Here is a 60,948-nt window from a genome sequence, read left to right as displayed (position 1 = left end):
ATGGGCCCCTTTCTGATATATATGTCCCCCATCCTGGTATATGTCCTTCTTCCTGGGCACCATCCTGGTATATATGTTCCCCATCCTGGTATATATGTCCATATATATATACACCCCCATCCTGGTATATATGTCCTCCATCCTGGTGTATGTCCTCCATCCTGGGCCCCATCCAGGTATATATATCCCCTGTTCTGCCACTATTCTTTAACGCATACCACATGGTGTCCTCTTCTGTAGCTGGCGTAGAGGCCGGCAGCTGATTTCAGTGTGCAAGTGACTTGCACGCTAACGTCAGCTGCTGGCATCTGAGAGGCTAGCAGCCAAAAATGAGGTGAAGGGAACCGGCGGGTGTCTGTGCTGCAATGCATTCCAGCTGAATGTGCCCCCGAGGACTCACATCAAGCTGAAATATGTGCTAGCATTGGCAGGCCCCCCGCCCGCACAGGCCCTGACGCTTTTGCGCCCCCTGTGACCGCAATCGTTACACCCCTATTGAGTAATGGTGGTGCTGTGGGATAGATCACCTCGGATCTGATACTGATGGTATGCTGTATGTTAAGGTGAGGTAATATCTGCCATAGTCCTGGACATCCCCTTAAGTCTAGATTAGATAGAAAGCCCCTAAATTGCGCGCCGTGTGCCAAGTCCTAACTAACTAATGATCGTCAGCAAACACCATTATCCGGAAACCTGTAATTATCCAGCAGTTGTAAAATCACTTATTACCAAATCAATAAAACAAGCTGCAATTAAGTCTACAATTAAAAAAAGTAAATAACAAAAACCTTCCCTACGAGATTTTGAACTTTTGGACTTTATATCAAGATGTTTTACTACATTAGCGATAAAGACGTGAGTTTACACCACAGGTGCTGGATCCTCCTGGATTACAGAGTCCTGAAGGTTCAGTGCAGATTTTACAGGATACATTTGTAGCACATCATCGATCCTGAGAATCTGGAATATTGGATTTTAATCCACTGTTTGATGTTGTCTTATGTGTGAGCTGAACTCATGGCCCCAGACCTGTCAACCACGACTAGGTAACCCACAGCCAAAATGGTCACTAAAGTGATGGATTGAAACTTTCTTGTTTACTCAACCTGAAGAAATGTGACAAGAAGTCAGGAGTGAGCAGGTGATACCGGCTGTCGCTTGTAACAATCAATCATTTCCTGGTCTGCCCACTAGGCGGAGCGCTGGGTTTCATGCTGCAGAGACAGTTGATAAGTAACAATCACCTGAAGAAGATCTGCTCCGATCATCTTGGAACTTAGGAGATATTGGTCTGGTACATCGTTCACCATGTCTGACAACCCCGTCTACAATCCCGTGAGTACAGCCTGCACCCACCCGGGCATGGCGCTGGTGGGAGCTGCTGTTGGGTACATGCCACCATAGTGATGTCATATTACATATAGAGATGAGCAAATCAAGAAGTAACAAATCAAATTCATTCTCAATTTCTCCAAAATTTTTGACTGCGGCAAACTGGAAATTTTCAGGATTCGATTCTCGCGAATCCAGAAAATTTGGCAGCCAGATGGTTGTCCCAGGTCCTACCCTGAGTCCTTCTGCAACTTCTCAGTTCTCCGCACAATTCTTTTGTTCTTCCGGTGCTGAAGCCCACACGGTCAATGGAGGGCAATGCACATCATTGATGGCCACCCACCAAGGGTCCCTGCACTGGAAGAACGAAGATGAACGTATAGGATCGGGGAGCTGTAGGGCTGCGGAGGAGGCATATTGGATGGGTAAGAACAATTTTTTAGGTTTTCGTTAACCCCTTACCTCCATGTATTATGCTTTGGGGTGTGGAGAGAAAAAAGAAACTGTGGTCGATCAGCTCACCAAATAGTTGAATAGTAAACGCGGAGTTGTCAGAAGCCACGCACGGATCCGGTCAGTTTTCTTTTTCACGTCAAGCAGTGCCCCCATTCGATTCAATAGCAGCTCTCAGACGTTTACTTAAGACCACCGTGTAGTTGAAAGCCTACTGAAGAATAATAGGCGCACGTTTCTCGATACATTTTGCACATTTTAGGCAGCCTGTGCCCAACAAAATTAAATCTATGCCCGTCTCTGGTCAAGATCTGTCTGTGGTGTAATTTATATTTTCCTTTTTTAATGCCGTGTGAAAAAAGGAAAAAAAAAAAAGCTTCGTAGGCAGAAATGCTATTGCAAGGAAAATACAATATCAAAATTCATATTTCACAAGTTCACAAAGTTGCTTTAACCCTTTAATGATGTCATGCGTACATCCACGGCGGATGTGTGCACCGCATGTATGGAGCGAGCTCAGGAGCTGTATTACATAGCCAGCACCAGGGATGGACGTATCATTGGTGCAAGAGGTTGGTGCGGCATCACACCTTACCACCTTTATTGATTTTAATGAGCATGCCCACACATGTAATACTGCACCCCGTGGCATAGCCTGGGATGTCAGCGCCCGGGGCAATGCAAGTATTGTGCATGCCCCAACCGGTGGATCATTGGTGCTCCTTCACCCAGAATCCTTTCAACCAGTCCAGGATTAAACTCCTTATCCCCCCAAGCACATGGATTATTTTAAAAAAAAAATTAATGTAATTTTAGTTTGCTTTTTGACCCTCTAGTTTTTTTTTTTGTTGCTTTTTGCAGAAATTTAACTTAAAATTTTTAAAATAAAAAGTTATACAAATTTATATATATTTTTAGCTTTAGTTAACTTTTTTTTACATTTTTTATAAAACTTTTTTTTATTAAACTAGCTCAGTTTATAACACTAAACCTAGCGCTAACCTTAAGTCTAGCCCTAAACCTAACCATAGAGAGGGGTTAGGGTCGTATAACCCTAAAAACAGAATTCCATACAGTCATTATTCATTACCTGCTCAGCTTGTCATTTCATTTCAGTCTCTGCTTATGTAGTGGATGGTGGGGGTGATGGTGCAGGGAGTCCCAGTACCGTTAGTGCTGGCGAAGCAAAAAGCCAAAGACAACGTATTGCAGTCCAGGGTCTTTTACTCACAGTTCATATATTCCCAGTCACTTCTGTCAGCAATGACCGCCCGAGCCGTGCTGCGTCCACCAGGTGAGGGGCTCGGTCAACCCCCAGGCAGTTCAGGAATATGGCACAGGACCCCCTTCTATCCTTTCTCTGGCCTGCCCCACCAGTGACCAACTTTTGTCCAGCTGCCGCGGATCTGCGCGGGTAAACGTGGGCCCCGTTCCCCGCTGTCCTATATGGTGCCTTCATAGCAGGTTTGATGAGGTGTCGCACCAATAAATGATCACGACGACCGGTCTTTGGCTGAGGGTAGTTTCTCCTCCACCAACTTGGGATCCGGTACCCTTAATCTGCCTGACCCTTCACCCTGGATTCTCGTGGGTTCTTAGGGTCCCTTCTGCCTTCTTGTTTCTGAGCCCTTCTACACTTTGGGTACTTCTCTTTTCTTTGCTGTTCCTTTCTGTTCCTTTCTGTTTCTGTTCCTTCTCCTCTCTCTTTCTGCTGTTTCTGGCCTCCACTCCAGGCCTGCCTCGTGGAGCTGGGCCCAGACTGAGCAACAGCTCCCTGTCAGCTCTCTCTGGATGAAATCCTTCTCTCACTCCTCTGACTGAACTTCTCCCAGAAATAAGATGGTGCCCACCTTATATACCTTCCCCTAGTGTGTGAGCTCAGGTGACCAGCACCCAATGGGCTCCTACCTATGCTCAGAAACCGTCCCCTTCTGCTCCTACATCACTGGGTGTTCCTCCCCCCTCCCCACTCCAGCCAGGGACATGATCTGTCGTGCCTGCATTACTGTATTAATGGGAGCACCGTTGAGCTGTCCCCCGGAAATGGGGTGTGTGTGATGCATGCAGCTAAAAGAGCCCTGGTCCACACTCCATCCTTACCCGGGAGTGGAATATCACACCTCTGGCAGAGGTGCAATACCCCTGTAGCAGCCGAGCCCTTGGGGCGCTACACTTACACAGAGAGCAGCAGTCGAGATGAGTTTGTTGTTTTCAGTCCCTGTGCTCTGCATAGGCAGTGAACAAGATGACAAAGCTCACATCATGTTACTGAGAGCTTTGTCATCTTGGTCGCAGTGTATTCAGAGGGCAGCAGCTGATGACAAACTCATCTCAACTGCTGCTCTCTGCATTAGCAGCACTTGTGCCGGTAAGGTTCTGTTCACAATTAATGTGTAGTATAGACCTCATATAAGCACTTTGCACCATGGTCTACACACAGTCCAGTTAGTAATATTTTGATTGAGGTGTTACATAGTTGACAAGATATCTGATAGTGTTTAAATTCTGCTTCCAACCCTCGAGGATTGCACCAATTCTCCTGGAAACTCCCCCAAAACGCCCACTTTTGGGCGGGCTTCTTAGACCCAGGATTCCAGAGAAAACCAAAGTTGGCAACTATTGTATTAATATTAATGTTAATTTTATATGATTGATGAAAACTGAAATAGAAAAGAGTTTTAGTTTAGATTATTATCCCCAAAAAATCAAGTTATCCACAGGATAAAAGCTAAATAGTTGATTGCTGGTGGACCCCTATTGACCCTGAGAACCTTGAGAACAGCATGAACAGAATGGAGGGGCCCAAGCTCGACCTGTGCTCCACTCATTATCTGTGGGACTACTGGGAACAGCGCTTGGCTACTTTTGACAGTCCCGCGTACATTAAATGGAGCTGCCACGACACATGCGCACCCCTACAAAACCCAGTTCTTGAGGATCCAGAGCCCAATCTCAGGATTGCCGGGGGTTTGATCGTTGGGATAGGAAATAATTAAATTTTTTGGGAACAACCTTTTAAATAACTAATCAGTGTTCAGCAAGTATATTTCTGCCTTGTACTGGAATATGAAAGTGGGACTCGGAGTCATTGGTGATATAGGTAAGATTTGATTCTTTAATTTCCAAAATGTTTTTTAGAAATGTAACCAAAACTAGCTTTACAACGTGATACCGTAACATTTCTCTCCTTCCTTACTTCTGAGCCATATTTAATTTACGATTGTGATCTTCGCTCTCCAGCCGATTCCATACACCGGCCATTTTCACAGCGGCATTAAAGATGGCACCGTGGTTATTATCAGTGGCGACGTCCTTCCCGCAGCCGAAAGGTTCGTAATTATTTTATTTTATTATATTGCATTGATTTTTTTCTTTGCTAAGAAAATCTAGACCATAGCTACGCAAAGGTAAAGGCAAAAAAGAAATCTCTCCCCCATTAGCAGACCACACTCCTATTGAAGACTACACTTTTTTTTGCAGATCACACCCCCTTTGCAGAACCCAACCCTTTTGAAGACCGCACTTTATTTTTGCAGATCACACCCCCTTTGCATAACCCAACCCTTTTGAAGACCACACTTTATTTTTGCAGATCACACCCCCTTTGCAGAACCCAACCCTTTTGAAGACCACACTTTATTTTTGCAGATCACACCCCCTTTGCAGAACCCAACCCTTTTGAAGACCACACTTTTTTTTTGCAGATCACACCCCCTTTTGCGGAACCCAACCCTTTTGAAGACCACACTTTTTTTGGCAGATTACACCCCCTTTGAAGAACCCAACCCTTTTGAAGACCACTCTTTTTACAGACTACACCACTTTTCTGACCATGCCCCCTTTCAGACCACAGTTTTTTTCAGAATGCACCCCTTTTGAAGACCATGCCTTATATGAGGATCATACCCATTTTACAGACCATACCCATTTTGGATACCACACCTCATTGCGGCCCACACCTCTTTTGTATACCAGAACACACTTCTTTTGTATACCAGAACACTTTTGAAGATCACACCCCTCTCCCAGACCACACCCCATTGGTAGACTGACCCTTGTTTACACCCCCTTAATGAAGAGTTGATGCTTTATTTAGAAGAACTGCTGGTTAGAATTTGGAAACCAAAACCAAGACCGTGTCCAAAATAATGAAGAAGCACAAATCTTTCCAAGACTGTCTTAGACATGTCCTCATCTGATGGTGGCTGCATCCATATAATCTTACATATAGATCATTTTTCTTTTAGGTTTTCCATCAATTTCCAGTGTGGCAGTACGGAGAGAGACGATATCGCCTTCCATTTCAATCCAAGATTCGATGAAGGACTTGTTGTTTGCAACACAAGGGAAAGTAATAATTGGGGGAAAAGAGAAGTCAAGCCCGAGGTGCCATTTCAGAGGGCACAGCCGTTTGAAATCCAGTTCCTAATTAAAAGTAATGAATACAGAGTAGGTTTATATGAAGCAAAACTTTTATAAACTTTTTTTTTTAAGTGTTGACCTTTGTGCACACAATGTCTTTTTTAGGCCCAGTCCGCCCACAATCCATCTAAATAGGCGTCTATGATTTAAAAATAAAAAATTAATTTGGTGTATTCTCTAAAAAACAAACATTTGGTATCACCATGTGTGTGACTGTGCGAACTGACAAATTATCAGAATATTTACCCCCCTGGTGAACATGCAAAGGGAAAAAAATCAAAATGGCAGAATCACTGATTTTTTATCATTCCACTTCTCCAATAAATAGAATAAAAATAAAGGCATGTGACCCCCAAGATGGTAATAATCAAAACGACAGCTTGAATCACAAAAAAAAACAAGCTCTGAATGTTATTGGCCAAAAAAATGAAAAAAAAAAAAATATATCGAAAGCGAAAAGAGCTCAAAGGATCACATAAACCTGGAGTCACGACTGTATGCAGAGAATATGATTTTTAATGAGACAAAGTTTTTCTTTGTTAAGTTTTTCCCACAGTTAACAAGTTTGGTCTAGTCTGCAATTGTCCTGAAAAGTCATGTGTAATACTCTGAAGTACCTTAGGACTGCAGTGAACCTTTTTCAAGCTGTTTAACGCAAGCACAGCTTTAGTAATGTCAAAGTGACCACAACATATATTATGTACCCTTCACTGCAGTGCTGTCACACACCATCTGTAATGTTTATTCACTGTTTTATTGCTTACTCTCCCTATCGCTACGGCTAAGTTGTGAGCTTTGACATCCGTTCTCTATCTATCTATCTATCCACAAATAGTTGCTGCATTCCCTGCCTTGTCTTTTACACTGGCTACGATAGTTCCTCCTGATTGCCTGTGCTTTACAATGTGAGATAATAGCTAAAAGGATTTATCGGGAAACCAGCGACTTCTCTGGCTGATGCAATTATTTGCAATGTGTAGAATTACAACATGCATATTTTTGGTGATTCAACAATAATCGAATTGCAAATTGTTTGAATTTGCCAAGTTCAGCAAATTTTCAGCATGAATTTGATTCAGAATCAAATCGCTCATCTCCGGTACTAAGTGCTCTGCAGTGCAGTGTGCTGAACATTAAGCCAGGCCTTAGATTAAAGTTTGCAGTCACTCCATGGGACTATAAATTTTTGAATCTTCGGATTCTCTGGTGTTGGCGGCAGGAACGGGCGGTCATGTGACCACATGTATGGGATATGTACACTTCTGGCCACATTCCGACTAGACGTGCCTGGCCTCGCTCAATTAACTTGCATTGAGCGAGGCTGCAAACGTCTAGTCTGCACATGACTGTAAGAATGTAAATTGCATATTTGCGGTCACATAGTTGCCTACTCCTGGAGTTGGCACAGGAGAATCTTCACAGCATGCGCATCGCAGCACCGCTGTGAGCACTGAGAGAATTCAAAAGACTGCCGTCACATAGATTGACTGCAGATTTTAACTTCAGGTTTGGACAAACCCCTTTAAGTGTCTCCATCTATATATAAATGGGGAAGATAAGGGGATATTAATGGGCTAGTCTCCAATTAGAGATAAAAAAGGCCAATAAGGAGGAAGTAAGCAGAGTGTGTGAAAGACCATCTGATTGGCTATGCTGCAACTTAGGAAGTTATATCAAGATAGTTTAGATACTTTAGATTTGGAAAACCCCCTTTAACACTTTTTTCTCGAAAATGTATGGTCAACTATAGTGTCACTTAGTTTTTCTAGGTACCATTACAGAACCAGCCCTGACCATTTTATTCTATCTCTTCTTCATTGTCTCTTTCTCTATCTTATACGGGTCTCTCTTCCAGGTTTCTGTAAGTGGACGTCACTTTTTGGGGTATAATCACAGGATTGCTCTTTCACGGGTCAACACTGTGGTAATAATGGGCGGCATTAAGCTAACCAAAATTGATATACAGTCACAAGGGGTAAGTGAAATCGGACAGCTCCGCTTATATTACCTTTATTTTATATCTCATTCATCAGAATGTTTCTTATGGGCCTGTTTTAGATGAGTGTATTATAGGTGCATGTTAGGCATCTTTGAAGGGGTCAGTATAGTTCCTTAGACCTGCAGTCAAGAGCCCAAATGAGCGAATGATAGGCTTGTTTGAAAGCGGACATGCCACAAACCCAATGTAAGGTAGGCCCAAACCCATGCCACACCTCTACACCCGCTCAATCCAATAACAAAGCCACCAACATTTGCTGTGTTATACTGATGTACCAACAGATAAATTACACATCAACAATCTTTAGAGAACAATTCACATCCTCTGGAGTCTTCCCTCACTGTCACACTTACTGTCCCAGTGAATTTCAACTAATGGTGTTGTTATCAGTCCTGCTAAGACCAGTAGTTCCACAAGTGATCTCTGCCAACAAAACTGATATGAGATTCCCTTAAAGAACAACCGGCCATAGAGCAGCCCTTCTGGGCAATTAGTGTCCAATAAAAACTTATGTCAAACACGTGGCACGCCAACTTCTAACTGACTGAGTTTCGCCTGATGGCTTCTCCATGGGGCAAGCTTGCGCACCACGTACCTTTCTGGAGCGAAAATTGTATGAAGTATAGATAGACTTAAATATATCAATAGTAAATTATTTTCTTTTGCAAATTTTTCAGGTTGGATTCCATCATCATTACTTTCCAAGTGGACAAATGCAAAATGTAAGAGCTGCTTAAAATATTTCACTATAAATTCCCATCTGTATCCTGGGTGGTTACATTCTGATTTAGGCCACGGATCATACCGGTTATGCAAAAAATACCTAGAATGGCCTGCAAAAACAAAAATGTCTAGGGTCTTCAAAAGACGTGAAGAAAAAATGAAGATGTGCAAAAGGTGTCCAAATATTTTCATTGAAAATTAATTTGTATCTCAGTGATGAAGACGAATTGCAAACCTCTCATAGAGAATAGTTTATCCTCTGTATTCAGCGAGTATATTTCTAAACTGCACCGAACAATAAAAGCTGAACTCACAGCCATTGCTGGGCTATACTGTACATCATTTCATGGCGTAGCTTTAAATCCTTTGTTTCCAAAACTTTTTTTTTTTTTTTTCAGAAATGTAACCAAAAAATGTTTTACAAACTTATATCACGGCTTTACTTACTTTTTTCAGAACTTTTGCCGCTTACTTATATATTTTTAATTCTAGTCTTAATTTTCCAGTCCGTTCCATTCAGCACTAGTTTTCACAATGGCGTCAGCGATGGCTCCGTGGTTATTGTCCGTGGCGATGTCCAACCTTTAGCTGACAGGTGTGTGATTCTTTTATTACTTTACGTTGATGCCATTGAAATGTTTCTTCTTTGAAAGCGATTGCATATATTTTTTTTAGGTTTTCCATGAATTTCCAGTGCGGCAGTACTGATAATGACGATGTCGCCTTCCATTTCAATCCCCGTTTTGATGAAGGACTTGTTCTTTGCAACACAAGGGAAAGTAATAATTGGGGTGATAAAGAAGTCAATCACGAAGTGCCATTTAAAAGGGAACATGCATTTGAAATCCGAGTCCTTGTTACAAACCGTGGATACAATGTAGGTTTGCTTAAGTTACTTTGTTATTTTTTGCAATTGTGTTAGATGCCATCTGTCTCATTTCCCCTAGAACACTCTTAGGCTATGTTCACACATTGTGTTTTTGCTGCATTTTTTTCCGCAGGCAAAACCTGATCTTTTGGCAGCAAGAAAGCCACTTCAAAATAATCTGTTTTTCCTGAGTTTTTAACAGCGTTTTTTTGCAGCGTTTTTATTGTCTCTTTTACATGTTGATAAAGTTTAGTATACCCTCCAAAAAAGGATGATGAGACTTCCTTAATATTTTGGAACCAAAAAAGCAGCAAAACCTGATACCTGCGTTTTTTTGCTGCGTTTTTGCACTTCCTCATTGATTTCTATGGGTGATAAAAAGCTGCAAAAACACTGAAAGAAGTGACATGCTGTAGTTTGCAAAAATGCAGCAGTTTTTCAAATCAGAAAAAAAAACAAAAAACAATGTGTGTGCATGAGATTTCTGAAATCTCATAGCTTTTGCTGGTATTGTAAAACGCAGCTTAAAATTAGCATAAAAAAAAAAGCAGCAAAAATGCAATGTGTGAACGTAGCTTTACTGTGAATATAATGCTAAAAAAGTCAAATCATCCCCAATTCATTGGATAGGAGATAACTTACAGATCTCTGGGGGTCTGACTACTGGGATCTACATCAATCCCAAAATCAGGAACCAATAGAATGAGACTGTGCAGCGCTGTCATGAACGGAGCAGAAGTGCGCTTACTTGACCTCTGCCCCATTCATTGTCTATAGGACTGTTGAATACAGAGCCTGACTATGTCTGGAAATATCATAGAGCTCCACTCTACGATTATCTAAGATTCTGGAGACCTGAACTCGGGATCACTAGGGATCCATCCGCTGGGATAGGAGATAACTTTATTTTTGGGGAATAACCCTTTAGTTAGTTATTAGTGATGAGCGAGTATGTTTTGTTAACCCTTTCGCCGAGTATGCTCGGGCCGAGTTCCGAGTAGTTACAGCTGCTCGGTGATATGGTTGAATCGCTCCTGTGTGCATGATTTGCAACTGTTTGACAGCTTTATTACATGTGAGGAATGTCTGTTTCTTACCCATTCCTTACATGTATTAAAGCTGTCAAACAGTCACAAATCATGCACACGGGAGCGATTCAAACATATCACCGAGCAGCTGTAACTACTCGGAGCTCGGCCCGAGCATACTCGGCGAAAGGGTTAACAAAACATACTCGCTCATCACTAATAGCCAGGGATGAGATTGGACACGGTTACTCATGTGCATCAATTATAAACCCATAGATATATATAGTTATAACCAGAGAAATCTCTCTACGGCTCACGGACTGTACTTACCATCCATGTGCGATCTGTCTTTGTGCTTTAAAGGGGATCAGATAATAATAAGGACAAGCAGGACACACTTTCCAAAAGGAAATGGTTCAGGTCTTTAACTATATTTCCTGGGAAGACAAAGAACTAGTCATTGGAGTTAAGAATAAAGATTCACAGGACATCAGATTGTATTATTTCTGTTTTTTTTTTTTTAATTTGTTATTTTTTGGTGATTTTTTTTTTTTGCCATGCCATAATCTTTATTAAAAATAAAAGATAGAAATCTTGCAATTTTCACACTGGCCACCGGGGCTTTTTATTGTCTAACTTCCTGTTGTTTCAGGAAATGCACACTTACATTAGCAGCAATGAACGGACCCTGACCCTATCTTTTCTATTGAAGCATCTAATGAGCGGGTGCAAAGTGAACAAAAGTCATTGTGTAGGGAGGCTTCCTCCATCTGAAATCATTTTCTGTTCCAGGTTTCTGTGAACGGACATCACTACTTGGGATATAATCACAGAATTCTTCTGCAGCGAGTCAACACTTTAGCAGTGATGGACTGTGTGGCCCTAAGCAATGTCGAGATACAAGGACAAGGGGTAAGAAAGATTAAAGAAGATCTCTTCCCTTATTCCCGATGCTCCAGAGTATTTTTTTTATATCTGCCATATGGTATATGGTACTAGAGATATGTTTTTGTTTTTGTTTTTTTATTTAGTGCTGATTTTTATTGTCTTTACCAAAGGGGTGTGGCTCATAGATTCTCTGGGGCGTGTCTTTAGTCTGCTCTGCATAAATACCCTGTAAGCTCTGCCCCCTTGTAAAGACCATATAAAGAAACGTATGGCGGATTTAAAATAAAAAAAAAACACAAAAAAAAAATTGGAATTCTCAGGAAAGCAGCGGGATTAAAATAAGAATAAAAATGATATATTTTTCACCCAGGTCCTCTTTACATTATGATCATTTATATTTCATTATTTCTGAATAATCAGAATTCTTCTAAATAAGCAAATAAATAAAATACAACGTATCCTGCCCTAAAATATGCAGTTTTCAGTCACATTATATGATGGTTCATTAAAAAAAAAAATAATTAAAAAGGTACATTTTAACATTTGAAAAAAAAAAATAAGAAATAATATAAATATACATTTACATTTTTCATTTCTTTTCTAGGGTGGATGCCATCATCATTATTTTCAAGATGGAAAACTGCAAAATGTAAGAAATATCATTACCAAAGTAGTTATTTCCAATGCAGCATAAAATATTTTATTATTAGTTTTCTTCCAAACTGTCTATATTTTGGGTAATTACTAAAGATAAGCAATTTTTATTTTTTCATTTTTTGACTCTCCTGCCTCAAAGACAAATTGACCCCCTATATCTCTCCTTATCATTACAATCTGTGTCATTCTACTTTCCTCACACACTAATTTTATACCCTGCTGTGCTGTCACAAACTATTTGTACAGTTTCTTCAGTGTTTTATGGCTTTCTTTCCCTAACTGTCTTGAAAGCTGAGACGTCCTCTCATTATCCAGGTTCACCCCAAGAAGACTGCTGCATTCCCTGCTTTTGCTTTTATATAGACTATGATAGTCCCTTCTGATAGGCAGCGCAGTCTTCTGTAATGTGTAAAATGCCGATGACCATTTCATGCGTAAAGCAAAAATTTGATAAGAATACGATTCAGATCAAATCAATTTGGTCATCTCTAGTGATTGCATTTTGGCTTAGGCTACATGTATCTTCTTGGCTACCCAACCTCATATTCAATAGGCATCCAGGTTTCTGTTAGATAGTTCTGGATTCGATCTACGGGTTCATTCAGATGTCCGATTTTCACATACGAGTGCTATCTGTGTTTTTCATGGTATGATATTCTATGGGACCATTCACATGTCCATTTTTTTTCAGACCGAGTACTATCGGGCAAATATTGGAGACATGTCTGATGTCACTCCGAGGGTCGCATCAATGCAAGTCAATGGTTCCATGTTAAAATCGTATTGCACTCGGATGGCATTTGAGTGCAGTCCGATTTTCACCGACTGTCAGAAGGGAGCAGGTAGAATATTTTTTTTTTTTTTTTTTTACAATTCTCCTCGAATGATAAAACTGGACTCTTGTACCACACTCCGGTGAAACTCGGATCAAACTCAGATCAGAATAATTGGTCCAATTTTCTCATCTGTGAAAAAAAAAATCGGACGTCTGAATGAGCCCTAAGGATGTGTTTACACTGAGAAAGTCGTATGGACCCCAAAATAGTATTGATAAAAATACAGCTCGTACCGCAACTGAATTTCATAAGAAATAAAACTAAAAATAAAAACAAAACATGTTAACAATTTGGTATCACCATAACTATAACTCACCTGTAGAATAAAAGCTAGTATGTATAGTACAGGGAAACATGAACCGTATCCTTCAAAACTGTGCAATATTTTTCTTCTTGACTTCTAAAACGTTTTCACAAAGATAGATAAAAAAATATATATCGACCTTCACTTACTTTTTAGAACTTTTGCTCACCCGCTTACTTTTTGCTTTACATGGTTCCATTGGATACTTAGATTTTTTCACATTTATGATCTTTATTTTCCAGTCCGTTCCATTCAGCACCGATTTTCTCCGTGGCGTCAGTGATGGCTCCGTGGTTACTGTCCGTGGCTCTGTCCTACCTTCGGCTGACATGTGTGTAATTGTTATATTATAAAATTGCATTGATGATGATGATGATGATGATGATGAGCTGATATTCTAGAATTCAAGATTTTTGCGATTTGTTTTGGGACGAATCCAACGCAACTGTTCCCGGCTGATCGCGTTTTTGATGGATCATACAGGGCTGGGAAGGGATTAATTAAAAAAAAAAAAAAAAATGATACTGCCTCCAGCTCTCACGTATCCTGCCTCGTAGATCTGCTCTAGTCCATTTGTCTTCTTCGGTCCGGTCTTCGGTTACATCTTCAGCTCAGTCCATTATTATGATGCCACATAGAGACTCACTATCATGATATTGTTTGAGGCCTAAAAACTAGTCCTCATGTAATGTCATAACATGTGTCATCGTAGCATCATGGGGGGGCGGGCACCAAAAATGCTAAGTATATATTTTTTTATTTTATGTATTTTTATGCTCTTAGGTCTGAAGAGATCTCAGAAAATAATAATGCTCATTCGATTGATACAAATTGAATATCGAGGCAAAATTCTAGTGAATCTGTTGAATTTTAACTCTGGCAGATGTGCTCATCCTTATATATTTTCGGCTATCATAAACTTCAGCAGATACCGAAAAAGGATGATTTCACACACAACGTTTGTTCTTATTTTTTGTTTGGCGCCAAAACCAGAAGTGGATCCAGAAAGAAGAAGTAGAGATCATTTCTCTATTAATTTCCTTTCCTGTTCTTTCCTAGCGCTCTTCTATTCTAGTATCTTTGACTACAAAGCTTAGATAGCACTCTTCTTTTCCCTTATCCTTGACTATTACGCTTAGATAGCGCTCTTCTTTTCCCTTATCCTTGACTATTATGCTTAGATAGCGCTCTTCTTTTCCCTTATCCTTGACTATTACGCTTAGATAGCGCTCTTCTTTTCCCTTATCCTTGACTATTATGCTTAGATAGCGCTCTTCTTTTCCCTTATCCTTGACTATTACCCTTAGATAGCGCTCTTCTTTTCCCCTATCCTTGACAATTGCGCTTAGATAGCGCTCTTCTTTTCCCCTATCCTTGACTATTACGCTTAGATAGCGCTCTTCTTTTCCCTTATCCTTGACTATTACGCTTAGATAGCGCTCTTCTTTTCCCTTATCCTTGACTATTACTCTTAGATAGCGCTCTTCTTTTCCCCTATCCTTGACTATTATGCTTAGATAGCGCTCTTCTTTTCCCTTATCCTTGACTATTACCCTTAGATAGCGCTCTTCTTTTCCCCTATCCTTGACTATTGCGCTTAGATAGCGCTCTTCTTTTCCCCTATTCTTGACTATTACGCTTAGATAGCGCTCTTCTTTTCCCTTATCCTTGACTATTACTCTTAGATAGCGCTATTCTTTTCCCCTATCCTTGACTATTACGCTTAGATAGCACTCTTCTTTTCCCCTATCCTTGACTATTACACTTAGATAGCACTCTTCTTTTCCCCTATCATTGAATATTACGCTTAGATAGCACTCTTCTTTTCCCTTATCCTTGACTATTACGCTTAGATAGCGCTCTTCTTTTCCCCTATCCTTGACTATTACGCTAAGATAGCGCTCTTCTTTTCCGCTGTCCTACACTATTACACTTAGATAGCACTCTTCTTTTCCCTTATCCTTGACTATTACGCTTAGATAGCGCTCTTCTTTTCCCCTACCCTAGACTACTAAGCTTAGATAGCGCTCTTCTTTTCCGCTGTCCTAGACTATTACACTTAGATAGCGCTCTTCTTTTCCCTTATCCTTGACTATTACGCTTAGATAGCGCTCTTCTTTTCCCCTACCCTAGACTACTAAGCTTAGATAGCGCTCTTCTACTCCCCTATCTTTGACTACAAAGCTTAGATAGCGCTCTTCTTTTCCCCTATCCTTGACTATTATGCTTAGATAGTGCTCTTCTTTTCCCCTATCCTTGACTATTACGCTTAGATAGCGCTCTTCTTTTCCCCTATCCTTGACTATTACACTTAGATAGCGCTCTTCTTTTCCGCTCTCCTTGACTATTACACTTAGATAGCGCTCTTCTTTTCCACTATCCTTGACTATTACACTTACATAGCGCTCTTCTTTTCACCTATCCTAGACTACTAAGCTTAGATAGCGCTCTTCTACTCCCCTATCTTTGACTACAAAGCTTAGATAGCGCTCTTCTTTTCCCCTATTATTGACTATTACACTTACATAGCGCTCTTCTTTTCCCCTATCCTTGACTATTACACTTAGATAGCGCTCTTCTACTCCCCTATCTTTGACTACAAAGCTTAGATAGCGCTCTTCTTTTCCCCTATCCTTTACTATTACACTTAGATAGCGCGCTTCTTTTCCATTATCCTTGACTATTACGCTTAGATAGCGCTGTCCTTTTCCCTTATCCTTGACTATTACTCTTAGATAGCGCTCTTCTTTTCCCCTATCCTTGACTATTACGCTTAGATAGCACTCTTCTTTTCCCCTAACCTTGACTATTACACTTAGATAGCACTATTCTTTTCCCTTATCCTTGACTATTACGCTTAGATAGCGCTCTTCTTTTCCCCTATCCTTGACTATTACGCTTAGATAGCGCTCTTCTTTTCCCTTATCCTTGAATATTACGCTTAGATAGCACTCTTCTTTTCCCTTATCATTGACTATTACGCTTAGATAGCGCTCTTCTTTTCCCCTATCCTTGACTATTACGCTTAGATAACGCTCTTCTTTTCCGCTGTCCTAGACTATTACACTTAGATAGTGCTCTTCTTTTCCCTTATCCTTGACTATTACGCTTAGATAGCGCTCTTCTTTTCCCCTACCCTAGACTACTAAGCTTAGATAGCGCTCTTCTACTCCCCTATCTTTGACTACAAAGCTTAGATAGCGCTCTTCTTTTCCCCTATCCTTGACTATTATGCTTAGATAGTGCTCTTCTTTTCCCCTATCCTTGACTATTACGCTTAGATAGCGCTCTTCTTTTCCCCTATCCTTGACTATTACACTTAGATAGCGCTCTTCTTTTCCGCTCTCCTTGACTATTACACTTAGATAGCGCTCATCTTTTCCCCTATCCTTGACTATTACACTTACATAGCGCTCTTCTTTTCACCTATCCTAGACTACTTATCTTAGATAGCGCTCTTCTACTCACCTATCTTTGACTACAAAGCTTAGATAGCGCTCTTCTTTTCCCCTATTATTGACTATTACACTTACATAGCGCTCTTCTTTTCCCCAATCCTTGACTATTACACTTAGATAGCGCTCTTCTACTCCCCTATCTTTGACTACAAAGCTTAAATAGCGCTCTTCTTTTCCCCTATCCTTTACTATTACACTTAGATAGTGCGCTTCTTTTCCCTTATCCTTGACTATTACGCTTAGATAGCGCTCTTCTTTTCCCTTATCCTTGACTATTACTCTTAGATAGCGCTCTTCTTTTCCCCTATCCTTGACTATTACGCTTAGATAGCACTCTTCTTTTCCCCTAACCTTGACTATTACACTTAGATAGCACTATTCTTTTCCCTTATCCTTGACTATTACGCTTAGATAGCGCTCTTCTTTTCCCCTATCCTTGACTATTACGCTTAGATAGCGCTCTTCTTTTCCCTTATCTTTGACTATTACCCTTAGATAGCGCTCTTCTTTTCCCCTATCCTTGAATATTACGCTTAGATAGCACTCTTCTTTTCCCTTATCCTTGACTATTATGCTTAGATAGCGCTCTTCTTTTCCCCTATCCTTGACTATTACGCTTAGATAGCGCTCTTCTTTTCCACTGTCTTAGACTATTACACTTAGATAGCACTCTTCTTTTCCCTTATCCTTGACTATTACGCTTAGATAGCGCTCTTCTTTTCCCCTACCCTAGACTACTAAGCTTAGATAGCGCTCTTCTACTCCCCTATCTTTGACTGCAAACCTTAGATAGCGCTCTTCTTTTCCCCTATCCTTGACTATTATGCTTAGATAGTACTCTTCTTTTCCCCTATCCTTGACTATTACGCTTAGATAGCGCTCTTCTTTTCCCCTATCCTTGACTATTACACTTACATAGCGCTCTTCTTTTCACCTATCCTAGACTACTAAGCTTAGATAGCGCTCTTCTTTTCCCCTATCCTAGACTACTAAGATTAGATAGCGCTCTTCTACTCCCCTATCTTTGACTACAAAGCTTAGATAGCGCTCTTCTTTTCCCCTATCCTTGACTATTACGCTTAGATAGCGCTCTTCTTTTCCCTTATCCTTGAATATGACGCTTAGATAGCACTCTTCTTTTCCCCTATCCTTGACTATTACGCTTAGATAGCGCTCTTCTTTTCCACTGTCCTAGACTATTACACTTAGATAGCACTCTTCTTTTCCCTTATCCTTGACTATTACGCTTAGATAGCGCTCTTCTTTTCCCCTACCCTAGACTACTAAGCTTAGATAGCGCTCTTCTACTCCCCTTTCTTTGACTACAAACCTTAGATAGCGCTCTTCTTTTCCGCTATCCTTGACTATTACACTTAGATAGCGCTCTTCTTTTCCCCTATCCTTGACTATTACACTTACATAGCGCTCTTCTTTTCACCTATCCTAGACTACGAAGCTTAGATAGCGCTCTTCTACTCCCCTATCTTTGACTACAAAGCTTAGATAGCGCTCTTCTTTTCCCCTATTCTTGACTATTACGCTGAGATAGTGCTCTTCTTTTCCCTAATCCTTGACTATTACACTTACATAGCGCTCTTCTTTTCCCCTATCTTTGACTATTACACTTAGATAGCGCTCTTCTTTTTCCCTATCCTAGACTACTAAGCTTAGATAGCGCTCTTCTACTCCCCTAATTTTGACTACAAAGCTTAGATAGCGCTCTTCTTTTCCCCTATCCTTGACTATTACGCTTAGATAGCGCTCTTCTTTTCCCCTATCCTTGACTATTACACTTAGATAGCGCTCTTCTTTTCCCCTATCATTGAATATTACGCTTAGATAGCACTCTTCTTTTCCCTTATCCTTGACTATTACGCTTAGATAGCGCTCTTCTTTTCCCCTATCCTTGACTATTACACTTAGATAGCGCTCTTCTTTTCCCTTATCCTTGAATATTACGCTTAGATAGCACTCTTCTTTTCCCTTATCCTTGACTATTACGCTTAGATAGCGCTCTTCTTTTCCCCTATCCTTGACTATTACGCTTAGATAACGCTCTTCTTTTCCGCTGTCCTAGACTATTACACTTAGATAGTGCTCTTCTTTTCCCTTATCCTTGACTATTACGCTTAGATTGCGCTCTTCTTTTCCCCTACCCTAGACTACTAAGCTTAGATAGCGCTCTTCTACTCCCCTATCTTTGACTACAAAGCTTAGATAGCGCTCTTCTTTTCCCCTATCCTTGACTATTATGCTTAGATAGTGCTCTTCTTTTCCCCTATCCTTGAATATTACGCTTAGATAGCGCTCTTCTTTTCCCCTATCCTTGACTATTACACTTAGATAGCGCTCTTCTTTTCCCCTATCCTAGACTACTAAGCTTAGATAGCGCACTTCTACTCCCCTATCTTTGACTACAAAGCTTAGATAGCGCTCTTCTTTTCCCCTATCCTTGATTATTACGCTTAGATAGCGCTCTTCTTTTCCCCTATCATTGAATATTACGCTTAGATAGCACTCTTCTTTTCCCTTATCCTTGACTATTACGCTTAGATAGCGCTCTTCTTTTCCCCTATCCTTGACTATTACGCTTAGATAGCGCTCTTCTTTTCCCTTATCCTTGAATATTACGCTTAGATAGCACTCTTCTTTTCCCTTATCCTTGACTATTACGCTTAGATAACGCTCTTCTTTTCCGCTGTCCTAGATTATTACACTTAGATAGTGCTCTTCTTTTCCCTTATCCTTGACTATTACGCTTAGATAGCGCTCTTCTTTTCCCCTACCCTAGACTACTAGGCTTAGATAGCGCTCTTCTACTCCCCTATCTTTGACTACAAAGCTTAGATAGCTCTCTTCTTTTCCCCTATCCTTGACTATTATGCTTAGATAGTGCTCTTCTTTTCCCCTATCCTTGACTATTACGCTTAGATAGCGCTCTTCTTTTCCCCTATCCTTGACTATTATACTTAGATAGCGCTCTTCTTTTCCGCTCTCCTTGACTATTACACTTAGATAGCGCTCTTCTTTTCCCCTATCCTTGACTATTACACTTATATAGCTCTCTTCTTTTCACCTATCCTAGACTACTAAGCTTAGATAGCGCTCTTCTACTCCCCTATCTTTGACTACAAAGCTTAGATAGCGCTCTTCTTTTCCCCTATTATTGACTATTACACTTATAAAGCGCTCTTCTTTTCCCCTATCCTTGACTATTACACTTAGATAGCGCTCTTCTACCCCCCTATCTTTGACTACAAAGCTTAGATAGCGCTCTTCTTTTCCCCTATCCTTTACTATTACACTTAGATAGCGCGCTTCTTTTCCCTTATCCTTGACTATTACGCTTAGATAGCGGTCTTCTTTTCCCTTATCCTTGACTATTACTCTTAGATAGCGCTCTTCTTTTCCCCTATCCTTGACTATTATGCTTAGATAGCACTCTTCTTTTCCCCTATCCTTGACTATTACACTTAGATAGCACTCTTCTTTTCCCTTATCCTTGACTATTACGCTTAGATAGCGCTCTTCTTTTCCCCTATCCTTGACTATTACGCTTAGATAGCGCTCTTCTTTTCCCTTATCCTTGACTATTACCCTTAGATAGCGCTCTTCTTTTCCCCTATCCTTGACTATTGCGCTTAGATAGCGCTCTTCTTTTCCCCTATCCTTGACTAATACGCTTAGATAGCGCTCTTCTTTTCCCTTATCCTTGACTATTACGCTTAGATAGCGCTGTTCTTTTTCTTATCCTTGACTATTACTCTTAGATAGCGCTCTTCTTTTTCCCTATCCTTGACTATTACGCTTAGATAGCACTCTTCTTTTCCCTTATCCTTGACTATTACACTTAGATAGCACTCTTCTTTTCCCCTATCATTGAATATTACGCTTAGATAGCACTCTTCTTTTCCCTTATCCTTGACTATTACGTTTAGATAGCGCTCTTCTTTTCCCCTATCCTTGACTATTACGCTTAGATAGGGCTCTTCTTTTCCGCTGTCCTAGACTATTACACTTAGATAGCGCTCTTCTTTTCCCTTATCCTTGACTATTACCCTTAGATAGCGCTCTTCTTTTCCCTTACCCTAGACTACTAATCTTAGATAGGGCTCTTCTACTCCCCTATCTTTGACTACAAACCTTATATAGCGCTCTTCTTTTCCCCTATCCTTGACTATTATGCTTAGATAGTGCTCTTCTTTTCCCCTATCCTTGATTATTACACTTAGATAGCGCTCTTCTTTTCCGCTATCCTTGACTATTACACTTAGATAGCGCTCTTCTTTTCCCCTATCCTTGACTATTACACTTACATAGCGCTCTTCTTTTCACCTATCCTAGACTACTAAGCTTAGATAGCGCTCTTCTACTCCACTATCTTTGACTACAAAGCTTAGAGAGCGCTCTTCTTTTCCCCTATTCTTGACTATTACGCTGAGATAGTGCTCTTCTTTTCCCTAATCCTTGACTATTACACTTACATAGCGCTCTTCTTGTCCCCTATCCTTGACTATTACACTTAGATAGCGCTCTTCTACTCCCCTATCTTTGACTACAAAGCTTAGATAGCGCTCTTCTTTTCCCTTATCCTTGACTATTACACTTACATAGCGCTTTTCTTTTCCCCTATCCTTGACTATTACACTTAGATAGCGCTCTTCTTTTCCCCTATCCTCGACTACTAAGCTTAGATAGCGCTCTTCTACTCCCCTATCTTTGACTACAAAGCTTAGATAGCGCTCTTCTTTTCCCCTATCCTTGACTATTACGCTTAGATAACGCTCTTCTTTTCCGCTGTCCTAGACTATTACACTTAGATAGTGCTCTTCTTTTCCCTTATCCTTGACTATTACGCTTAGATAGCGCTCTTCTTTTCCCCTACCCTAGACTACTAAGCTTAGATAGCGCTCTTCTACTCCCCTATCTTTGACTACAAAGCTTAGATAGCGCTCTTCTTTTCCCCTATCCTTGACTATTATGCTTAGATAGTGCTCTTCTTTTCCCCTATCCTTGACTATTACGCTTAGATAGCGCTCTTCTTTTCCCCTATCCTTGACTATTACACTTAGATAGCGCTCTTCTTTTCCGCTCTCCTTGACTATTACACTTAGATAGCGCTCATCTTTTCCCCTATCCTTGACTATTACACTTACATAGCGCTCTTCTTTTCACCTATCCTAGACTACTTATCTTAGATAGCGCTCTTCTACTCACCTATCTTTGACTACAAAGCTTAGATAGCGCTCTTCTTTTCCCCTATTATTGACTATTACACTTACATAGCGCTCTTCTTTTCCCCAATCCTTGACTATTACACTTAGATAGCGCTCTTCTACTCCCCTATCTTTGACTACAAAGCTTAAATAGCGCTCTTCTTTTCCCCTATCCTTTACTATTACACTTAGATAGTGCGCTTCTTTTCCCTTATCCTTGACTATTACGCTTAGATAGCGCTCTTCTTTTCCCTTATCCTTGACTATTACTCTTAGATAGCGCTCTTCTTTTCCCCTATCCTTGACTATTACGCTTAGATAGCACTCTTCTTTTCCCCTAACCTTGACTATTACACTTAGATAGCACTATTCTTTTCCCTTATCCTTGACTATTACGCTTAGATAGCGCTCTTCTTTTCCCCTATCCTTGACTATTACGCTTAGATAGCGCTCTTCTTTTCCCTTATCTTTGACTATTACCCTTAGATAGCGCTCTTCTTTTCCCCTATCCTTGAATATTACGCTTAGATAGCACTCTTCTTTTCCCTTATCCTTGACTATTATGCTTAGATAGCGCTCTTCTTTTCCCCTATCCTTGACTATTACGCTTAGATAGCGCTCTTCTTTTCCACTGTCTTAGACTATTACACTTAGATAGCACTCTTCTTTTCCCTTATCCTTGACTATTACGCTTAGATAGCGCTCTTCTTTTCCCCTACCCTAGACTACTAAGCTTAGATAGCGCTCTTCTACTCCCCTATCTTTGACTGCAAACCTTAGATAGCGCTCTTCTTTTCCCCTATCCTTGACTATTATGCTTAGATAGTACTCTTCTTTTCCCCTATCCTTGACTATTACGCTTAGATAGCGCTCTTCTTTTCCCCTATCCTTGACTATTACACTTACATAGCGCTCTTCTTTTCACCTATCCTAGACTACTAAGCTTAGATAGCGCTCTTCTTTTCCCCTATCCTAGACTACTAAGATTAGATAGCGCTCTTCTACTCCCCTATCTTTGACTACAAAGCTTAGATAGCGCTCTTCTTTTCCCCTATCCTTGACTATTACGCTTAGATAGCGCTCTTCTTTTCCCTTATCCTTGAATATGACGCTTAGATAGCACTCTTCTTTTCCCCTATCCTTGACTATTACGCTTAGATAGCGCTCTTCTTTTCCACTGTCCTAGACTATTACACTTAGATAGCACTCTTCTTTTCCCTTATCCTTGACTATTACGCTTAGATAGCGCTCTTCTTTTCCCCTACCCTAGACTACTAAGCTTAGATAGCGCTCTTCTACTCCCCTTTCTTTGACTACAAACCTTAGATAGCGCTCTTCTTTTCCGCTATCCTTGACTATTACACTTAGATAGCGCTCTTCTTTTCCCCTATCCTTGACTATTACACTTACATAGCGCTCTTCTTTTCACCTATCCTAGACTACGAAGCTTAGATAGCGCTCTTCTACTCCCCTATCTTTGACTACAAAGCTTAGATAGCGCTCTTCTTTTCCCCTATTCTTGACTATTACGCTGAGATAGTGCTCTTCTTTTCCCTAATCCTTGACTATTACACTTACATAGCGCTCTTCTTTTCCCCTATCTTTGACTATTACACTTAGATAGCGCTCTTCTTTTTCCCTATCCTAGACTACTAAGCTTAGATAGCGCTCTTCTACTCCCCTAATTTTGACTACAAAGCTTAGATAGCGCTCTTCTTTTCCCCTATCCTTGACTATTACGCTTAGATAGCGCTCTTCTTTTCCCCTATCCTTGACTATTACACTTAGATAGCGCTCTTCTTTTCCCCTATCATTGAATATTACGCTTAGATAGCACTCTTCTTTTCCCTTATCCTTGACTATTACGCTTAGATAGCGCTCTTCTTTTCCCCTATCCTTGACTATTACACTTAGATAGCGCTCTTCTTTTCCCTTATCCTTGAATATTACGCTTAGATAGCACTCTTCTTTTCCCTTATCCTTGACTATTACGCTTAGATAGCGCTCTTCTTTTCCCCTATCCTTGACTATTACGCTTAGATAACGCTCTTCTTTTCCGCTGTCCTAGACTATTACACTTAGATAGTGCTCTTCTTTTCCCTTATCCTTGACTATTACGCTTAGATTGCGCTCTTCTTTTCCCCTACCCTAGACTACTAAGCTTAGATAGCGCTCTTCTACTCCCCTATCTTTGACTACAAAGCTTAGATAGCGCTCTTCTTTTCCCCTATCCTTGACTATTATGCTTAGATAGTGCTCTTCTTTTCCCCTATCCTTGAATATTACGCTTAGATAGCGCTCTTCTTTTCCCCTATCCTTGACTATTACACTTAGATAGCGCTCTTCTTTTCCCCTATCCTAGACTACTAAGCTTAGATAGCGCACTTCTACTCCCCTATCTTTGACTACAAAGCTTAGATAGCGCTCTTCTTTTCCCCTATCCTTGATTATTACGCTTAGATAGCGCTCTTCTTTTCCCCTATCATTGAATATTACGCTTAGATAGCACTCTTCTTTTCCCTTATCCTTGACTATTACGCTTAGATAGCGCTCTTCTTTTCCCCTATCCTTGACTATTACGCTTAGATAGCGCTCTTCTTTTCCCTTATCCTTGAATATTACGCTTAGATAGCACTCTTCTTTTCCCTTATCCTTGACTATTACGCTTAGATAACGCTCTTCTTTTCCGCTGTCCTAGATTATTACACTTAGATAGTGCTCTTCTTTTCCCTTATCCTTGACTATTACGCTTAGATAGCGCTCTTCTTTTCCCCTACCCTAGACTACTAGGCTTAGATAGCGCTCTTCTACTCCCCTATCTTTGACTACAAAGCTTAGATAGCTCTCTTCTTTTCCCCTATCCTTGACTATTATGCTTAGATAGTGCTCTTCTTTTCCCCTATCCTTGACTATTACGCTTAGATAGCGCTCTTCTTTTCCCCTATCCTTGACTATTATACTTAGATAGCGCTCTTCTTTTCCGCTCTCCTTGACTATTACACTTAGATAGCGCTCTTCTTTTCCCCTATCCTTGACTATTACACTTATATAGCTCTCTTCTTTTCACCTATCCTAGACTACTAAGCTTAGATAGCGCTCTTCTACTCCCCTATCTTTGACTACAAAGCTTAGATAGCGCTCTTCTTTTCCCCTATTATTGACTATTACACTTATAAAGCGCTCTTCTTTTCCCCTATCCTTGACTATTACACTTAGATAGCGCTCTTCTACCCCCCTATCTTTGACTACAAAGCTTAGATAGCGCTCTTCTTTTCCCCTATCCTTTACTATTACACTTAGATAGCGCGCTTCTTTTCCCTTATCCTTGACTATTACGCTTAGATAGCGGTCTTCTTTTCCCTTATCCTTGACTATTACTCTTAGATAGCGCTCTTCTTTTCCCCTATCCTTGACTATTATGCTTAGATAGCACTCTTCTTTTCCCCTATCCTTGACTATTACACTTAGATAGCACTCTTCTTTTCCCTTATCCTTGACTATTACGCTTAGATAGCGCTCTTCTTTTCCCCTATCCTTGACTATTACGCTTAGATAGCGCTCTTCTTTTCCCTTATCCTTGACTATTACCCTTAGATAGCGCTCTTCTTTTCCCCTATCCTTGACTATTGCGCTTAGATAGCGCTCTTCTTTTCCCCTATCCTTGACTAATACGCTTAGATAGCGCTCTTCTTTTCCCTTATCCTTGACTATTACGCTTAGATAGCGCTGTTCTTTTTCTTATCCTTGACTATTACTCTTAGATAGCGCTCTTCTTTTTCCCTATCCTTGACTATTACGCTTAGATAGCACTCTTCTTTTCCCTTATCCTTGACTATTACACTTAGATAGCACTCTTCTTTTCCCCTATCATTGAATATTACGCTTAGATAGCACTCTTCTTTTCCCTTATCCTTGACTATTACGTTTAGATAGCGCTCTTCTTTTCCCCTATCCTTGACTATTACGCTTAGATAGGGCTCTTCTTTTCCGCTGTCCTAGACTATTACACTTAGATAGCGCTCTTCTTTTCCCTTATCCTTGACTATTACCCTTAGATAGCGCTCTTCTTTTCCCTTACCCTAGACTACTAATCTTAGATAGGGCTCTTCTACTCCCCTATCTTTGACTACAAACCTTATATAGCGCTCTTCTTTTCCCCTATCCTTGACTATTATGCTTAGATAGTGCTCTTCTTTTCCCCTATCCTTGATTATTACACTTAGATAGCGCTCTTCTTTTCCGCTATCCTTGACTATTACACTTAGATAGCGCTCTTCTTTTCCCCTATCCTTGACTATTACACTTACATAGCGCTCTTCTTTTCACCTATCCTAGACTACTAAGCTTAGATAGCGCTCTTCTACTCCACTATCTTTGACTACAAAGCTTAGAGAGCGCTCTTCTTTTCCCCTATTCTTGACTATTACGCTGAGATAGTGCTCTTCTTTTCCCTAATCCTTGACTATTACACTTACATAGCGCTCTTCTTGTCCCCTATCCTTGACTATTACACTTAGATAGCGCTCTTCTACTCCCCTATCTTTGACTACAAAGCTTAGATAGCGCTCTTCTTTTCCCTTATCCTTGACTATTACACTTACATAGCGCTTTTCTTTTCCCCTATCCTTGACTATTACACTTAGATAGCGCTCTTCTTTTCCCCTATCCTCGACTACTAAGCTTAGATAGCGCTCTTCTACTCCCCTATCTTTGACTACAAAGCTTAGATAGCGCTCTTCTTTTCCCCTATCCTTGACTATTACGCTTAGATAGCGCTCTTCTTTTCCCCTATCCTTGACTATTACGCTTAGATAGCGCTCTTCTTTTCCCCTATCCTTGACTATTACGCTTAGATAGCGCTCTTCTTTTCCCCTATGCTTGACTATTACGCTTAGATAGCGCTCTTCTTTTCCCCTATCCTTGACTATTACGCTTAGTTAGCGCTCTTCTTTTCCCTTATCCTTGACTATTACGCTTAGATAGCGCTCTTCTTTTCCCCTATCCTTGACTATTACGCTTAGATAGCGCTATTCTTTTCCCCTATCCTTGACTATTACGCTTAGATAGCGCTCTTCTTTTCCCCTATCCTTGACTATTACGCTTAGATAGCGCTCTTCTTTTCCCTTATCCTTGACTATTACGCTTAGATAGCGCTCTTCTTTTCCCCTATCCTTGAGTATTACGCTTAGATAGCGCTCTTCTTTTCCCCTATCTTTGACTATTATGCTTAGATAGTGCTCTTCTCTTCCCCTATCCTTGACTATTACGCTTAGATAGTGCTCTTCTTTTCCCCTATCCTTGACTATTACTCTTAGATAGCGCTCTTCTTTTCCCCTATACTTGATTACAGCACTTAGATAGCGCTCCTCTTTTCCCCTATCCTTGACTATTACGCTTAGATTGCGCTCTTCTTTTCCCTTATCCTTGACTATTACGCTTAGATAGTGCTCTTCTTTCCCCCTATCCTTGACTATTACGCTTAGATAGTGCTCTTCTTTTCCCCTATCCTTGACTATTACGCTTAGATAGTGCTCTTCTTTTCCTCTATCCTTGACTATTACACTTAGATAGCGATCTTCTTTTCCCCTATCCTTGACTATTACACTTAGATATCGCACTTATTTTCCCCTATCCTTGACTACTACACTTAGATATTGTACTTCTTTTCCCCTATCCTTGACTAGTACACTTAGATAGCGCTCTTCTTTTCCCCTATCCTTGACTATTACGCTTAGATGGTGCTCTTCTTTTCCCCTATCCTTGACTATTACGCTTAGATGGCGCTCTTCTTTTCCCCTATCCTTGACTATTACGCTTAGATGTCGCTCTTCTTTTCCCCTATCCTTGACTATTACACATAGATAGCGCTCTTCTTTTCCCCTATCCTTGACTATTACGCTTAGATGGTGCTCTTCTTTTCCCCTATCCTTGACTATTACGCTTAGATGGCGCTCTTCTTTTCCCCTATCCTTGACTATTACGCTTAGATGGCGCTCTTCTTTTCCCCTATCCTTGACTATTACACATAGATAGCGCTCTTCTTTTCCCCTATCCTTGACTATTACACTTAGATAGCTCTCTTCTTTTCCCTTATCCTTGACTATTACGCTTAGATAGCACTCTTCTTTTCCCCTATCCTTGACTATTACACTTAGATAGCGCTCTTCTTTTCCCTTATCCTTGACTATTACGCTTAGATAGCGCTCTTCTTTTCCCCTATCCTTGACTATTACGCTTAGATATCGCTCTTCTTTTTCCCTATCCTTGACTATTACGCTTAGATAGCGCTCTTCTTTTCCCCTATCCTTGACTATTACACTTAGATAGCACTCTTCTTTTCCCCTATCCTTGACTATTACGCTTAGATATCGCTCTTCTTTTCCCCTATCCTTGACTATTACGCTTAGATAGCGCTCTTCTTTTCCCCTATCCTTGACTATTACGCTTAGATAGGGCTCTTCTTTTCCGCTGTCCTAGACTATTACACTTAGATAGCGCTCTTCTTTTCCCTTATCCTTGACTATTACCCTTAGATAGCGCTCTTCTTTTCCCTTACCCTAGACTACTAATCTTAGATAGGGCTCTTCTACTCCCCTATCTTTGACTACAAACCTTATATAGCGCTCTTCTTTTCCCCTATCCTTGACTATTATGCTTAGATAGTGCTCTTCTTTTCCCCTATCCTTGATTATTACACTTAGATAGCGCTCTTCTTTTCCGCTATCCTTGACTATTACACTTAGATAGCGCTCTTCTTTTCCCCTATCCTTGACTATTACACTTACATAGCGCTCTTCTTTTCACCTATCCTAGACTACTAAGCTTAGATAGCGCTCTTCTACTCCACTATCTTTGACTACAAAGCTTAGAGAGCGCTCTTCTTTTCCCCTATTCTTGACTATTACGCTGAGATAGTGCTCTTCTTTTCCCTAATCCTTGACTATTACACTTACATAGCGCTCTTCTTGTCCCCTATCCTTGACTATTACACTTAGATAGCGCTCTTCTACTCCCCTATCTTTGACTACAAAGCTTAGATAGCGCTCTTCTTTTCCCTTATCCTTGACTATTACACTTACATAGCGCTTTTCTTTTCCCCTATCCTTGACTATTACACTTAGATAGCGCTCTTCTTTTCCCCTATCCTCGACTACTAAGCTTAGATAGCGCTCTTCTACTCCCCTATCTTTGACTACAAAGCTTAGATAGCGCTCTTCTTTTCCCCTATCCTTGACTATTACGCTTAGATAGCGCTCTTCTTTTCCCCTATCCTTGACTATTACGCTTAGATAGCGCTCTTCTTTTCCCCTATCCTTGACTATTACGCTTAGATAGCGCTCTTCTTTTCCCCTATGCTTGACTATTACGCTTAGATAGCGCTCTTCTTTTCCCCTATCCTTGACTATTACGCTTAGTTAGCGCTCTTCTTTTCCCTTATCCTTGACTATTACGCTTAGATAGCGCTCTTCTTTTCCCCTATCCTTGACTATTACGCTTAGATAGCGCTATTCTTTTCCCCTATCCTTGACTATTACGCTTAGATAGCGCTCTTCTTTTCCCCTATCCTTGACTATTACGCTTAGATAGCGCTCTTCTTTTCCCTTATCCTTGACTATTACGCTTAGATAGCGCTCTTCTTTTCCCCTATCCTTGAGTATTACGCTTAGATAGCGCTCTTCTTTTCCCCTATCTTTGACTATTATGCTTAGATAGTGCTCTTCTCTTCCCCTATCCTTGACTATTACGCTTAGATAGTGCTCTTCTTTTCCCCTATCCTTGACTATTACTCTTAGATAGCGCTCTTCTTTTCCCCTATACTTGATTACAGCACTTAGATAGCGCTCCTCTTTTCCCCTATCCTTGACTATTACGCTTAGATTGCGCTCTTCTTTTCCCTTATCCTTGACTATTACGCTTAGATAGTGCTCTTCTTTCCCCCTATCCTTGACTATTACGCTTAGATAGTGCTCTTCTTTTCCCCTATCCTTGACTATTACGCTTAGATAGTGCTCTTCTTTTCCTCTATCCTTGACTATTACACTTAGATAGCGATCTTCTTTTCCCCTATCCTTGACTATTACACTTAGATATCGCACTTATTTTCCCCTATCCTTGACTACTACACTTAGATATTGCACTTCTTTTCCCCTATCCTTGACTAGTACACTTAGATAGCGCTCTTCTTTTCCCCTATCCTTGACTATTACGCTTAGATGGTGCTCTTCTTTTCCCCTATCCTTGACTATTACGCTTAGATGGCGCTCTTCTTTTCCCCTATCCTTGACTATTACGCTTAGATGTCGCTCTTCTTTTCCCCTATCCTTGACTATTACACATAGATAGCGCTCTTCTTTTCCCCTATCCTTGACTATTACGCTTAGATGGTGCTCTTCTTTTCCCCTATCCTTGACTATTACGCTTAGATGGCGCTCTTCTTTTCCCCTATCCTTGACTATTACGCTTAGATGGCGCTCTTCTTTTCCCCTATCCTTGACTATTACACATAGATAGCGCTCTTCTTTTCCCCTATCCTTGACTATTACACTTAGATAGCTCTCTTCTTTTCCCTTATCCTTGACTATTACGCTTAGATAGCACTCTTCTTTTCCCCTATCCTTGACTATTACACTTAGATAGCGCTCTTCTTTTCCCTTATCCTTGACTATTACGCTTAGATAGCGCTCTTCTTTTCCCCTATCCTTGACTATTACGCTTAGATATCGCTCTTCTTTTTCCCTATCCTTGACTATTACGCTTAGATAGCGCTCTTCTTTTCCCCTATCCTTGACTATTACACTTAGATAGCACTCTTCTTTTCCCCTATCCTTGACTATTACGCTTAGATATCGCTCTTCTTTTCCCCTATCCTTGACTATTACGCTTAGATAGCGCTCTTCTTTTCCCCTATCCTTGACTATTACGCTTAGATAGCGCTTTTCTTTTCCCCTATCCTAGACTATTATGATAGCGCCGCTCACTGGCATTATCAGCAATAGAAGGTATTTACAAGATGTCTTAGGGGCCCCGGGGGGAATACATGGGGGGAAATATAAAGTAGTGGACAACCCCTTTAAGGAAAATACTCATTCCTTTCCTTTTGAGTGTAATCTTGGTTTGGGCTGAAAAAATTTTTCATGGCGTCTAAAATCCACTCCTTAATAAGAAGTAAGAATGTCCTGTCTTTGGAAATTCTTCATCATCCTAATCCTTGTACTCAGTATATATTATTTTTTCTTTTAGGTTTGTCGTGAATTTCCAATGTGGTCGTGCTGAAATTGATGATGTCGCCTTCCATTTCAATCCTCGTTTTAATGAAGGACTTGTTGTTTGCAACACAATGGAACAAGAGAATTGGGGAGAGGAAGACTACAAGTCTGAGATGCCTTTTCAAAAGGGACAACTTTTTGAACTCCATATCCTAGTTACAAAGTGTGAATATAAAGTAGGTTTACATAATCATTAGAATTACATGCAGGATATAATCTATGGCATAAAGGGAATCAGATCATATTAATGAAAAGCACATTTATTTTTATTCCAAAGGAAATAATTGAAGTTTTATCTTTTCATGATAAACGTCTTCAGACATGTGTATGGGGGTGGTACACGAGATTTTGCCGTAGTTATCTGAAGTGTATGGCCAATTTCAGTCTCAGTTTTCCTGGCAGGAATTAGAGATCCAGCGCTGATCATTTTATATCCTCTAATCTTAAAATAAAATGCCTTTCTTCCAGGTTTACGTGAATGGACGCCACTTTATGGAATATTATCACAGAATTCCTCTGCACCGAATCAGCACTTTAGCAATAAAGGGCGATGTCAAGCTGACCAGTGTGGAGATACATACATCGGGGGTGAGTGAGATGATAGGAGTATATGAATGTTGCATGCCGCGGATTTAAAAAAAAACAAACACTGCCACCGCTCCCGCCTGGCCCTCCTCAGAGCTCCCACCGTCCTCTTCATTTCTTGACATCTTTTTTCGGGCATCTTCCACATTGCGACCTCAAGTGGAGAATAGGCCTCTGATGTCACAAGAGATGTCTTAATGCCATAACATAACAACATGCATTGCCTGAGGACTAGTCAGCCCTCGAATCAATAGTACAGCATGAAGGTGTAGCAGGAGGACATTGTGCGCCAAAGTAAAGAGGCTGAAGGGAGTAATTGAAGGACTGGAGAGAGGGAGTGTGGTGGTAGGTCAAGTGAGTTCGGAGTGTGGTTGTGGGTCCAGTGAGTTCGGTGTGTGGTGGTGGGTCCAGTGAGTTCGGAGTGTGGTGGTGGGTCCATTGAGTGGGGAGTGTGGTTGTGGGTCCGGTGAATGTGGAGTGTGGTTGTGGGTCCGGTGAGTGTGGAGTGTGGTGGTGGGTCCAGTGAGTGGGGTGTGTGGTGGTGGGTCCGGTGAATGTGGAGTGTGGTTGTGGGTCCGGTGAGTGTGGTGTGTGGTGGTGGGTCCAGTGAGTGGGGTGTGTGGTGGTGGGTCCAGTGAGTGAGGAGTGTGGTGGTGGGTCCAGTGAGTGGGGTGTGTGGTGGTGGGTCCAGTGAGTGAGGAGTGTGGTGGTGGGTCCGGTGAGTGAGGAGTGTGATGGTGGGTCCAGTGAGTGAGGAGTGTGGTGGTGGGTCCAGTGAGTGGGGAGTGTGGTGGTGGGTCCAGTGAGTGGGGAGTTGAGTATTAATTTTTTTTTTACCCAAAATCAAATTTCCTGGTCCAATTCTAGCATACTGTAGATTTCACATTTTTGGAGATTCGTTTACCACTATATTGTACGAATGGGATTTAAAGGCAATCTGTCAGCGTGTGTTTACATATAGCAGTACTGGCCGGGCTGTGTAGGTGCTTGTCCCTCGATAAAAATGATGCCTTTTTTGTGGAGATCTGATGCACTAGCCATGAGAAATTTGGTGTATAAGTCGTATGCAAATCAGGCTGGGGGTGTGTCAGTGCACTTGGATGGCTTCCTCCAAGTGCATGAACACGCCCCACTGCACTACTATTCTGATTTGCATATGGCTTCCACTCCTAATTTTTCATAACTGGCACATCGGATCTCCACAAAAAAGATATTGTTTTTATTGGGGGGAGAGCACCTATAGAGCCATACCAGTACTACTATACGTAAACACATGCTGACAGGTTCCCTTTAATACCAAAATACAATTCACTCTACAATATAACATCCGATAATATAAGAAATATAGGATTATGCACTTAGACTCTAAATGATTTTATCACTATATTCATGAATGACTTTTATCTCCTTTTTTTCTCTAGGGCGTATGATAAAGTCATTAGTTTCCGGTTGGACAAATACCAAATTTAGAGCGTATTTTTTTGCGATCTCAGCCATCACTTTGCTCCTATGATTTACTGCTTTTGTTGATTTTAAGTTTTATTTTTTTTTAATTGTCATAATTCTTGGGTGATACAATACATTTAAACAATATATCTTGTATGACCGACAGGGTAATTTATAGCAATAAACGTGAATATTAAACTCGGCTACAGCGTCTCATTATATAATACATTTATATACAGGTAAAGGGTGTTAAAGCTTCTGATTGTGACTACAGATTGGTGAATGCTCACAGTTAGGGGCGTCACCACAATAGGTACAGGGGTTGCAATCGCACACAGGCCCTAGAGCCTAAGGGGCCCAAAAAGTCCCTTTGGCCTATATGAAAAGACCAATACTATTAAAGACTTGCAATAATTGAGACCCCATTGGAGCTTTTGCAATGGGGTCTATGAACTTCAAGTTACGCCACTACTGACAGTTATGCATTACGCACACTGTCAGGATTGACCTCAAATGTCAGAGCGAGCAGGTGGTCACAGTCACATGCCGACTAGATTCTCATAAGCTTCTCTATCAATAGAACACTGAGAGAAACAGATGAGAGTCTAGTTGGCATGTGACCACCAGAATGCAGATCAAACACTGTCTCATGTGACCGCCCGTTCACTCTGGCAATTGATGGACATCCTGCCAATGATTATAATGCACAATGTCAAGAGTTGCCAATCGGTAGTCAGGTAGAGGGACTGCAGAAATTTAGTTCAAACCCCTTTAAGCTAAGAGTCGGCTAAATCCTTATGGAATAAGGGATTGTATAAATTCATGCACATTCTTTGAAACCAATGAGGCTGGTGTACTTACTTTAAATCTATGCCAGAATGTGTAATCCTGATATTAAGATCAATCTGACCATAGGGTGGAGAAGAACATGGGAAAAATTTGTTTTGGGCAGATTCGCTCTAATTATGCAGCAGATTTAATTCGGTACAAATAAAATCCAACCGATATGAAAGGTCTCTTATTGCCATAAAAATATGCGAGAAGGATCATGAAGCTGCTGTAGAATTGGTCAGATGATTGGCCTAGGACAAGTGAGTATACATTTTTGTTTAACCCCTCCCCAGACCTTAAAATAATCCAACAAAACATGTTTGTTTGGATGAAAAACTGAAAGTTAGGACTTGCCAAAATTTTTCGAAAGTCACCAGAATTTTTGGAAAGTTCATAATAAATTTTCTTAGTTACTCACTCACCCTTAAAAGCTACCCCAAAAAGGGGTTGGCCAGAGGATATATCATAATTTTCTGTTTGCTAGGGGTCTGAACCATGGGAAGCCCACTAATTGGGAGGAGTAGTCTGAAATGTCCAGAGACTGCTGGATAACGCCGAATGTTGAACGTAGCTATCTCTGGCAGTCCTATTGACCAGGGCTCCCCAATTCCAGTCCTCAAGGCCCACCAACAGGTCAAGTTTTCAATGTTTCCTTACCATTACATAGGTGATGGGATTATTGCCTGTGCAGGTGATGTTATTACCACCTGAGCAATACTGAGGAAATCCTGAAAACATGACTTGTTGGTGGGCCTTGAGGATTGGAGTTGAGGAACCCTGCTATAGACAATGAATGGAGCAGTGGCATGCATGTACAGCATTTCTATGGAACGGTGCGGCTCCCTATAGGTATAAAAGAAATTGTAATAGTAAAGACATCAGTTAGTTGGATCCAGGTTATGTGTTGGTTGTGTCCCAACGGCCTGGATATGTGGACTCTTCTCCATTAGTATCAGCTGCAGTGATATATGAATATATATATATGGTCCTGGTGTGGGTGAGTATATATAGTAGGGTAGATGTATATATTGTAAGCTGTGGCACATTGGTAGAGCAACAGCCTATGAACAATGAGATGCTAGTGTGGCACCCCAGGGGTCTGGTTTCCACAGTAACGGCAATGTTATGTCTGAGAGCAGGTGGGAGGTCTCTTGGTCAGGGATCCTGTGCATGCCACACCTCCTGCCCAGTCCTGGGAGGGGAAGAACTTCCCCTATATAAACCTAGGGCTGAGGCAGGGTTAGTGAGTAGAGAAGAAGTAGAGACAGAGAAGAGAAGCAGATCTAGGAAAGAACATCAGGAGCTCTGTGGGAGCAGTACTACAAGGAGTCAGGGGATGGCAGCTGCAGAGCTCGCCCTGACTGAGAAGTTATCTCCGGACCCGGAGTCCGAGGCTGTGGGGACTAACTCCTATCCAGCAGCAGAAACCGACCGGCAGGGGATTGCAGGTCCTCTGGCCCAGAAACCCGAAGGCACGGTCACACGCGTGGGACCAGCACCGCCGTCGTGGAGCGGAAGCTACTAGAAGGCCCCGAGTCACCGGCCATACGGGTGAGCACCACACGGTACACTCAGGGACGTGGGCTACTTATACCCGCTTCTAGCAAGGTAGCCAGAAGAGTATCGTTAGTTTGGGAGGCCTACAACTCCGCCTGGCCAGGGGAGATCCCATCTGCTCAAGGACTGACCAGGCCCCAATCGCTAGCCAGTACTCCGGGAGGGTCTATCGTTGTCACCAGTAAAGACCCTGAACTACACCGTACCGTCTCTGAGTGGTTCCTGCTACCCCCATCATCCACGTCGGCTGCCCTGAGGCCATACCCCTCCCGTTGGGGGTTATACTATCACGCTGCACAATCCTACCACCGGCCTCAGCGGTCTGCCCTGCAGCAGCAGCTCCTTAGCTGTACTCAACGGGTGGCGTAGTCGTCCAACATCTACCGCTAATACAGCGCCACTTAGTCTGACTCCCTGGGCACGGACCGGATCACCGCCACGAGACTACAACCCTCAAGAGATCCGGCTCCGGGTAAGCTCCCGCGTGCGCAACGCAGCGCGACACAGGCCCAGGGGCGCGTCAACTTTTGGCGTAGTCGGCAGGATTCCGTGCCCACAACCACCGGGTACTGCGTGCCTGAGAAAAAAAAAAGAGACTTTTAAACTTAACATCGGTGAAGATTCCTGCCATCCGGCGCCATCTTCAGCCTTCTTCCCGCCATCGGTGAAGATTCCCGCCATCCGTCGCCATTTTCAGCCTTCTTCCCGCCTTCCGTGGAGTTTTCCCGCCGTTGGACGCCATCTTGAAGACGCCGGGCGGGAAGAAGAGGGGCGTGGACTCCGAAAGCGCGCGAGAACTGAAGCCCCGCCTCACGTCCGGACGTTGCGTAAGGTCCTGGAAGGAGCCCAGCAGACGCCGACGTCACAGGAGCGCGACGGAAGGTCCTCAACCCTGACGATCCACTGCGGAGCCGCGGCCTACGGAAGAGGATCATCGCAAGGTAGGCCACGGTCCACTAGGGGGGAGAAGGATGTCGGATACGGAGGAGAGCTTCACCGCTTCAACCCCCGCCAGCGCCACCGCTGTTGCGGTCATGCCTTTCACCATGCCCTATATCCCGGGGGCAGCCTGGCTACCCCAGTACTCAGGGGAGTCACATACCCTGCATGACTTTAGAGAAAAGCTGGATAGCCTCTTCCAGGTGTACCCCCTCACAGAGGAGCAAAAAGTGAGCATCCTGGTGGCCCAATTAACCGGGGCAGCCCAAAGGGAGGTAAAGTCCTGGCCACCTGGGGGGAGGACTGTCGCAGGGATACTAACCCGGCTGAGGGACACCTTTGATACCCGCACCTCAGCCGAGATCAAGCTTAGATTCTACGGGTGCAAACAGCGGGCACATGAGAGTATAAGGGACTATGCCCTGAACCTACAAGAGGCCCTGAGAGCCATTAAGCAGACCGACCCTGACGGCGTGGGAGACGAGGACAGGCTGTTGACTGAACAATTTATAGAGGGTTTATATTGCAATGCCCACCGAACCCAGTTGCGGGCAATGGCCTTACAGGACCCTCATCTGGGATTTGCACAGTTCAAGGACAGAGCCATCCGGGTGCTTCGGGAACCGGCACCAGGTGGCGTTGTGACCCCCAGACGCCCCACTGCCACTTACCACCAGGAGGCGGCGCCCTTGTCGGCAGGGCCTGTGGGGGCTGATGCGCAGGCTTTGAACAATGACCCGGCTCCAGACCTGCACCATCAGGTCCAAGAGCTAGCTAAAAGCGTTGCTGCGCTAACCCGAACTGTGCACTCTTTACAGGTTTCCACTCCAGGGAAGATCCAGCTGGCATCCGGACCGGAGGACATCCCGTGGCGTCGACCAAGGAGGACCCCACCGGCCAGAGGAAGACCCAGCGACCGATACAACGAGGACGGACGACCCATCTGCCGCCGCTGCAATCAACCCGGACATATGGCAAGGTACTGTCCTTTAAACTGGCACAACCTGGGGTAGAGGGCCAACCCCCAGGAAAAATATCACCAGGCCCATCGAACTGGCGCGACAAATATGTGGGAGGACGTCCAGTCTTACCCGTGGTACTGGATGGCATTCCTATGAGTGCCCTACTGGACACCGGGTCACAGGTCACCACCATCCCGTACGTGCTCTTCAAGCAGTACTGGAATGACTCGGATATCACCCGCTACCCTGACGACGACTTGAGTATCATCGCCAGCAATGGTCAGCCCGTGCCACAGATTGGATTTAAAGAGGTGACCATTAAAATCGGTAGAGTCGAACTGGCAGCACAGGGACTGATCATTGTAGACATTGACAAACACGAGAGTCACCCAAAGATAACTCTAGGAACTAATGTAATTGAAAATTGTCTTGCAGAGGTGATTTTCCTTTTACAGCAGGTTGCCAAGAACGCCAGCTCCGGCCCCGCAGCGAGTGCTCCAGAAAGAGATCCGGGCACTGATGCGACGGCAACAGCTAGAACTCTCCGGTGGTGAGATTGGTAGCGTGCGAATGTGTGACCCTTTCCCTATTGCCATGCCCCCGAAAAGTGAAATGATGATTTGGTGCCGGGCAGCTATTGGTCTGAGAGGTAGAGATTACCAGGCAATGGTAGAACCAGTTTACTCAGACAGTAGGCCCACCATTTTGACAGCACGGGGGGTGGTCAATGTACGCCATGGGAGGGTGCCCGTTCGCATAATAAATATCGGGAAGAGGGAAGTGTACCTGCCCCGGTATGCCAAGCTAGCCAAATTGTATACCATCAATCAAGATTCCATACAGTCCGTAGAACCCTTGCCTCCATCTTCCCCGGAGGAAGGTAACGGCTCTCAGAAAACAATGGAGGACTGGTGTCAGCAACTACATTTGGGTACTGACTCCACTCCCTCACACCAGAAACAGGGAGTCTATCGGGTGGTTCAAGAGTACGAGAGAGTGTTTAGTAAACACCCGTTAGACTTCGGGCGAGTCAAGGGGGTAGAACACCACATCCCCACGGGAGACCATCCTCCCATAAAAGAGAGGTATCGACCCGTACCCCCTGCACACTACCAACACGCCAAGGGGATGCTTAGAGACATGAAGGAGGCTGGGGTGATCAGGGATAGCTGTAGCCCCTGGGCAGCTCCACTAGTCTTAGTCAAAAAGAAAGACAACACCATGAGGATATGGGTAGATTACCGGAAAATCAACCGTATCACACACAAGGATGCGTACCCCTTACCAAGGATAGAGGAGTCTTTGGCTGCTTTAAGATCTGCTAACTTCTTCTCTACCTTGGATCTCACTAGTGGGTACTGGCAGGTTCCTGTAGCAGAGGCGGACCGGGAGAAGACCGCATTCACCACCCCGATGGGACTTAGCGAGTTTACCTGCATGCCGTTCAGACTCTGCAACGCACCAGGAACCTTCCAACGATTAATGGAGTGCTGTCTGGGCCACAAAAACTTCGAGACGGTCCTGCTGTACCTGGACGATGTCATCGTATATTCCAAGACGTATGAGGACCACCTGAAACACCTGGCGGAAGTGTTCGAAGCTCTGGCAAGCTACGGCCTAAAGGTGAAACCCTCCAAGTGTCACCTCCTGAAACCAAAGGTGCAGTACCTGGGACACGTGGTGAGCGCTGATGGAGTGGCTCCCGACCCTGATAAGATCACCGCGATTAAGGAATGGCCAAGTCCCTCCAGTGTAAAGGAAGTGCGGCAGTTCCTCGGGTTGGTAGGCTATTACCGCAGATTCATCCCCGGTTTCACCAAAAAGGCAGCTCCTATGCAGGACCTCTTGATAGGCCAGTCCCGGAAGGCCAAGAACCAGAAGCCACCCTTCAGATGGGAGAAGTTAGAAGAAGAGTCCTTCCGCCAGCTGAAGATGGCCCTCACGGGGGATGAAATCCTGGCGTACCCTGATTACAGCCAGCCCTTTATCCTCTACACCGACGCAAGTAACATCGGGCTAGGAGCCGTGCTGTCCCAGATCCAGCAGGGGAAAGAACGAGTAATCGCTTACGCCAGCCGAAAACTGCGACCCACCGAGAGAAACCCTGAGAATTACAGCTCATTTAAGCTAGAGTTCCTGGCAGTGGTGTGGGCAGTCACCGAACGCTTTAAGCACTACCTCGCTTCCTCCCGGTTCACCGTGTACACGGATAACAACCCGTTGACACACCTGGACACGGCAAGACTCGGTGCCCTAGAGCAGAGATGGATGGCCCGTCTGTCCAACTACGAGTTCACAATCAAATACCGGGCAGGACGCTCCAATACCAACGCGGACGCCCTGTCCAGGATGCCAAACCTACCGGACGTAGGAGAAGATCCAGAGGGACTGGAAGAAGTCGAACTCCCCGCGTTCCACCGTCATGGGACTATCCAGTATTCCCATCGGGTAAGGAGTAAGCAAGCCGCTACGTTTAACCCCTTGCCTCACTACAACTGGGAGGAAACGCAAGACAGTGACCCTGCCGTCCGGCTGGTGAAGGAGATGCTGACTCGGCCAGAGGCTCGCCTTGACCCAGACGCTCCGGAGGAAGCCAAGCAACTGTGGGCTGAGAAGAGTCGACTGTTCCTTTACAAGGGGAAGTTGTGCCGCAGAATGGTTAACTCTCGGACGCATGAACTAATCTGGCAAGTAGTGGTGCCACGGAGAGACGCAGCCATGGTGATGGAAGCATACCACGATGGGGCTGGACACTTCGGATGGAAGAAGCTGGAGTTCCTGCTGCGTGGGCGGTTCCACTGGGTAGGCATGAGGGGAACCATCGAGAGGTGGTGCAGAGACTGTGGCCCGTGCAACCTAAGAAGGAAGGACCGTGCCAGCCAGAAGACTCCCCTGCAGTCCATCGTCACCTGGCAGCCGTTGGAACTGGTAGCCTTGGATCATGTAAAACTGACCCCAAGCAGAAGTGGCTACGTCTACGCGTTAACCATTGTGGATCATTACTCCCGGTTCTTGGTTGTCGTCCCCGTCAAGGACTTAACAGCTCGAACAGCAGCTAGAGCCTTCCAGCAGCATTTCTGCCGTCCACACGGGTACCCGGACCAAGTGTTGACGGATCAGGGACCTGCCTTTGAAGCGGAGGTCTTCCAAGAATTCTGCACTCTGTATGGCTGCCGGAAGATAAGGACGACACCCTATCATCCGCAAACTAATGGACTTTGTGAGAAAATGAACCAGGTGGTAATGGATCTCCTGAAAACGTTGCCCCTGGAAGAACGTAGTCTGTGGCCTGAGAAGCTGCCCGATCTAGTGGACCTATACAACCACATCCCGGTAGGTTCTACCAACTGTACCCCGGCTTACCTAATGAGGGCGAGACCTGGTAAGTTACCTGTTGACCTGGAAATGGGAGTCCTGACACCCGAGGACACTTCACCAGAAGCAGACTGGGACACAGAGAGGCAGCAGCAGTACCGGAAAGTACAGGAGAGCGTGGAGCGAAGTCTCTGTCAGGCTAGGGAAAGACAAGAGAAAACTTACAACCAGTATGTTCCCGCTGTTCCCCTGGTACCCGGAGAGCAGGTCTTGAAGAGGAAAAGACGGCTCCACAAGTTGGACGACCAGTGGGAGAAGGACCCGTACACCGTACTGCCCTCAAGCCACGAGAACCCGAAAGTCTGTACCATCAGTAAAGACGGAGGGGAGACCATAGCCATTGTATCCCGGGATCACCTGAAGAAGTGTCCTGAACAGCTACGGAACCCTGAAGAGGAACAGGAAGACCATCGACCCATAGAGGAAAGGGAAGATATGGTTAGTACTGTGCTCGGAGACTTCCCTCGGTCCTGGACTCAAGTCAATGGTGCAGTTGTGGTACCCGTCCTCACGTTCCTCCAACCAGCATCCCAAGTGCCTACGGAGCAACAGGTAGAGCTGGAAGAGCAGCCGGTCCAGGAGGCAGAAGACTCCACACAAGCAGAACAGGAGGATCAACCCTCTGCTTATAGTGAGCCTGCCGTACCCCTAGTGAGCCAAAGAGCCGGTAGACAGCTGCCCAGTTTACCCTTGACAGCTCCTACACCCTGTAGTTCAGGGCTAGACAGTCAGCTCCGTAGGTCCACTAGGGCCACTAGAGGCCAGTTACCCGCACGTTGGAGGATTTGAAGTGTATAAATTGTTTTATTTGTGGTTACCTGTTTTTCTTGTTGCTTGTGTATAATTATGTGTTTCTAGTTATTTATAGGAGTCCTTGGTGGATTTACCGGGAATCCTTGTACATGGTTGGAGCGTAACCTAGGAATGGACTAAAGACTGTTAAGGACTCGGGGCAGGACAGACCCCTACCTGGTTACGTCTCCCTGTTTTGGTGAAATGGACACCTTGCTTTTCTTCAAAGACTGCACCCGGTTGCGGACACGCCGTAACCATCTTTATGTGTTTTTCTTATTGTATTATTATTGTTTATACCTTGTTATGTTTTTCTAAAAATATGTTTAGTCCCGGAGTACTAAATTTCACTAGGGGGGAATGTGGCACCCCAGGGGTCTGGTTTCCACAGTAACGGCAATGTTATGTCTGAGATCAGGTGGGAGGTCTCTTGGTCAGGGATCCTGTGCATGCCACACCTCCTGCCCAGTCCTGGGAGGGGAAGAACTTCCCCTATATAAACCTAGGGCTGAGGCAGGGTTAGTGAGTAGAGAAGAAGTAGAGACAGAGAAGAGAAGCAGATCTAGGAAAGAACATCAGGAGCTCTGTGGGAGCAGTACTACAAGGAGTCAGGGGCTGGCAGCTGCAGAGCTCGCCCTGACTGAGAAGTTATCTCCGGACCCGGAGTCCGAGGCTGTGGGGACTAACTCCTATCCAGCAGCAGAAACCGACTGGCAGGGGATTGCAGGTCCTCTGGCCCAGAAACCCGAAGGCACGGTCACACGCGTGGGACCAGCACCGCCGTCGTGGAGCGGAAGCTACTAGAAGGCCCCGAGTCACCGGCCATACGGGTGAGCACCACACGGTACACTCAGGGACGTGGGCTACTTATACCCGCTTCTAGCAAGGTAGCCAGAAGAGTATCGTTAGTTTGGGAGGCCTACAACTCCGCCTGGCCAGGGGAGATCCCATCTGCTCAAGGACTGACCAGGCCCCAATCGCTAGCCAGTACTCCGGGAGGGTCTATCGTTGTCACCAGTAAAGACCCTGAACTACACCGTACCGTCTCTGAGTGGTTCCTGCTACCCCCATCATCCACGTCGGCTGCCCTGAGGCCATACCCCTCCCGTTGGGGGTTATACTATCACGCTGCACAATCCTACCACCGGCCTCAGCGGTCTGCCCTGCAGCAGCAGCTCCTTAGCTGTACTCAACGGGTGGCGTAGTCGTCCAACATCTACCGCTAATACAGCGCCACTTAGTCTGACTCCCTGGGCACGGACCGGATCACCGCCACGAGACTACAACCCTCAAGAGATCCGGCTCCGGGTAAGCTCCCGCGTGCGCAACGCAGCGTGACACAGACCCAGGGGCGCGTCACTAGGAGATGTGAGTTTGAGTCCTGGGGAGACCAGATCACAGGAGAAAGAAGAGGCGAGTAATGCAATGTAATTTATGCACAAAGTAATTATCCCCCTCTACTCCTCTTTGGTCAGGCCTCATCTGGAATACTGTGTCCAGCTCTGGGCACCACATCTTAAAAAAAGACATGAAGAAACTGGAGCAAGTTCAGAGAAGAGCGACCAGAATGGTGACCGGTCTGCAAACAATGTCCTATGAGGAACGGTTAGAGGATTTGGGAATGTTAAGCTTGCAAAAGAGAAGACAAATATCTCAAGGGTTGTCACACTGTAGAGGGATCAGCTTTATTCTCATTTACACAAAGAAAGACTAGAAGCTATGGGATGAAACTGAAAGGGAGAAGATACAGATTTACAGATATTAGGAAAAAACTTTTTGACAGTGAGGGTGATTAACGAGTGGAACTGGCGGCCACGAGAGGTGGTGAGTTCTCCTTCAAAGGAAGTCTTCAGAGGCTGGACAGACATCTGTCTGAGATGGTTTAGTGACTCCTGCATTGAGCAGGGGGTTGGACCAGATGACTCTGGAGGTCCCCTCCAACTCTAACATTCTATCATTCTATGATTCTATGATGGCACTATTGTTGGCACATTAGGAAACAATGTGAGATGGGACTGGGAGTTCTGTGAACTTGGTTTTAATTAAAGGTTTGTGGTCGGAGACATGAACCTTTATTTTCATGGTCAGCTTTCCAATGTATCCAAGTCTACAGGGCACTTAATGAAATATGTGATCTGAGTCACAGGTCTAATGCCCCTTATATTAAATCTTTCAGTGTGTGAATGTGGAACTTCTCTGTGCATTGTTACACTGGCCATAAATGAGGCAAGAAAATGTACCCAGATTCTGTCTCCCAGTGATGGTGGTCTGTATCATCTGGGATCAAATTCTACACAACGAATTCATCCCTTAATTGTGTTTTTTTCTCATATGACATGAGATGAGTCTTGGGAAATGTGCCGGGATGCCCTTTCTGTAGGATATGTCAATGTTTGTTGAGTATCTGCCTTATTTTGTAACTGTCAGATGTGATAACGCATGAGACCTATGGTCTTGTTTGTCATGTGGTTGTAGGAGGATCTGCCTTGGGTATCAAGTGTTGTGTTCAGATGTTGACTGTGAATATTTTTGGGGGAACCTCTGGATATCAAACTCCATGTCATTTCATTCAGGTGAGTGTCGCATATATCGTTCTTCAGAAACTATACTTCTTATATTGGGAGATAGGTAGGGATTTGATCAGCCCAGGTGGGTGACAGCTATCAAACCACAGGAGGCTATTCTTGTCGATGGACCTGTACATTAAGAAAAATAATCGTATTATTCTTATGCTCTACTAATTGTGGTGCCCCTGAGGGTTCGGTCGCCACAGAGTTATTGCATCTCATCCAGAGATGTGGTACCTCACTCTCAGGTAAGGAAGGAGTATGGCTCAGGACCTTAACACCTGCATTCACTACACCACATTTCCGGGGGACAGGGCGAGATTGCTCCTACAGGAGAGCACAGACCCTGATCCCTGGCTGGAGTGGGGAGGAACCACTTAGAGAGGGGGAACTATGTAGTGGATGGGGTGGAGGATGTAGATCCCGGGAGCACTTGTAGTAGGAGGTATAAAAACTAGACACCATCTTAGATCAGTGTGGAGTTCCAGTCAGACAGACTAAGGAGAAGTCAGGGAGCGGAGGCTCTGTATGAGCTCTGCTCCACAGGTGGGCCAAATCAGGAGGCCTGAGCCTGAGAGAGAGGAGAGGGAGCTGGACAGCTCCAGGAATGAGGAGAGAAGGGACCCTAGGGGTACGGGCCGTGCAGCAAGCCACCCGTACGCCCACCGCTACAAGGAGGTAGAGGGGTCAGACCAGAAGAAGGGAACCGGTCCCTCAACTAGCACAAAGCTACAAGGCCCAACTAGGAAACCGGAGGCTGCAGCATTTCAAGTACTGCAGGCCACAAGTCCATACCAGTACACTAAGAAGGTAGCCGCATAGGACCCAGGGGACGGAACATACGTCGCCCGCCAAGGCCCGAGGGTACCGGATAGAAGTGGGGCTGAGTGTGAGGTGCAGGAAGAGGCCAGAGGAAGGTACACGGAACGGGGTCCTGATAAGTGCTCTAGGAATACCTGAGGGTGGACTGAACCCCTCACTGAGTACACACAGCACGACGGGGGAAGATTGCTTGGTACCTGTAATCTGAGCTACAACAACAGTGAGTAAAGACCCTGGGACTGCACTATCTTGTCTCTGTGTTCCTTGCGGCGCCAGCACTCACAGCACTAGAACGCCCTGCACAATCACCACCATCATCCAGTCACGCTGCCCTGAGCCTACACTCTTCCTGTGGGGAGCTACATCACCTTGCTGCACATACCACCAGTTTCAGCGGACTGCTCCGCAGCGGCGGTTCCCAATAACCGCATTCCACAGGTGGCGTAGTCGGAATATACATAACAGATATACATAGACTACCCTGGTTTGACCACCCTGGGTCACGGACCGGGTCGCCGCCACGGTGACTACAACCCCCAGCATCTACAGGCCCGGCACCGGGTACCCCACGGCCCAGGGGGCGCGTCAACTTTGGCGCAGTCGGCAGGATACGTAACCCACCCATTACCATCGGGTATTGTGTGCCTAAAAGACTGTGTTTTTCTACTGAATGTGGCGCCCACCCCTGAAGAACGGGCGCCATTATGTGTCTGCCAAACAATAACCAAAGGTCACATCCCATCGTGGGCCAGGTCCCAGAATGGCGCCAAAAGCGGGGCCCGCCCCAAGCAGCAGTGATTATGTATGTGGATGTGTCCATCGACGTGGGGGGGCTGCCCTTGGAAGTGACCGACAACAGACTGCCCTGGAACTGCCCCCGAAAGGGGAGGGAAGGCAGGAAAACTGGGAGACAGGGTGTGGTCTGGACCAGTCCAGGCAGGCTGCACCCGGGAAAGAACATGGACCGCAGCAGCACCGGAGACCCTGCCAGCGGCATGCTGCAGGCTAAAGAGCCTTATACCCTGGAGGAGCTGGTGGCCAAGCTCCCCCGGGAGGATACCGAATTCCTCCGCGCTGGTATGGAAGACCTGGGCCGGAGGATGGCAAGGGCCCAACGGGACGCCATAGAGGAGTGGAAACGGGAGATGGAGCAACGGATGGCAGCACGCCAGCCAGCAAAGCTGTAAGGGACCGGCAGTGCCCCAGCCTCCGAGGACCGAGAGCAGAGTCGGGAGGTCGCGAGCGACGCAGGAGCAACCGTGGGAGCAGGTATGGGAAGTTTCCCTGTCCCGGGCGCTGCAAGCGTCGACCTGTTCCTGGGTCCCCTGGTGGAACCGCTAATCACTGAAGCCACCCCGCTCCCAATGTCCGAGCCTGGCCCTTTAACCCTGGGTGACGCCGCTGTATGCTCGCTCCACTCCTGCCAGAGTGCGCCCGTCCTAAGCGCCCTCCAGGCCCCGGAACCACCTTCGGGCGCCAGCAGCGCCGGCCCGCTCCTAGGCCCTCTCCAAGAACCGCCCCCTCCGACACCCGCATGGATGTTCGGGCGTCACCAATGGAACTGGTCCACGGAAGTAGAGGACCAGCAGCCTTCGCTCCTGCCCGCTCCGCAGCCCACCGCCGCCGTCTCCCAGTTGCCGGAAGACGAGGCCCAGTTCGAGTGGGATTGCTCTGGGGAGGACCTGATGGGGTTCTCCCAGGAGACAAGGGCAGCTGCAGACCGCCGCAAAAAGTTCTGCCGCCAGCAGCTGGTTCAGTTTGAAAAGGAGCGCAGCTTACGGCGTGTGGTGTGGGAGCAGCTCGAGGCCAAGAACATAGAGGAGAAGGCCAGGACCCGCAGAAATCAGCAGACCACCAGTGGTCCTCGAATCACCGGGACCGTAGTTAAATTTAATTTGGATGCAGGATGGGGATTCATCCAGGACCCGCTGTCAGACGCGGACCTTTTCATGAACAGAAGAGACGTGGAGTCCTGCCTGCCAGAGGGACACCCAGATCAGGACCTGTACCCCGGGGACACCGTGTCCTACACCCGTCACCGAGGAGTAAGGGGCTGGTATGCCCTCAATGTCCACCGGGTGGAGACAACACCCTACCATGCTGAAGACCCGGCTGGATCAGCCTGCGGTAGATCAGAGCCTCCCCGGAGGGAGCACCACTACTGACCACAGTAGCTGGAACTTTAACATTGTATATAAGTTACCCGTCAGGGTATGTAGAATGGACACTGCAGTACAAAATTTGTGTGTCGTTACCCATTTACCTAGTTGCCCGTAGTGGGTCCAAAGACTAACCGGCTGAGAACTGGGAACAGCCACTTTTTGTAAATAGTTGCACCTCTTAAGGTGCCCCTTATTGGTTTTATAAGAACTACAACGAGTGACCTCAGAACAAAAACCCGTTGGAGGTGGCCGAAGACGAGGTCCAGCATCAGGATCGTCTAAGCCCTGCAGCCACCCCAGGGCCTCCATTGAGGGTTTGGGACAGATCCCTCATATTAGTGTTTGCAAGTTTGCACCTTACTAAAGAATGGACAGCTGGTTGCAAATTGCACTGTGACCGGTTGACAAAAGTTTTACATGAAGAATGTTTATGAGAAAAATGTTTTGTATGTGACAGATGTGTTTATAAAAGTGAAAAGAGTTTTATAATGTTTGTATAGCGTAACCAGTAACGTTGAAAGAAGTATGCCTCCCATAAAGGGAAGAAATGTTGTTCATGATCTTATATGCGGACGAGTCCTAAAATTTTGCAAGTCTTTAAAATTTGTCTTTTACTCTGTTCCAGCCCATGTTCTGTGTTTTACCAGGGGGGTGTGTGGCGCCCCTGAGGGTTCGGTCGCCACAAAGTTATTGCATCTCACCCAGAGGTGTGGTACCTCACTCTCAGGTAAGGAAGGAGTATGGCTCAGGACCCTAACACCTGCATTCACTACACCACATTTCCGGGGGATAGGGCGAGATTGCTCCTACGGGAGAGCACAGTCCCTGATCCCTGGCTGGAGTGGGGAGGAACCACTTAGAGAGGGGGAACTAAGTAGTGGATGGGGTGGAGGACGTAGATCCTGGGTGCACTTGTGGTAGGAGGTATAAAAACTAGACACCATCTTAGATCAGTGTGGAGTTCCAGTCAGACAGACTGAGAAGAAGTCAGGGAGCGGAGGCTCTGTATGAGCTCTGCTCCACAGGCGGGCCAAGTCAGGAGGCCTGAGCCTGAGAGAGAGGAGAGGGAGCTGGACGGCTCCAGGAATGAGGAGAGAAGGGACCCTAGGGGTACGGGCCGTGCAGCAAGCCACCCGTACGCCCGCCGCTGCAAGGAGGTAGAGGGGTCAGGCCAGAAGAAGGGAACCGGTCCCTCAACTAGCACAAAGCTACAAGGCCCAACTAGGAAACCGGAGGCTGCAGCATTTCAAGTACTGCAGGCCACAAGTCCACACCAGTACATTAAGAAGGTAGCCACATAGGACCAAGGGGACGGAACATACGTCGCCCGCCAAGGCCCGAGGGTACCGGATAGAAGTGGCGCTGGGTGTGAGGTGCAGGAAGAGGCCAGAGGAAGGTACACAGAACGGGGTCCTGATAAGTGCTCTGGGAATACCTGAGGGTGGACTGAACCCCTCACTGAGTACACACAGCACGACGGGGTAAGATTGCTTGGTACCTGTAATCTGAACTACAACAACAGTGAGTAAAGACCCTGGGACTGCACTATCTTGTCTATGTGTTCCTTGCGGTGCCAGCACTCACAGCACTAGAACGCCTTGCACAATCACCACCATCATCCAGTCACGCTGCCCTGAGGCTACACTCTTCCTGTGGGGAGTTACATCACCTTGCTGCACATACCACCAGCTTCAGCGGACTGCCCCGCAGCGGCAGTTACCAATAACCGCATTCCACAGGTGGCGTAGTCGGACTATACATAACAGATATACATAGACTACCCTGGTTTGACCGCCCTGGGTCACGGACCGGGTCGCCGCCACGGTCACTACTACCCCCAGCATCTACAGGCCCGGCTCCGGGTACCCCACGGCCCAGGGGGCGCGTCATAATCATAGAAGGAAGATATGAGTTAAGTTGAGAGTGGAAGATCTCAAGATTCTCAATAGATGGCTGCTAAATACATCATCAATATAACCGAACCAGATAAGAACCAAGTAACAGAACCAATGGGTTAGTTTACATAGTGATCAAAGTAGTAAGTGAGGAAGATTGTGTGGCGCCCCTGAGGGTTCAGTCGCCACAGAGGTACTGCACCTCACCCAGAGGTGTGGTGTCTCCCTTCTCTCAGGTAAGGAGGGAGTGCTGCACGGAACCCCAAACACCTGCATCCAACACTACACTGCTCCAGGCCGGCTGGAGGGGCAAGACGCAATGTATGTTTCTGCTGAGCCCTGACCCTGGCTGGAGTGGGGGGAGCCCAAAGGTAGGGGGAGCCAGTAGTGGGTGTGGGTGGAGGAGGTAGTTAGAGGGAGCACTTTAGTGGGAGTATATATAGGGAAGCCATCTTAGGGTGGCAGAGCAGAGTTAGGGAGCAGTTCAGAAGAACAGCTCGGAACAGTTCAGAAGAACAGTCCGGGGGCTGAGTCTCATTAGGAGATCTGCTCCACAAGTAGCGCCAAGTCAGGAGGCCCAGGTGGGGAGCAGGGAGTAGGCTCCGTTCTACAGAAAGGATCCCAGGGGGTACGGCGCGTGCAGGACGGCACCCGTACGCCCCGCATCTGTCAGAAGACAGAGGGATCGTTGCAGCATTCTAATACCCAGGAGGGTCAAGTAGGTCCCGGATCCGACGTACAGGAAGGACTTCAGAGCACCAGAGCGGGATTGAGAGTGGGCAGCGCAGGACAGGAGGGAGAAAGACCCAGAGTGAAGACGGTCAAAATAGGAACACGAGAAAGTGGGGTTCTGCCAGGTATTCCCAACATTCCTGAGGAAGGATTGAACCCCTGCCCGGTGAAAGCAGCGCGACGCGGGAGGCCTTTACCTGTATAGTGCACCTGTGAAGTGTCTTAAGAACTTTGAGTAAAATCTTGGATGACTGCACTACACTGCCTCCATCCATTCTTCATCGGCACTATCGTTCCCCCTGCACTACAAGGCCCAGCGCAACCCACTCTCTACTACTACACTGCCCTGAGGCCTGCTCCACCTGTGGGGAGCCGTCCCATCACAAGCTGCCCTAACATCTGCCTCAGAGGACTGTTGCAGCGCTGGTGATCCTCACCAGGTACCACAGGTGGCGTCACAAACTTTCCCAAATCCCCTATAATATTCCCCCTTTTGAGTGACCGCCCTGGGTCACGGACTGGGCCAGCCACCGTGATATCCCCTACTCCGGCAACCAGAGGCCCGGCTGCCGAGTACCCCACGGCCCTGGGGGCGCGTCAATTGCAAAGATTAGGGTGACTTAAGAACCCACCGCGGTCCCCATCAACTGATGATAGGCTTGGGATTCAAATTAAATTGAGGTCGATGGATACTTTAGGAAAGAGATTAATGAGAATTGGACGTTACACACTAGTGTAAGCAGGCTGATTTCGTATTTCGGTTTTATGGCCCTAGATGTTTCACATTAGATCTCAATTCTAAACCTACCAACAAGAATAGTCTCCTAGGGTTTGATAGCTGTAACCTACCAAAGCTGATTAAATCCCTATCTGTCTTTAAGTATATGAAAGTAAGTGACACAATGGTAACTTGCATGCCTCCTCAGAGCTGCCCTATTCCCTGTGGTCACCGCGCGACTTCTCCCCGTGTCAAGCCATCTCGCTGAGTTTGCCTCTTGCAGCACTCCTCAGAACTGCTGCATCTGCAAGTGGCTTTCTTTTGGCTTAAAGGGGGTGTGGCCGGTCTCTGCAGAAATTTAACCCTGCCATTTCCTGCAGAGATTAGATTTCCTGGCTTATCCTGTGCCAGTAGGGTCTATATTAGGCAGCTCCTCAAACAACTTTCTGCCTGAGCGTTGGTTCCTAGCACTTTGTTTATGCATATCTCGGTATTCTGTCCCCCGTTATCGACCCGACCTGTTACCCGCTCTGTTTGACTTCTTCATTGCTGACTCCGGCTTTGTACTGTGAACATATGCTGCCAGCCCTAACCTTGGATTATCTGACTACTCCTCTGTCTTGCCCCCCTGTACCTCTTACCTGCACCTTTGGTCCCCTGGTCAGCTGCTGCAGCCCCGGGGAGAAGACCTAGAGTCTGCCGGCAGCCCAGCCTATCCTCACCATCAAAGGCCCTAGGGAAGACCCGCAGACACTTAGTCACGGCCCTCCAGGATAAGCCTGGCCAGTGGTGCAGCGTTTCAGTAAGGAGTATAATGTGAAGATATGTGATGCTTAGCAGAGCAAAATGACAGAGGTTGACAAACAGAGGTTTCCCCAGAAATATTCAGAATCAACATCTGATCACTACCCATGACCCCGTGACACCCCGAGGCAGATACTCCTACAGCCACATGACAAACAAGACCAATATTCCCATGCGTTATCACATCTGATAGTAATCAAATACTACACATTCTCAACAAACATTGACATATCCTCCAGAAAAGGCATCCTGGCACATTCCCCCAACCATCTCTCACGTCTCATAAGAGAAATAAAAACTTTAGGGATACATTAGTTTGCTCAGATGTTGTTCCCAAGTCACAGATGATACAGACCGCCATCACCGGGAGCCAAAATCCTGGTACATCACACAGGTTCCATATTCATATTCTGGTACATCAAAGAGGTCCCATATTCACATGTCAGTATTGGGGGGCATTATTTTCATGTCCCCACAGACCTAAATATGTTGGAGGGGTGACCATGCAAATAAAGGCTTATATCTCCAAGCACAAGTCCGCAATTACTGACAAGTGCACAGAACTCTCAGTCCCATCTTGTTTCCTTAAATTTCACATCATTGTGATGGATCTTCCTCCCAGACGGGGAGCTGTCAGAGGGGGACCCCTGAAGACACCGAAGAAGGTGTGGATAAATAAACTTATACCCCCAGGAGCTCAATAGAGGATACTATACTGGTTTAGCCCACGTGGTGGGAAACGGCGAATGCATCTTCCCTCTGGAAACAATTTGCACCCCTTATTTTCTCCTTCCTCTTCTTCCACTGGTCCAATGTTTTTTCGATGAGAGAGAGCATCTGCTCAATCGTGCCCGTTGATTGGCATGAAAATATTATACAGTCCACGGAAGACCCTACGCCGGCATCGCTGGAACGGCAACTGGGCAGGAGATGAATATCTGTGGGACAACAATGTTCCAGCCAGGAATAACTTAAAAATTCTAATCAAGTTAAGAGAAAATATATTTGATATCATCGTTTCCGTAATTTTCTGAACGTTCAAAGTATAAAATAATATAACTCACACAGTACCTGTCGCTTCTGAAATAAAAGGATAAAAGAGATCAAAACATTATATGAACCCCAAGATGGTACCAATGAAAACTACAGCTCGCCCCACAAAACTTTACAGTTTTTTTAAAAGCAGTAAAATGTATCAGGGACTCTATAAGTTTGCTATCAGTGTAATGACATTGAACAGGAGAATCGTGTCCCCAGGTCATCTTTACCACACAATGGACGACAAACAAACAAAACCCCCAAAAAACAATGCCTGCAGATAACACCCCAAAAAAGTAAGGTAGGAGAAAAATAAAAAGCGTAGTATTGGGTCAATATAGAGAGGAAGGCAGGTGAAAAAGCAGAACTGCTCACCTTTACCACCTGTGCTAACGATGGCCATAATGCCAGTGTACAGTTGTATGAGGCATTGGAGTCTTTTTTTAAGCCAATGCCGCTGGCCGCTATTTTTATGAACCATAAAGGGCCATCAAAAAGTATTAAAAATCCTCATACTCACCTCATTGCTCATCTCTCTGGTTGTTCTGCTCCTCACCATCACCCGTCCGATCGTCGTCACATCTTCTGATCCCCGCGACTCGCGGTCAAATCTCCAGGCTCTGAGGCCTGGGGTGATTCTGCGCACGCACGTGGAAGGTCACGGTGCACATCATGATGTCATAATATTATGAACGTTGGTGCACGTGCGCAGGACCCTTCCCAGTCTTCATCAGAGCCGGAAGTCCTGGCTCAGAGTGAGAGGCCGTGGGATTTCAGCAAGATCGGCAGGGATCAGAAGATGTGACAAGGACCGGACGGGTGACAGTGAGGAGCGTAGAGTCCAGAAAGGTGAGAATAAGGTTTTTTTTTTATTTTTGATATATTATGTATAATATGCTGAGAGACCCCAGAGTATAATAAACTACATTAAAATCACGGAGAATAACTTCACCACAAATTGAATTTCCCGCAAAAAAAAAAACAGGCGAACTGGAGAATTTGAATTCTGTTGATCCACTCCTTTCCACAGACAGACTTGGTTTAAACTATTCCAATTAAATAGCACCTCCCACTTGACATAAATGTGCATTGTTTTAACCGGGTGTAAATTCTGCAGTTCTCCTGAGTTCAGCACTGTTTTTCTTTTCTTTCTGCGCCCCTCCGTTCCTGAGAAATGGCTCACTCTTCTCTGTGTATAAATCTACCTTGATATCCAAGTGGGTGTGGTGCATAGAGAAGTGTAGAGGACTACACCCACTTGGCTAACATGACTAGTTTTATATACAGGGAAGAGGAGGCCATATCTCTGAAACGAGAGGTGCAGAAACACAAGAAAAGTAACTCTGAATTTAGGACAACACCAGATAATATACACTGCTCAAAAAAATAAAGGGAACACTCAAATAACACATCCTAGATCTGAATGAATGAAATATTCTCATTGAATACTTTGTTCTGTACAAAGTTGAATGTGCTGACAACAAAATCACACAAAAATCATCAATGGAAATCACATTTATTAACCAATGGAGGCCTGGATTTGGAGTCACCCCCAAAATTAAAGTGGAAAAACACACTACAGGCTGATCCAACTGTGATGTAATGTCCTTAAAACAAGTCAAAATGAGGCTCAGTATTGTGTGTGGCCTCCACGTGCCTGTATGACCTCCCTACAACGCCTGGGCATGCTCCTGATGAGGCTCAGTATTGTGAGTGGCCTCCACGTGCCTGTATGACCTCCCAACAACGCCTGGGCATGCTCCTGATGAGGCTCAGTATTGTGTGTGGCCTCCACGTGCCTGTATGACCTCCCTACAACGCCTGGGCATGCTCCTGATGAGGCTGAGTATTGTGTGTGGCCTCCACGTGCCTGTATGACCTCCCAACAACGCCTGGGCATGCTCCTGATGAGTCTCAGTATTGTGTGTGGCCTCCACGTGCCTGTATGACCCCCCTACAACGCCTGGGCATGCTCCTGATGAGGTTGAGTATTGTGTGTGGCCTCCACGTGCCTGTATGACTTCCCTACAACGCCTGGGCATGCTCCTGATGAGGCTGAGTATTGTGTGTGGCCTCCACGTGCCTGTATGACCTCCCTACAACGCCTGGGCATGCTCCTGATGAGGCTGAGTATTGTGTGTGGCCTCCACGTGCCTGTATGACCTCCCTATGTGACACCCCAGGGGTCTGGTTGCCACAGTGATAGAGATATTACGTCTGAGAGCAGGTGGGAGGTCCTTTGGTCAGGGATCCTGTGCATGCCACACCTCCTGCCCAGTCTTGGGAGGGGAAGGACTTCCCCTATATAAACCCGGGGCTGAGGCAGAGTTAGTGAGAAAGAAGACAGAACAAGAGTAGAGAAGAGAAGCAGCATAGCAAGAAACATCAGGAGCTCTGTGGGGAGCAGTGTTACAACGAGTCAGGGGCTGGCAGCTACAGAGCTCGCCCTGACTGAGAAGATTTCTTACCGGACCCGGAGTCCGAGGCTGTGGGGACTAACTCCTACCCAGCAGCAGAAACCGTCCGGCAGAGGATTTCAGGTCCTCTGGCCCAGAAGCCCGAAGGCACGGTCACACGCGTGGGACCAGCACCGCCATCGTGGAGCGGAAGCCATTAGAAGGCCCTGAGTCACCGGCCATACGGGTGAGCACCACACGGTACACTCAGGGACGTGGGCTACTTATTCCCGCCTCTAGCAAGGTAGCCAGAAGAGTACAGTTAGTTGGGAAGGCCTACAACTCCGCCTGGCCAGGGGAGATCCCATCTGCTCAAGGACTGACCAGGCCCCTATCACTAGCAAGTAGTCCGGGAGGGTCTATCTTTGTCACCAGTAAAGACCCTGAACTACACCGCACCGTCTCTGAGTGGTTCCTGCTACCCCCATCATCCACGTCGGCTGCCCTGAGGCCATACCCCTCCCGTTGGGGGTTATACCATCCACGCTGCACCATCCTTCCACCGGCCTCAGCGGTCTGCCCTGCAGCGGCAGCTCCATAGCTGCATTCAACGGGTGGCGTAGTCACCAACCATCTACTGCTAGTACATCGCCGCTCAGTTTGACTCCCTGGGCGCGGACCGGGTCGCCGCCACGAGACTACAACCCTCAAGAGATCCGGCTCCGGGTAAGCTCCCGCGTGCGCAACGCAGCGCGACACAGGCCCAGGGGCGCGTCACCTACAATGCCTGGGCATGCTCCTGATGAGGCTGAGTATTGTGTGTGGCCTCCACGTGCCTGTATCACCTCCCTACAACGCCTGGGCATGCTCCTGATGAGGCTGAGTATTGTGTGTGGCCTCCACGTGCCTGTATGACCTCCCTACAACGCCTGGGCATGCTCCTGATGAGGTTGAGTATTGTGTGTGGCCTCCACGTGCCTGTATGACCTCCCTACAACGCCTGGGCATGCTCCTGATGAGGTTGAGTATTGCGCGTGGCCTCCACGTGCCTGTATGACCTCCCTACAACGCCTGGGCATGCTCCTGATGAGGCTGAGTATTGTGTGTGGCCTCCACGTGCCTGTATGACCTCCCTACAACGCCTGGGCATGCTCCTGATGAGGCTCAGTATTGTGTGTGGCCTCCACGTGCCTGTATGACCTCCCTACAACGCCTGGGCATGCTCCTGATGAGGCTGAGTATTGTGTGTGGCCTCCACGTGCCTGTATGACCTCCCTACAACACCTGGGCATGCTCCTGATGAGGCTGAGTATTGTGTGTGGCCTCCACGTGCCTGTATGACCTCCCTACAACGCCTGGGCATGCTCCTGATGAGGCTGAGTATTGTGTGTGGCCTCCACGTGCCTGTATCATCTCCCTACAATGCCTGGGCATGCTCCTGATGAGGCTGAGTATTGTGTGTGGCCTCCACGTGTCTGTATGACCTCCCTACAACGCCTGGGCATGCTCCTGATGAGGTTGAGTATTGTGTGTGGCCTCCACGTGCCTGTATGACCTCCCTACAATGCCTGGGCATGCTCCTGATGAGGTTGAGTATTGCGCGTGGCCTCCACGTGCCTGTATGACCTCCCTACAACGCCTGGGCATGCTCCTGATGAGGCTGAGTATTGTGTGTGGCCTCCACGTGCCTGTATGACCTCCCTACAATGCCTGGGCATGCTCCTGATGAGGCTGAGTATTGTGTGTGGCCTCCACGTGCCTGTATGACCTCCCTACAACGCCTGGGCATGCTCCTGATGAGGCTGAGTATTGTGTGTGGCCTCCACGTGCCTGTATGACCTCCCTACAACGCCTGGGCATGCTCCTGATGAGGCTCAGTATTGTGTGTGGCCTCCACGTGCCTGTATGACCTCCCTACAACCCCTGGGCATGCTCCTGATGAGGCTGAGTATTGTGTGTGGCCTCCACATGCCTGTATGACCTCCCTACAACACCTGGGCATGCTCCTGATGAGGCTGAGTATTGTGTGTGGCCTCCACGTGCCTGTATGACCTCCCGACAACTCCTGGGCATGCTCCTGATGAGGATCAGTATTGTGTGTGGCCTCCACGTGCCTGTATGACCTCCCTACAACGCCTGGGCATGCTCCTGATGAGGCTGAGTATTGTGTGTGGCCTCCACGTGCCTGTATGACCTCCCTACAACGCCTGGGCATGCTCCTGATGAGGCTGAGTATTGTGTGTGGCCTCCACGTGCCTGTATGACCTTCCTACAATGCCTGGGCATGCTCCTGATGAGGCTGAGTATTGTGTGTGGCCTCCACGTGCCTGTATAACCTCCCTACAATGCCTGGCAATTCTCCTGATGAGGCTGAGTATTGTGCGTGGCCTCCACGTGCCTGTATGACCTCCCTACAACGCCTGGGCATGCTCCTGATGAGGCTGAGTATTGTGTGTGGCCTCCACGTGCCTGTATGACCTCCCTACAACGCCTGGGCATGCTCCTGATGAGGCTGAGTATTGTGTGTGGCCTCCACGTGCCTGTATGACCTCCCTACAACGCCTGGGCATGCTCCTGATGAGGCTCAGTATTGTGTGTGGATCCAGGTGCCTGTATGACCTCCCTACAACGCCTGGGCATGCTCCTGATGAGGCTGAGTATTGTGTGTGGCCTCCACGTGCCTGTATGGCCTCCCTACAACGCCTGGGCATGCTCCTGATGAGGCTGCGTATTGTGTGTGGCCTCCACGAGCCTGTATGACCTCCCTACAACGCCTGGGCATGCTCCTGATGAGGCTGAGTATTGTGTGTGGCCTCCACGTGCCTGTATGACCTCCCTACAATGCCTGGGCATGCTCCTGATGAGGCTGCGTATTGTGTGTGGCCTCCACGAGCCTGTATGACCTCCCTACAACGCCTGGGCATGCTCCTGATGAGGCTGAGTATTGTGTGTGGCCTCCACGTGCCTGTATGACCTCCCTACAACGCCTGGGCATGCTCCTGATGAGGTTGAGTATTGCGCGTGGCCTCCACGTGCCTGTATGACCTCCCTACAACGCCTGGGCATGCTCCTGATGAGGCTGAGTATTGTGTGTGGCCTCCACGTGCCTGTATGACCTCCTTACAACGCCTGGGCATGCTCCTGATGAGGCTGAGTATTGTGTGTGGCCTCCACGTGCCTGTATGACCTCCCTACAACGCCTGGGCATGCTCCTGATGAGGCTCAGTATTGTGTGTGGCCTCCACGTGCCTGTATGACCTCCCTACAACGCCTGGGCATGCTCCTGATGAGGCTGAGTATAGTGTGTGGCCTCCACGTGCCTGTATGACCTCCCTACAACACCTGGGCATGCTCCTGATGAGGCTGAGTATTGTGTGTGGCCTCCACGTGCCTGTATGACCTCCCTACAACGCCTGGGCATGCTCCTGATGAGGCTGCGTATTGTGTGTGGCCTCCACGCGCCTGTATGACCTCCCTACAATGCCTGGGCATGCTCCTGATGAGGCTGAGTATTGTGTGTGGCCTCCACGTGCCTGTATGACCTCCCTACAACGCCTGGGCATGCTCCTGATGAGGCTGCGTATTGTGTGTGGCCTCCACGAGCCTGTATGACCTCCCAACAACGCCTGGGCATGCTCCTGATGAGGCTGAGTATTGTGTGTGGCCTCCACGTGCCTGTATGACCTCCCTACAACGCCTGGGCATGCTCCTGATGAGGTTGAGTATTGTGTGTGGCCTCCACGTGCCTGTATGACCTCCCTACAACGCCTGGGCATGCTCCTGATGAGGTTGAGTATTGCGCGTGGCCTCCACGTGCCTGTATGACCTCCCTACAACGCCTGGGCATGCTCCTGATGAGGCTGAGTATTGTCTGTGGCCTCCACGTGCCTGTATGACCTCCCTACAACGCCTGGGCATGCTCCTGATGAGGCTCAGTATTGTGTGTGGCCTCCACGTGCCTGTATGACCTCCCTACAACGCCTGGGCATGCTCCTGATGAGGCTGAGTATTGTGTGTGGCATCCACGTGCCTGTATGACCTCCCTACAACACCTGGGCATGCTCCTGATGAGGCTGAGTATTGTGTGTGGCCTCCACGTGCCTGTATGACCTCCCTACAACGCCTGGGCATGCTCCTGATGAGGCTGAGTATTGTGTGTGGCATCCACGTGCCTGTATGACCTCCCTACAACGCCTGGGCATGCTCCTGATGAGGCTCAGTATTGTGCGTGGCCTCCACGTGCCTGTTTGTCCTCCCTACAACGCCTGGGCATGCTCCTGATGAGGCTCAGTATTGTGTGTGGCCTCCACGTGCCTGTATGACCTCCCTACAACACCTGGGCATGCTCCTGATGAGGCTCAGTATTGTGTGTGGCCTCCACGTGCCTGTATGACCTCCCTACAACGCCTGGGCATGCTCCTGATGAGGCTGAGTATTGTGTGTGGCCTCCACGTGCCTGTATGACCTCCCTACAACACCTGGGCATGCTCCTGATGAGGCTGAGTATTGTGTGTGGCCTCCACGTGCCTGTATGACCTCCCTGCAACTCCTGGGCATGCTCCTGATGAGGTTCAGTTTTGTGTGTGGCCTCCACGTGCCTGTATGACCTCCCTACAACGCCTGGGCATGCTCCTGATGAGGCTGAGTATTGTGTGTGGCCTCCACGTGCCTGTATGACCTCCCTACAACGCCTGGGCATGCTCCTGATGAGGCTCAGTATTGTGTGTGGATCCACGTTTCTGTATGACCTCCCTACAACGCCTGGGCATGCTCCTGATGAGGCTGAGTATTGTGTGTGGCCTCCACGTGCCTGTATGACCTCCCTACAACGCCTGGGCATGCTCCTGATGAGGTTGCGTATTGTGTGTGGCCTCCACGAGCCTGTATGACCTCCCTTCAATGCCTGGGCATGCTCCTCATGAGGCTGAGTATTGTGTGTGGCCTCCACGTGCCTGTATGACCTCCCTACAACGCCTGGGCATGCTCCTGATGAGGCTGCGTATTGTGTGTGGCCTCCACGAGCCTGTATGACCTCACTACAACGCCTGGGCATGCTCCTGATGAGGCTGAGTATTGTGTGTGGCCTCCACGTGCCTGTATGACCTCCCTACAACGCCTGGGCATGCTCCTGATGAGGTTGAGTATTGTGTGTGGCCTCCACGTGCCTGTATGACCTCCCTACAACGCCTGGGCATGCTCCTGATGAGGCTGAGTATTGTGTGTGGCCTCCACGTGCCTGTATGACCTCCCTACAACGCCTGGGCATGCTCCTGATGAGGTTGAGTATTGTGTGTGGCCTCCACGTGCCTGTATGACCTCCCTACAACGCCTGGGCATGCTCCTGATGAGGTTGAGTATTGCGCGTGGCCTCCACGTGCCTGTATGACCTCCCTACAATGCCTGGGCATGCTCCTGATGAGGCTGAGTATTGTGTGTGGCCTCCACGTGCCTGTATGACCTCCCTACAACGCCTGGGAATGCTCCTGATGAGGCTCAGTATTGTGTGTGGCCTCCACGTGCCTGTATGACCTCCCTACAACGCCTGGGCATGCTCCTGATGAGGCTGAGTATTGTGTGTGGCCTCCACGTGCCTGTATGACCTCCCTACAACACCTGGGCATGCTCCTGATGAGGCTGAGTATTGTGTGTGGCCTCCACGTGCCTGTATGACCTCCCTACAACGCCTGGGCATGCTCCTGATGAGGCTGAGTATTGTGTGTGGCATCCACGTGCCTGTATGACCTCCCTACAACGCCTGGACATGCTCCTGATGAGGCTCAGTATTGTGTGTGGCCTCCACGTGCCTGTATGACCTCCCTACAACGCCTGGGCATGCTCCTGATGAGGCTCAGTATTGTGTGTGGCCTCCACGTGCCT

At 46.3% G+C, this 60,948-nt stretch overlaps 1 protein-coding gene across 1 annotated transcript; it reads left to right on the top strand.

Moving 5' to 3' along the window:
- The first annotated feature begins 840 nt into the window (after positions 1 to 840).
- Positions 841 to 33,679, top strand: LOC141273234 (galectin-8-like). The gene is made up of 13 exons (XM_073684806.1): positions 841 to 1,335; positions 5,026 to 5,114; positions 6,033 to 6,234; positions 8,063 to 8,182; positions 8,884 to 8,928; positions 9,436 to 9,524; positions 9,605 to 9,806; positions 11,618 to 11,737; positions 12,318 to 12,362; positions 13,753 to 13,841; positions 31,425 to 31,626; positions 31,919 to 32,038; positions 33,457 to 33,679. Exons 1-13 carry the CDS (start codon positions 1,309 to 1,311, stop codon positions 33,463 to 33,465), a joined length of 1,359 nt encoding a protein of 452 aa, XP_073540907.1. The 5' UTR covers positions 841 to 1,308; the 3' UTR covers positions 33,466 to 33,679.
- Positions 33,680 to 60,948: the final 27,269 nt, after the last annotated feature.

This window comes from Phyllobates terribilis, unplaced genomic scaffold (assembly GCF_046119375.1).
Source record: "Phyllobates terribilis strain yellow unplaced genomic scaffold, ASM4611937v1 Scaffold_5__5_contigs__length_657084704, whole genome shotgun sequence".
NCBI lineage: Eukaryota > Metazoa > Chordata > Amphibia > Anura > Dendrobatidae > Phyllobates > Phyllobates terribilis.
This window is presented reverse-complemented; position numbering and strand designations above follow the sequence as displayed.

Excerpts from the sequence above, each read along its gene's own strand:
- LOC141273234 (XM_073684806.1), top strand. The coding sequence starts at position 1,309 with ATGTCTGACAACCCCGTCTACAATCCC. Across the intron at positions 1,336-5,025 it reads ACAACCCCGTCTACAATCCC|CCGATTCCATACACCGGCCA; the intron begins GTGAGTACAGCC and ends TTCGCTCTCCAG. Across the intron at positions 8,183-8,883 it reads TTGATATACAGTCACAAGGG|GTTGGATTCCATCATCATTA; the intron begins GTAAGTGAAATC and ends CAAATTTTTCAG.